Source organism: Tachyglossus aculeatus, chromosome 18 (assembly GCF_015852505.1).
Source record: "Tachyglossus aculeatus isolate mTacAcu1 chromosome 18, mTacAcu1.pri, whole genome shotgun sequence".
Lineage (NCBI taxonomy): Eukaryota > Metazoa > Chordata > Mammalia > Monotremata > Tachyglossidae > Tachyglossus > Tachyglossus aculeatus.
The window spans coordinates 20,395,390-20,467,478 of NC_052083.1; the positions used below are offsets into that span (position 1 = coordinate 20,395,390).

General features: G+C 48.5%; 1 protein-coding gene and 2 pseudogenes across 1 annotated transcript; 2 read left to right on the plus strand and 1 right to left on the minus strand.

Moving 5' to 3' along the window:
* LOC119940026 overlaps nucleotides 1-2,022 on the plus strand; it is a 2,158-nt pseudogene extending 136 nt beyond the window's left edge.
* A 15,618-nt stretch (nucleotides 2,023-17,640) lies between these two features.
* On the minus strand, nucleotides 17,641-18,691 carry LOC119940027 (annotated as a pseudogene).
* Nucleotides 18,692-28,288: 9,597 nt separating this feature from the next.
* On the plus strand, nucleotides 28,289-29,227 carry LOC119940228 (olfactory receptor 6C75-like). Its single transcript, XM_038760368.1, has one exon. The coding sequence runs from the start codon at nucleotides 28,289-28,291 to the stop codon at nucleotides 29,225-29,227; it is 939 nt and encodes a 312-aa protein (XP_038616296.1).
* The last annotated feature ends 42,862 nt before the right edge of the window (nucleotides 29,228-72,089 follow it).

Sequence of the window (72,089 nt, forward strand, 5' to 3'; positions counted from 1 at the left end):
CTCATTCGCTCCCACGGCTTCAACTATCATCTCTACGCTGATGACACCCAGATCTACATCTCTGCCCCTGCTCTCTCCCCCTCTTTCCAGGCTCGCATCTCCTCCTGCCTTCAGGACATCTCCATCTGGATGTCTGCCCGCCACCTAAAACTCAACATGTCCAAGAATGAACTCCTTGTCTTCCCTCCCAAACCCTGCCCTCTTCCTTACTTTCCCATCTCTGTTGACGGCACTACCATCCTTCCCGTCTCACAAGCCCGCAACCTTGGTGTCATCCTCGACTCCGCTCTCTCATTCACCCCTCACATCCAAGCCGTCACCAAAACCTGCCGGTCTCAGCTCCGCAACATTGCCAATATCCGCCCTTTCCTCTCCATCCAAACCGCTACCCTGCTCGTTCAAGCTCTCATCCTATCCCGTCTGGACTACTGTATCAGCCTTCTCTCTGATCTCCCATCTTCCTGTCTCTCCCCACTCCAATCCATATTTCATGCTGCTGCCCGGATTGACTTTGTCCAGAAAGGCTCTGGGCATGTTACTCCCCTCCTCAAAATTCTCCAGTGGCTACCAATCAATCTGCGCATAAAGCAGAAACTCCTCACCCTCGGCTTCAAGGCTCTCCATCACCTCGCCCCCTCCTACCTCACCTCCCTTCTCTCCTTCTACAGCCCACCCCGCACCCTCCACTCCCCTGCCTCTAATCTCCTCACCGTGCCTCGTTCTCGCCTGTCCCGCCATCGACCCCCGGCCCATGTCATTCCCCGGGCCTGGAATGCCCTCCCTCTGCCCATCCGCCAAGCTAGCTCTCTTCCTCCCTTCAAGGCCCTACTAAGAGCCCACCTCCTCCAGGAGGCCTTCTCAGACTGAGCCCCTTCTTCCTCTCCCCTTCGTCCCCCTCTCCATCCCCCTCATCTTACCTCCTTCCCTTCCCCACAGCACCTGTATATACGTATATATGTTTGTACACATTTATTACTTTATTTATTTATTTTACTTGTACGTATCTCTTCTATTTATTTTATTGTGTTAGTACGTTTGGTTTTGTTCTCTGTCTCCCCATTTTAGACTGTAAGCCCACTGTTGGGTAGGGACTGTCTCTATATGTTGCCAACTTGTACTTCCCAAGCGGTTAGTACAGTGCTCTGCACACAGTAAGGGCTCAATAAATGCGATTGATTGATTGATTGATTGATTGGTAACCTGACCATCCTCACCCTCACCCTACTGGACTCCCACCTCCACAAACCAATGTATTTCTTCCTCCAGAATTTCTCCTTCCTAGAAATTTCGTTTACATCAGTCACCATTCCCAAACTGCTGGTGGGCATTTCGACCGGAGACAGGACCATTTCCAATAATGCTTGTTTCATTCAGGTGTTCTCCTTCATCTTCCTGGGGGTGACAGAGTTCTTCCTGCTGGCTGCCATGTCCTACGATTGCTATGTCGCCATCTGCCGGCCACTACAATACTTGACCATCATGAGCCAGAGAGTCAGCACCATGCTGGTCCTCGGCTCCTGGCTGGTCGGCTTCCTGATCATCTTTCCGGGCCTCATCCTGGGTCTCCAGCTAGACGTCTGTGACTCGAACGTCACTGCGACCATGCTGGAAATCTCTTGCACCGATACGCAATTATTAGAGCAGATGAATCTTATATTAGCTTTAGGGACACTCCTGGTCATTCTGGCATTGGTCGCCATGTCCTAAACGGCCATCTCTCGCACCATCCTGAGACTGCCCTCTACCCAGCAAAGAGAAAAAGCCTTTTCCACCTGCTCCTCCCGCATGATCGTCATCTTCCTCTCTTATGGCAGCTGCATATTCATAGACATCAAGCCATCCCCCAAGGAAGGTTTAGACTTCAACAAGAGGGTGGCGGTGCTAAACACCTCCGTGGCCCCCATGCTGAACCCCTTTATCTACACCCTACGAAATCAGCAGGTGAAGCAGGTCATCAAGGACCTAGCCAAGAAGGTGACTTTCTTTAAGAAGAAACAAGAGGCTTTGGACACTTGTTTGTGATTCTGTAACACAAAAATGAAATTTTATGGCCACAGCTTTCCTTAGTGAGGACGGACTTACAACGTCCCCCTCAGGTTTTCATTCCTCAACCTCTTTTTCTGTTTCCACTCCCATGTCTTAGCCACCCACGACTTTGTCCATTAGACCTGCCCCATCCTTTTCAGCAACAACGTTAGAGCTAGTTGTGATCGTATGAGTAGGAGAATAATAATTGTGGTATTTGCTAAGTGCTTACTGTGTGTCATGTACTGTCCTAAGTCCTGGCGTAGATACAAGCAAATAAGGTTGGACAGTCTCTGATCCGCATGGAGTTCAGAATAGTAGTAGTAATCTCCTCCCTCCTCTCAAGTGCCACCCCATCCACCTGTACTTCGGACCCCATTCCCTCTCATCTCATCTCATCCCCCTTCTCTCCTCCCCTCCTCAACGTCCGTCTTCAACTGTTCACTCTCCAATGGCTTCTTCCCTTCTGCCTTCGAACATGCCTATGTCTCTTCCATTTGAAAAAACCCTCTCTTGACCTAACTGCCCCTCCAATTATCGCCCTATCTCCCGCCTACCCTTCCTTTCCAAACTCCTAGAGCGAGTCGTCTACACTCGCTGCCTCGAATTCCTCAGCTTCAACTCTCTCCTAGACCTCATCCAATCTGGCTTTCGTCCCCTCCACTCCACCGAAACAGCCCTCTCAAAAGTCACCATGTCCTCCTTCTTGCCAAATCCAATGGCTCCTACTCTATCCTAATCCTCTTAGACCTCTCAGCTGCCGTTGACACTGTGGACCATCCCCTTCTCAGCAACACTTTATCCGCCCTTGGCTTCACGGACTCCGTACTCTACAGGTTCTCCTCTTATCTCTCTGGCCGTACATTCTCAGTCTCCTTCGTGGGCTCCTCCTCCCCATCCCATCCCCTAACTGTAGGGGTTCCTAAAGGTTCAGTTCTTGGTCCCCTTCTGTTCTCCATTAATACTCACTCCCTTGGTTAACTCATTCTCTCCCACGGCTTCAACTATCATCTCTATGCAGATGAAACCCAAATCTACATCTCCTCCCCGGTTCTCTCTCCCTTTCTCCACGCTCGTATCTCCTCCTGCCTACAGAACATTTCCTCCTGGATGCCCGCCCGCCACCTAAAGCTCAACATGTCCAAGACTAAACTCCTTATCTTCCTTCCCAAATCCTGTCCTCTCCCTGACTTTCCTGTCACTGTGGACGGCAATACCATCCTTCCCGTCTCACAACTCCGCAATCTTGGTGTCATCATTGACTTCACTCTCTCATTATACCGAGAAGCAGCATGGATCAGTGGAAAGATCATGGGCTTTGGAGTCAGAGGTCATGGGTTCAAATCCTGCCTCATCCATTTGTCTGCTGTGTGTCTTTAGGCAAGTCACTTAACTTCTCTGTGCCTCAGTTACCTCATCTGTAAAATGGGGATGAAGACTGTGAGAACCCCATGGGACAACCTGATCACCTTGTAACTTCCCCAGCGCTTAGAACAGTGCTTTGCACATAGTAAGCGCTTAACAAATGCTATTATTATTATTATTATTATTATTATTATTATTATTATTATTATTATTATTCACACCACACATCCAATCTGTCACCAAAACCTTCGGGTCTCACCTTCATAACATCGCCACGATCCGCCCTTTCCTCTCCATCCAAACTGCTACCTTGTTGATACAATCTCTCATTTTATCCCGACTGGATTACTGCATCAGCCTCCTTTCTGATCTCCCATCCTCCTGTCTCTCCTCAGTTCAGTCTATATTTCACTCTGCTGCCTGGATTATGTTTCTACAGAAACGCTCTGGGCCTGTCGCTTCTCTCCTCAAAAATTTCCAATGGCTGCCTATCAACCTTCGCATGAAGCAAAAACATCTCACTATTGGCTTCAAAGCTCTCCATCACCTTATACCCTCCTACCTCACTTCCTTTCTCTTCTTCTACAGCCCATCCCAACACTCTGCTTCTCTGCCGCTAACCTCCTCACTGTGCCTTGTTTTCGCTTGTCCTGCTGCCTATCCCTGGCCCACGTCTTACCCCTTATCTGGAATGCCCTCTCTCCACCAATCCGCCAAACTAGTTCTCTTCCTCCCTTCAAAGCCCTACTAAGAGCTCAGCTCCTCCAGGAGGCCTACCCAGACTGAGCCCCCCTTTAGCTTTGCTCCTTCTCCCCTCCCCATCTCCCTCATTCCCTCGCCCTCCCTGAAGCACTTGTGTATATTTGTACATATTTATTACACTATTTATCTTAATAAAGTGTATATATCTATAATTCTATTAATCTATTTTGATGGTAATGACGCTTGTCTACTTCTTTTGTTTTGTTGCCTGTCTCCCCCTTCTAGACTGCGAGCCTGGTGTTGGGTAGGGATTGTCTCTATCTGTGGCCGAATTGCCCTTTCCAAGCGCTTATTACAGTGCTCTGCACACAGTAAGCGCTCAATCAATACGATTGAATGAATGAATAGTACTTTCCCATCATTGTAGATAGCACCACCATCCTTCCAGTCTCACAAGCCCGTTACCTTGGCCTTATCCTTGCCTCCTCGCTCTCATTCAACCTACAAATTCAATCTGTCACGAAACCCTGAGGTCTCACCTTCACAACATCGCTAAAATCCGCCCTTTCGTCTCCATCCATACTGCTACCACGTTAATACAATCACTCATCCTATCCTGTCTGGACTACAGTATCAGTCTCTCCATGATGACCTCCAGCCTCCTATCTCTCCCCACTACAGTCCATACTTCACTCTGCTGCCCGGGTCAGTTTTCTACCAAAACGTTCTGGACACGTCACTCCTCTCCTTAAAAATGTCCAGTGGTTGCCCATCCACCTACGTATCAAACAAAAATTATCCACTGGCTTTAAAACACTCCATCACCTCGCCCCCTCCTACCTCATCTCACTTCTCTCCTTTACAATCCAGCCCGCACACTTGTCTCCTCCAGTGCTAACCTTCTCACTGTGCTATAATCCTGCCTGCATCGCCGCTGACCCCTAGCCTACATCCTGCCTCTGGCTTGGAACGCCCTCCCTTCTCCAATCCTCCAAACAATTACTCTCCCCCCACCTCTTCAAAATCTTACTGAAGACACATCTTCTTCAAGAGGCCTTCCCAGACCAAGTTCCACTTTTCCTCATCTTCCATTCCCTTCCATGTCGCCATGACTTGTTCTCCTTGCTCTTCCCCCCCATCCTAGCCCCACAGCACTTATGTATATATTGATAATTTTATTTTTCTGTATTGATTTCTTTTTATTTGTATTGATGTCTGTTTCCCCCCTAACCCAGACTGCGAATTCATTTGGGGCAGGGATTGTCACTCTTTATTGTTGTACTGTACTTTTCCAAGCGCTTAGTACAGTGCTCTGCATACAGTAAGCACTCAATAAATACGATCGAACGAATGAATGAATGAATTACTGAATAAATAAATAAATAAATAGTAGTAGTAGTAGTAGTAGTAGTAGTAGTAGTAGTAGTAGTAGTAGTAGTAATAGTGATTCCCTGCCTATCCCATCTTCAGTCCATACTTCACTCTGCTTCCCGGATCATTTTTCTTGAAAAAAAAGGCTCAGTCCATATCTCCCTTCTCCTCGGAAACCTCCAATTGTTGGCCATCTATCTGTGAATCAAATAGAAAAAACTAACTACAGGCTTTAAGGTACTCAATCCACTCTCCCCCTTCTACCTTACCTTCCTCATTTTATACTGCAACCAAACTGACACACTTAGCTTCTTTAATACCAGCCTATTCATTGTACCTCAGTCCCTTCTTTATCACCACAGACTCCTTGTCCACATCCTCCCTCTGGCTTGGAATTCCCTCCCCATTCATATCTAATAGGCCACCAATACCTCCACTTCATTCATTCATTCATTCATTCAATCTTATTTAAGGAGATCTTCCTGTGAGCAGAGCCCTGTATTAAGCTCTTGAGAGAGTACAGTGTAAAAATGAACCGACACATTCCCTGCCCACAGAAAAGTTTACAGTCTAGAGCGGGAGGCAACTCCGATATAAATAAATAAATTACTGATCCGTACATGAATGCTGTGGGGCCGGGATGGGGATGAATAAAGGGAGCAAGTCAGGGCGAAGCAGAAAGGACTGGGAGAAGAGGAAAGGAGGGCTTAGTCAGGGAAGGCCTCTTGGAGATGCTGTGCCTTCAAAGGCCTACTAAATCATATCTTCTCAAACAAACCTTCCCTGACTAAGCCCACCCTTCCGTGTTACCTACGGCCATGGAACTGGACACCATAAGCACTTTGATATTCATCCCTCTTTCAGTGCCACAGCACTCATATGCATAACCATCTGTAATTTATGTTAGCTTCTGTCTCCCTCTTTAGACTGTAAGTTCCTTAAAAGGAAGGATCCTAAAGGCAAGGATCCTGACTACCTACTCTACCCTCCCAAGCATATTGTACAGTGCTTTGCACACAGAAAGTGTTCAATAAATACCATTGGCTGAGTGATTGATTGATTGATTGATTGATAATTGGAGCAGCAATGAAAGTAATAATAGCAAAGCAACAGTAGTAGTAGCAGAAGTAGAAAAAATCAATCAATCAATCGTATTTATTGAGTGCTTACTGTGTGCAGAGCACTGTACTAGGCTCTTGGGAAGTACAAGTTGGCAACATATAGAGACGGTCCCTACCAAACAGTGGGCTCACAGTCTAGAAGTGGGAGACAGAGAACAAAACAAAACATATTAACAAAATAAAATAGAGTAAATATATACAAGTAAAGTAAATAAATAAATAGAGTAATAAATACGTACAAACATATATACATAAATACAGGTGTTGTCGGGAAGGGAAGAAGGTAAGGCGGGGGGGGATGTAGAGGAGGAGGAGGGGGAGAGGAAGGAGGGGGCTCAGTCTGGGAAGGCCTCGTGGAAGAGGTGAGCTCTCAGGAGGGCCTTGAAGGGAGGAATCAATCAATCAATCAATCAATCGTATTTATTGAGCACTTACTGTGTGCAGAGCACTGTACTAAGCGCTTGGGAAGTACACGTTGGCAACATATAGAGACAGTCCCTACCCAACAGTGGACTCACGGTCTAAAAGGGGGAGACAGAGAACAAAACCAAACATACTAACAAAATAAAATAAATAGAATAGATATGTACAAGTAAAATAAATGAATAAATAACTAGAGTAATAAATATGTACAAACATATATGCATATATACTGGTGCTGTGGGGAACGGAAGGAGGTAAGATGCGGGGGATGGAGAGGGGGACGAGGGGGAGAGGAAGGAAGGGGCTCAGTCTGGAAAGGCCTCCTGGAGGAGGTGAGCTCTCAGTAGGGCCTTGAAGGGAGGAAGAGAGCTAGCTTGATGGATGGGCAGAGGGAGGGCATTCCAGACCCGTGGGATGACATGGGCCGGGGGTCGATGGTGGGACAGGTGAGAACGAGGTACGGTGAGGAGATTAGCAGCAGAGGAGCGGAGGGTGCGGGGTGGGCTGTAGAAGGAGAGAAGGGAGGTGAGATAGGAGGGGACGAGGTTATGGAGAGCCTCGAAACTCAGGGTGAGGAGTTTCTGCCTCATGTGCAGATTGATTGGTAGCCACTGGAGATTTTTGAGGAGGGGAGTAACATGCCCAGAGCGTTTCTGGACAAAGTCAATCCGGGCAGCAGCATGAAGTATGGATTGAAGTGGGGAGAGACAGAAGGATGGGAGATCAGAGAGAAGGTTGATTCAGTAGCCCAGACGGGATAGGATGAGAGCTTGAACGAGCTGGGTAGCGGTATGGATGGAGAGGAAAGGGCGGATCTTGGCAATGTTGCGAAGCTGAGACCGGCAGGTTTTGGTGACGGCTTGGATGTGAGGGGTGAATGAGAGAGCGGAGTCGAGGATGACACCAAGGTTGCGGGCTTGTGAGACGGGAAAGGATGGTAGTGCCGTCAACAGAGATGGGAAAGTCAGGGAGAGGGCAGGGTTTGGGAGGGAAGACAAGGAATTCAGTCTTGGAAATGTTGAGTTTTAGGTGGTGGGCAGACATCCAGATGGAAGAGAGCTAGCTTGCCGGATGTTGGGAGGGAAGGCATTCCAGGCCAGGGGGATGACATGGGCCGGGGGTCGACGGCGGGGCAGGCGAGAATGAGGCACAGTACCTAGACTCTGGTCGTTGCTTATCCCAAGCAAACTTTCCAAATGTACCTCGCTGGCGATCCTGCAGTATTCCATAGGCCACTCCCTTGTCTCTTCTGGAAACACTCTGCCCTCTTCCCTCAGCCAGATCACATCAGAACCCTCCTTCAGAGCCAAATGCTACTTCCTCCAGGAAACCTTCCTGCATTGATAGCTCTCTTTCCTTGTTGGGATGTCCCATTAGCGACTTTTACTACCTTGTGCTTTTCTTCTTTTTTAGTCGTGTACTTGTAAGTTTTGTGAGTGTGACTATGATTCGTATTTGAATGACTGGCCCTAAGTGATCAAAAGAGCCGTGACACAGCTGGGAAAAAATACCTAGGCAATCGACTGTCTTTTTCATCTATGTCAGCCAAGATAACTCCTTCTCCTCCAAACTATTTTTCAATCTCCACCTCCACCATGATGGATCCCAGATAAGGGTAAAATGGGTTAAGTAACCTCTAGGACCTTCCGAGTGTAATCTATCTCTTTTCTTATGGCATTGGATAAGCACTTACTATGGGTGAAGTAGTCAGTCAGTTGATCATATTTATTTAGCACTTATTTATTTAACATTTTAGCGCACAGCACTGTACTAAGTGCTTGGGAGAGTACAATACAACAATAAACAGACACATTCCCTGCCCAATACCAGCTTACAGTATGGAGAGGGAGAGAGTCATTAATAAATCTAAAAGGCACTGTTCTAAGCACTGGGGCAGATACAAGTTTATAAGTTCCCTGTCCCACATGGAGCTCACTGCATAAAGTGGAGGGAAGAGGTTAATCCTGATCAGTGCCAAGCGATGATCTCAGATGGTGTTAGCAGAATTCGTGATTCTGCCTTGATGGAACAGTGCTGCCTTCTTCGTTTCTGTAACAGGAAAGAGTGACTGCTCTGCGAAGAGAATGATGATATCAATGCTCTTCACAGGAAAAGTGAACTCAGCTTTGAGAAAAAAACAAATGTAATTACTGTATCTATTTTTAATATCTCCTTCCTGTCTTCAAACATGTGGGCTGCTGGGTGTAATAAGAGCTGATTCTATGTAATGAACGATCCGGGGCAGCGATGACTCTCTCTTTCTCCAGTCATCCAGAGATCATGGAAAAAGCAGTAGGGAGTGTGGAAGGGAAAGAAAAGAATGTATGTCTGTGTATATATGAATATATGTCTCACCCTATTGCTCTCTTACAACAACCCAGTCCACACACTTTGCTTCTTTAATGCCAACGTACTTACTGTATTTCAATCTCGCCTATCTCACCACTAACCTCTCGTCCATGTCCTGCCTCTGGCCTGAAACACCTTCCTTTTTCATAATCGACAGAAAATTACTCTTCCAACCTTCAAAGCCTTAGTGAAGGCATATCTCATACAAAGGGCTTTCCTTGACTAAACCCTTATTTCCTCTTTCTCCCCTCCCTTCTGCGCCACCCCGACTTGCTCTTTTTATTCACCACGCCCCGCCAAGCATTATAGTGCAGCAAGTATGTATATGTCTGGATTTTATTTATATTAATGTCCATCTCCCCCTCTAGACTGTAAACTCATTGTGAGCAAGGCATGTGCCTGTTATATTGTTGTGTTGCACTCTCCCAAGCCCTTAGTACAGTGTTCTGGTCACAGTACGTGCTCCATAAAAACGATGGTTCGATAGAGGTGGACATCTGTGTCTTCTGTCTCTCAAGCCATATATTTCAGCGCCTTGGACAATTCCCACGTCCCCTGCTTCTAGATCCAGCACTGGATAGTGTGGAATCAGAGGGACAGAAATACTCCAGTGATATTCAAGAAAGCAACAAGAAGATGTTCTCGTGATACTCTAGATAATACCGCGGAAAGGGAGTGCTAGGTGTAGCCCAAAATTCTGGCCCAGATCAGACAGTCACTTTGGAACAAATGGAAGAAATTGGAAAGGAGGGAAAATATGTACATTTTCCTGTATACTTTGCTGAGGATTATTTGGGCTCTCGGATGCTTCCCTCTCCCCGCCCCCTATCCCAGGATAAACCCAGTGTCTCTGCTCCTCCCTGGGGAGGAACTTATCCAGGAGTCTCCAGGCTGAGTCCCAGCACCCCTCGCCTCGGCTTTGTGCTCTGAGCATCTGTTTCTGCTTTCCATTCTGTTTCCCAAGGGCCCCAGGCTCTGTTTTTTGCCATCATGGTTAACGGCGTAGATTCATTAGTGCTCCTGAGCATGTCTTCCCTCAGATCAGCTGTGGCTCCTGGCCACTGTTTCCCCAGAGTCCATTGCCAACAGAGTGGATAAAACCAGCCTGACCCTCGACTTTCAGAGTCCCTCGTCTCCCTGCTCAGTGAGTAGAACTCCTTCATCGGGACAAACCAACGTCCACCCTGATGATCCTGACAGCGGGGATATGGCCCCGAATGCATCAGCCGGTAGAGCTTCCCAGGGTACTGGATGATTTCTGGGAAAAACGGATGGGGAGTTCTCCCCTGGAAGATCGTGGGAGAGATTCCCCCCAAAACCCCACCCACCACGCTGAGATTTTGGTTTGGTGAGGTAGAGAATGCAGGCAGATGTGAAAGCGATCTCCAGCAAGGAAAAACTGCACAGGAAGAAGTACATGGGGGTGCGGAGGCGGGTGTCCTGCAAGGTGAGGGTGACGATGGTCAGATCCCCGGTGATGCTTAAGGCGTAGGTGAGAAAGAGGACGAAGAAGAGCGGAGCCTGAGGCTGGGGGTCATTGGTGAGCCCCACGAAAATGAACTCTGCTACCCCCGTGCCGTGTGCATTCTGTATGTCTGAGGTGGAACTAGTCTGAACCACAAAATTCTCTTCTGTCTCTGCATGCCGAGTCAAAGTCCCGAGAAAGCCATCAGAAAGAGTGGGAAAATTGTGTGGTCCTCGATTGACACGAGAAGGATTTTCCCTTTTCTCCACCTGTCGTTCTGCAGGTAATAGATCTGAATGTTCTTTCGGTGCAGTCATCAGCCAAAGAGTAAATAAATTAATCAATATCATTAATTTAGAATTTACTCTTAAGCAGTAAGTTCAAGCCATAGAATTGACTAAAATCTTAATTGATTTGTGCAGAGCACGATTCGGAGTTCTTAGGAGAGTAAAGCAGAGTTAGTAGAGTCTGAACCTGGGTGACAGAAGGACCTGGGTCTTACTCAACTCAACCACTTCTTTGTTGTTTCGACATGTAATGTGTTGTGTGGAATGTGTTTGTTATTGTTATATTGTACTCTTCCAAGCGCTTAGTACAGTACTCTTCACACAGTAAGCCCTCAATACATACAACTGAATGAATGAACGACTGAATGAAAGAAGGGAGAGAGCAGGGGTTCACTGCTCCTCGCCTCTCCACCTGGATCACAGGCTGCTTCTGTGCCAGACCTCACTTCCTCTCTCTCTTCTGTTGTATCAACAGTCCAGTCAACGAGATCAAGCAACTATGGGAAACGGCACGGGGGTAACAGAGTTCATTTTCGTGGGGCTCACCGATGACCCCCAGCTGCAGGCTTCGCTCTTCTTAGTCCTCTTCCTCACCTACGCGTCACCAGGAATCTTACCATCGTCACCCTCACCTTGCTGGACGCCAGCCTCCGCACCCCCATGTACTTCTTCCTGTGCAGTTTCTCCTTGCTGGAGATCGCCTTCACGTCTGCCTGCATTCCCAGATTCCTGGTCACCATCGTCACCGGAGACAGAACCATTTCCTTTTCCAGCTGCTTCACTCAACTGTTCTTCATCATCTTTCTTGGGGTGATGGAGTTCTTCCTCCTGGCCGCAATGTCCTATGACGGCTACGTCGCCATCTGCCGGCCCCTGCACTACACGACCGTCATGACCGAGGGCTTCTGCGTCCTGCCTGTCTTATGCTGCGGGCTGGCTGGGTTCCTGGTCGTCTTTCCACCAGTCATCGTTCTCCTCCATCATGATTTCTGCTCCTCCAATATCATCAACAACTTCATCTGTGATTCTTCTCCCATGCTATAGCTCTCCTGCTCGAACACCCGGTTCTTAGAGCTAATGGCTTTCCTCTTGGCCTCGGGGACGCTCTTGGTCACCATGGACTTGGTGACCGCGTCCTACACATCCATCATCCGCGCCATCCTGAGACTGCCCTCCGCTTGGCAGAAGAGAAAGGCTTTTTCCACCTGTTCCTCCCACATAGTCGTGGTTTCCATCACATATGGCAGTCGCATCTTCATGTACATCAAACCGTCTGCCAAGGCCAGGGTAGAACTGACCAAGGCTGTGGCGGTGCTCTACACTTCAGTTGCCCCTCCATGCTGAACCCCGTCATTTACAACCTGAGGAACGAGCAGGCATTCAGGGCCCTGGTACAACGGGTTGGGTTTTCCTCTCGGAACCGCAGGCTCATCTGTGATAAAATACCCCAGGAAAATCTGCAGGATTCGCAAAAGGTCGACCACAGAGATCGGCGCCTCTACATTAGCCTACTGCTTCATCTGCTGCCCGACAAACAGGACCTGGCCGTTCTCCAGCCCTCTGTGCGCCCCCGCACCCGTCATTCTGGAAATCCCTCCCTTACCCAGGTCTCCCTGCTACCCTAGCCCTTCTTCTCGCGACCATTCAGAGGTCAATGTTGCCCTTTGCCTCCATGTGATAGAGACGTTCCGAGGTTTGTTCTGTAGGTCGGTGCCAAAGCTGATGTAGTACCACAGCTCCCTCATATTTCATACCTGCCAGATTACAATTCTCTGTCTTAAAAGCCCTTCTGAAATCCCTCTTCCTCCAAGTGTTCTTCCCCAATTAATTTTCTCTTTACTTAGGACTCACCCTCCTAACTACCACCTCAGCACTTATTCAATTCCAACAACCCATAGCACTTCCGTTCATATCAATTTAATCTCTCCCAATTAATCGCCCTTCCTCTTAAATTGAGCCAACTCTAGCACAGATAACTTTATTTGAAACCATCTTCAGCAAATGTGCATTCATCTTTATTCAGCTGTGCATTCGATTATTTAATCTGGTCATTCTAGTGGTAAATCATTATTATTGCTATTATTATTGTTAATATCGTTATTATTGTTGTATTTGTTGATTGCTTTACTGTGTGCCAAACACTGTAGTAAACACAAGGGTAAGTACAAGAACATCAGGTCAGATGCAGTCCCTGTTCCCCATTAAGCTTACAATCTAAATTGGAGGTAGAACAGGTATTGAATCCCCATTGAACAGCTAAGGAAAGTGAGGCAGAGAGAAGTTAAGTGGCACAAGGTTACACAGCAGACACGTTGCAGAGCAGGAATTAGAACCTGGGTCCTGGGACTTTCGGGCCTGTGCTGTTTCCACTAGGACACGCTATTTCTCATTTTTCTCATACCTTCCTTCCTCATTAGCCTGCATTATTCTGGAGGAGAGGGGAGGTGTTTGTTTATTCTATGTAGTATCTCAACAGTTTAGCACTTCTCAGTAGGCACTCAATAAGTACCACTGATTGGCTGATTGGCTGGATAAGGAATAGAGCAGTTCACCTTTCTCTGGAGGAGCTCATAACATCTACTACTACTACTACTACTACTACTACTACTACTACTACTACTGCTGCTGCTGCTGCTGCTGCTGCTGCTGCTGCTGCTGCTGCTGCTGCTGCTACTACTACTACGACTACTACAGTATGAGATCTTCTATTTAAGCCTTTACTTTCCCATAAATATGCCTTACTATTTTATCAGTAATTCATTCTGGGTCTGTTTCCTGGCTAGCTTGTAAACTCCTTGTCTCATACTTCTATTGTGTTTTTTTGTTTTTTGTTTTTGTTTTTGTTTTTGTTTTGTCAGCGTTTAGCACGGAGGTCTGCACAGAGTTAATACTGCTAATGGATTGGGATAGTGGGATTTTCTCTTGGGAAGTGTTTGGGAAAGAACTGCTGGCTGTGAATGCCCGAGGGCTGTTCCTGGGTGGGACCAGTGCTGATTAACAGCTGGAGTCCAGGCACAAATTCATTCATTCATTCAATCGTATTTATTGAGAGTTTACTGTGTGTAGAACACAGTACTAAGCGCTTGGAAAGTACAATTCAGAAACAAATGGCTGAAGCCAGAAAGCAGGGCCCAGACAGAGGGTCTTGTTTGATGGTGGGGCAGCACCGGGCTGGCAGATGAGCCTCTCCCCTCTCCCAGGCCAAGACCGGCCTAACTGTCCCTCGCCAACGACAAACACAGCCAAGGTCTCCAGACTGCATCCCTGCAGTCTCCGCTTCATCTCTGGGTGCTGAGTCGCCTGCCCTGCCCTCAGAGGTCCCCCCGGCCCCGTTCTCCACGGGCCCCGGTCTCCACGGGCTACCACCATGGGCAACGGTGTAAGCTCATTACTGCTCCTGACTCCTGGCACCTGACCACGGAGGTCGTCGCAAACAGAGCAGATAAAACCAGCCTGGTTCCTACCACGTTGGTCCTGAGAGTCATCCGCATCCCCGAACAGAGAACTGGGGTCGGTGGCTGTGGCTGTTGGAATCCGGGCCACAAGGAGACTGAAACGTCTCCTCTGGCTACCGTCCCCTGTTGCTCTTGTCTTATTTGTCATTGCCCTTACTTTCTGTCGCCAGGCCTCTGCCCAATTATGCTTCGATGGGGAGCCTTCCAGAGACCCTGTCTAATTCTCCCCTGGATAATTTTCCCCCAGTGCCTAGAGCAATGCTTTACCCCATTGCTACTCCTTGCTCTGTTGCTGAAGGAGAGACGGGACTTTGTCTCTGTGAACTCTGAGAGCCTTTCGCATTCCCCGAGGGTCTGTCTCATAGGAAGGGCACCTGGGTTGGGAGCTGTCTCTCTGGGGTCCGGATCAGATCTGCTCTCGGAAGTGCGGTGGGGACAAAGGGAGGGGAGCTGACCTTTGGATGGCCTGGGGCGGGGCCCCGAGAGGGGGTCTGCTTTTCGAGGAGCCAGAACTAGGGGGCCGGCTGTAGGGAGGAAGCCCGGATTTGAAGAGGATAGATAGTGCTTCCTGGTCAAGACCCTGTCCTCCTCTGGTGCAGCAACAGCACACCCGCTTCGACGGGGGCCGAGTGCTGTCTTCTCGGTTCATCTTCTGAAGGGCGACATCAGGTATCTGATCCTCGGGAAAATGAGTCTGTCCCTGTTTTCCTCCCTGCTCTTCCCCCTTTATCTTCCTCACCCCGAAAGGGCATGTGGAGCTCATGGGAGCTGACTCTTGTGCCCTCCTGTCTCTGAGACCCACACATGCATTTTATCTATTAGTCGGGATGACAATGGATATGAATGATTATTATTATTGTTTTTATCCTCATTATTATTTTTATTTCAGTGGCTGTTGTTATTCTTGTTGTTATGGCACTTAGTAGGCACTTACTGTTTGCTGAGCGCTTGGATGGATGCATGGTTATGCAATCGGACACAGTGCCTTACCCACACGGGCCTCACAAACTTTATCCCCATTTTACAGAGGGGAAAATGGGGGCCCATAGAAGTGAAAGGGCTGCTCCGAGGTTATGCAGCAGTCCAGGGGCAGAGTTGGAATGAAAGCCCAGGTCTTCCAGAACCTTGCCCCAAGCTGTGATCCTTAAATTAACGAGTTCTCTTCATATTTACTGGTCCAGGGCAAGAATCAGCCTGAGTAAACCGAGTGAGCAGAAGCCATGGGGATCTCCTACCCCCACAGGTGTAGGGAGTGTCTCCAACGACGATGTCATTCCACATGGAACAGGAGGAAGATCTTACCCCCACCCTGGAGATCCCGGGCCCCCTGTTAGAGAAGTTGTCCAGTCATATTAGTCATTAAATCCTGCCTGCAATGGGGATGTCTTTATTTTTTGGCAGGAGGAAGAGCAACATACTGAAAACAGTCCGAGCCTGGGAGACAGGAGTTCTGGCAACTAGTCGAAATTACCCTCTAGCCTATGTGTTGACCCTGGGCAATCACTTCACCACTCTGAACCTCAGCCTCCTCCTCTATAAAATGAAGATAAGGCAGACTGGGAGCCTCCTGAGGGACAAAACGTAGGTCCGATATGACCATTTGAATCTACCTCAGTACTTTAGGCAGTGCTTAGCACATAGGGCGTGCTTTGTTAATGGTGTAACTGATTCATCACTTGGACAGGATAATTCCTGAACCGTGTATAACTACTGCTCACTAGAAAATGACACCAGAGAAGTGGAGAAGGTATATGACCAGGAGCAGGAGGAAGAGGGGAAAGAGGGTATAATGAGTATAGAAGAAGGGAGGAAGAGGAAGAAGAGGCACAAGGGGAGGAAGAAGGCGAGGGGGAAGAGGAGAACGACAAGTAAGAGGAGAAGAAGGAGGGGGAAGAGAAGGAGGGAGAAAAGGGAAGAGGAGATAGAGGAGAAAGCTTGAGAGGAGGAAAAAGCAAAAGAAGAGGAGGAGGTAAATGAGAAAGGAGGAGAGGAAAAGGGAACGAGGACGAGGAGGAGGAAGGCTGAGGGAGGTAATGGAAGGTAATGGTCAAGATCTTTGGCCCAATTTCCTAGCTGCCCCTCTACTCCGCCCCAGGCTGTATGAATCATGGCCGCTGAAAGCGACGACCAGATCCCGGCAGAAGCAGACAGAAGGGCAGAATCACTCAGTAGAAAGAGTGAGAAATACACTGAGAGGTGGGAGCCAGAGAGGACTAGGCTGTCAGAAGAACGGGGAGCTTTCCGGGGTTAATGGGATCACTTGTACTGTGGGCAGGGAAAGAGCCAGGGGTGAAGAACTGAGCTAGAAGAGAGGGGTCAAACGGGTGCCCACAAAACACCGGGGGATCGGCTGTAGTGGAACTGGGGACATTTTCCTACCAACTCCCATATGACCTCAGTATGCATGGTTGGGTCTTGTGGCAACCGGAGTCTGAATCCCGGAACGTCATCTGTTGGTTGGTCCATGGGCTCTTCTCCCCGTCTTAGGTTGTTCCTGCACCTGCCCTCAGCTCCCCCATCTCTCCCATTGCTCCTGTAGATTTGGCTGACTCCACCAACCAACCATAGGGTATGGCACGGGCGTGACATATTTAATCCTCATGGGGCTTACAGACGACCCCGACCTGCAGGATCTGCTCTTCCTTGTCCTCTTTCTCACCTACACAGTGAGCTTCACCCGGGAACCTGACCATCGTCATTCATTCATTCATTCCTTCAATCAATCGTATTTATTGAGCGCTTACTGTGTGCAGAGCACTGTACTAAGCGCTTGGGAAGTACTAGTCGGCAACATAGAGAGGCAGTCCCTACCCAACAACGGGCTCACAGTCTAGAAGGGGGAGACACAACAAAATACCACCTATTCCCTTGGGACACCCTGTGTGAAGTTCAGCCTTCCCCATATTGTCAGTCAAAAGGCAACAAAATTAAAAATAAATATGAACGCGGCACTTGCAATCAAAAGAAAACAGAATAATCCTCGTGCATTTTAATATCAGCAGGATTCTTGGCAAGGAAAAGGTGGAGGATATTTACCCTCTGATGTTCAACTTCCAATGCTCTTGAGATTTCCAATGTTATCTCTTGGCATAGCTCGTGGTTCTGGCCTGGAGTTTCACATCTGCATTCAGAAGAGAAGCAGGACTGTTGCTTGACGAAGTAGCTTTTTCAATTTTCATAGTGTTCTGCCCCTTCTTTTCGATTTCTCCAAAGTTATCCCGAGAGCTCGTTTGTGATTTGGAGCTACTCTCTGCAGATTCAATCTCCATTTCACCGAGATCAACAGGACTAATGTCTTGTAAGTCACTCCCGTCTTCTTCTGGAGGACCCCAAAAATGCAGAGTAACCTTCCACAGCTTCATCTGCTGATCCCAAGACCTTCGGCTGTACTCCTTAAATTTGTTGGGTGTTTTGGGATGAACTCCTGGTTGCCGAAGGTGCCTTGGAACTTCTTTAATATATCGGTCATACGCAATGGTGTTCTTCCCATAGATGATCTGTTTTGTCTTCTTCTCAGAACACTTTCATTAGTTTCTCGTTCTGCAGGTACCGTTGATTCTTTTGAGTCAGAACTTCCAGAAGATGACTTCCGTTCTCTTCCAAATTCATTTATCAGTTTTCTTTTGTATCTTGCAATTTCTTTATTAACTTTTGTCCTCATTTCATCCACTTCAACCACACTTCCCCAATCAGAACATCTTGGGCGGAGTCTGGGACCTTCAGGGGTAGTAAAACTCTCATATCTGTTGTCTATATTCCTATTCTCATTTTCATCTGAACATTGGAATTTTGATGGGTCTTCTTTGAGCATAGAAGAATCAAGATGATTTGGATTTCTGTGCTTTCCATCTGCGCAGCGTTTTCTTCCAATTGACCAACGGACTGGAGATGGGTTGCTGTGGTGGCGCCCCAGGGGCCGCCCGCGGGGGGTGCTGCAGGGGGCTGAGGGCTCCGCCTTCGGGAAGCCGTGGCGACGACCGCCAGTGCGGAGCGCGGAACTCCACCTCACCCGCTCCTGCCGGCCGCTCGTCACTCTGAACCTGCTGGAATCCCGCCTCCGCACCCTAAGTACTACTTCTTCCTGCGTAGTTTATCCTTGCTGGAGATTGCCTTCACATTCGCCTGCATTCCCAGATTCCTAGTCAGAACTATTTCCTTTTCCAAATGCTTCACTCAGATGTTCTTCTTCATCTCCCTGGGGTTGAAAGAGTTCTTCCTCCTGGCGGACGTTTCCTACGACAGCTATGTTGCCATCTACATGCCCCTGCATTACACGACTGCCATGAAACGGGGCATATGCTAACTGCTGTTCCTCTGCCATTTTCTCTCCAGGTATTTGATCGTGTTCCCACCGGTTGTGATGGGGGCCAGGCTAGACTTCTGCGACTCCAATATCAACAACCACGTAATCTACGATTCTTCCCCAGTGATGGGGCTCTCATGCACAGATACTCGCTTCCTGGAGGTGATGGTTTTCGTCTTGTCCTTGGGGACGCTCCTTGTTGCCATGGTGCTAATGACTGTGTGCTATACAGCCATCGTCCGCACCATCCTGAGGCTGCCCTCCACCCAGCAGAGGAGAAAGGCATTTTCCAACTGCTCCTTCCACATGGTTGTGGTCTCCATTATATATGGCAGTTGCATCTTCATGTACATCAAACCCTCCACCAAGGACAGGGTGGAACTGACCAAGGGGGTGGCGGTGCTCTACACGTCTGTGGTCCCCCTTTCATCCCTGCGGAACCAGCAGGTCAAGCAGGCTTTCATGGCTCTGGTGTACCGGGTTGGGTTTTCCTCCAGGAAGTGAAAGCTCATCTGCGATAAAATACCACAGAAAAATCTGCAGGAGTAGCAAAAGGTTGACCATAGAGGCTCGGTGCCTGTACGTTAGCTTAATGCTTTATCTGCTGCCCGACAAACAGGACCTGACCTTTCTCTAGCCCAATGTGCGCCACCGCATCCGGCCTCCTGTTAATCCCTCCCTTGACCAGGTGCCCCCTGCAACCCCAGCCCTTCTGTCCTCATCCATTCAGAGGGGAATCTTTCCTTTTCCCTCCACATGATAGAGATGTTCTGAGGTTTGCCCTGCAGGTCAGTGCCGAAGCTGATTGAGTACCAGAGGTGCAATGTGTGTGCATTTAATTTTTCCAAGTCTTCTTCTATGTCCTAAGTGGGTTCTTTCACCCAGATATTTGATGTCACCTGTTGCTGGCGGAAGGGAACCCAAAGGCTCACCACCTCTCACTACTAGCCTATTGCTCTCCCCTTTCCCCCCCACTTTCCACTTTCCCCCTCACTTCTACCCACTTGCTCTCCCCATTTCACTCCCACTTCCTCTCATCTCAGCACGTATGCATATGTCAACATAAGATTTAATGATAGTGCTATATTCTTATTTGGACAGGCCTTTGAGCAGTCATAAGAGAACCATTCATTCATTCATTCAATCGTATTTATTGAGCACTCACTGTGTGCAGAGCACTGTACTAAGCACTTGGGAAGTGCAGGTTGACAACACATAGAGACGATCCCTACCCAACAACGGGCTCACAGTCTAGAAGGGGGAGACAGACAACAAAACAAAACATATGGACAGGTGTCAAGTCATCAGAATAAATAGAAGTAAACGTAGATGCACATCATTAACAAAATAAATAGAATAGTAAATATGTACAAGTAAAATGAATAGAGTAATAAATCTGTACAAACATGAAAAACAGGTGCAGTGGGGAGGGGAAGGAGGTAGGGAGGGGGGATGGGAAGGAGGAGAGGAAAAAGGGGGCTCAGTCTGGGAAGGCCTACTGAAGGAGGTGAGCTAGAACCAGTGTAACCTAGTCGACAGGGCAGGGGCTTGAGAGTCAGAAAGACCTGGATTCTAATCCCGACTCTGCCACTTGTATTCTGTGTGACTTTAGGCAAGTCACTTCACATCTCCGTGTCTTAGTTACTTCATCTGTATAATGGACATTAAGACTGTGAGCCCCTTGTGGGACAGGGACTGTGACAAGCTTAATTAATTTGGATGTACCCCAGCGCTTACTACCATGTCTGGCACATAGTAAGCACTTACCGAAAACCATAAACAAGCAACATTCCAATCTGTCCTATTTGTTCTGCTTCCTTCCTGATCCTTATTCGTACTCTGGCTCCCACTCATTGGAAATCATCTCTCTCTGCCTCCCTTAATCGATTGGAAATGCCTGTATAGCAGGAACTTTGTGCCTTTCTTTAGTTGTGCTCTCCCAAGTACTTAGTACAGTATCTAGAACTCAGTAGTTAGTCACTAGATTCCATTTGATTGATTGAAGGATTTCTTTGTACTCAATAGGTGATCAATAAATGCCATCTGATTGACTGAAGGACTGTTTTGCACACTCTGGGCTCTTAATAATTACCATGAAATCTCTGAGCAGTCGGTGTTCAAGAAACACCATTGAAAGACTGATTGGCCAACTGATTAAATAATTGCTATACATGACATCTTATTTGATCTGGGAGGGAGCATCTCGATGCAAGAGTGGAGGTTCTGTAGGCGAGCTGCGTTTCGGGGAGAGATGCAGGGATAACTGAGCCCAGAGAAATTCAGCCCAATACCTCACCACCTCTGGACCTAGCAGAAGGCAGAAGGAAGATCCCCATCTCTCCACCTTGTTTATTCTCCTGTTGGTTACCTGGACTAGGGATTAATTGTTTGGAATGGCTGCGACTGCATCCCGTTCCTCTGGAAATTTCCCCAATCTGAGCATTAAACGTTCACAGCCAGAGCCACCAAAGCATCTACCATGCATTAGTGTCTCCCGACTCAACCCTGAGGATACTTCCATTAGTCTCACAATTCTTCCCCATGTGCCTACTGGGAACCAAAGAGAATGAAACTTCCACTCTCGCTCCTGCAGTAGGTACAGAAGTCCATCTCCTGTCACAGGGGTCCGAACGGTCTCCCCTACTGTTAGCCTGTTCCATTTGAGACTGCCCTATCCCCGGAAAAGGAAAACGACCATTTCCATCTTCTCCTCCCATCATGGCCATGGTCTCCATCATTTACATCAGCTGCATCTTTACGTACATCAAACTTTCCACCCAGGACAGGGTGGACCTGACCAAGGCGGTAGGGGTGTTCATTACCTCAGTGGCCCCTAAACTGAACCCCTTCATCTAGGTCCTGTGAAACAATAGGCTTTCAGGGACCTGGCGCAATGGGTTGGGTGTTCGTCTGGGAAGTGAGATGAGGCAGGGTGAGATGGAGAAGTCAAATCACTCAGGGAATCACAGTATTTCAATCAACCAACAGTACTTATTGAGCACTTATTGTGTGCTTACTGAGCCAAGCGCTTCGGAGAGTAAAGTACAACGACTTGGTAGACACGTTCCCGCCTACAAGGAACTTACAGACTAGAGGGGGAGACAGACATTAATAGTAATGATGACATTTGTTAAGTGTTTAATATGTGCCAAGCACTATTCTAAACGCTGTGTTCTAAGAGCTGGGGTAGATACGAGGTAATCAGGTTGCCCCCATGGGGCTCACAGCCTAAATCCCCATTCTACAGATGAGGTAACTGAGGTACAGAGACGTTAATGGGCTTGCCCAAGGTCGCACTGCAACAGGTGGTGGAGGCTGGATTAGAATCTACATCCTCTGACTTCCAAACCCGTGGTTTTTCCACTAAGCCACGTTGCTTCTCTAATATAATAACATTAATATAAATATATACATTACTGATATGTACACTGGTGTTGTGATGCTGAGGGCATGTGATTACTACACGCTTAAAGGGTGCAGATCCAACAGGCTAGGCAACACCGAAGGTTCTGCAATAAAACATCAAGCATTGTAAGCTTTTCTTTGAATCACTTCAATCCTGCTGTTTTAATATCTTGATCCATCACTTGCTAAAGAAACTAGAATAGCAAGGCGCCAAACTCCACCCTCATTTGTAAACCGTAAAATGGGGATAAAATACCCATTTCCTAAAGCTCTACCTGAGCAACCTTATCCTCCTTATCTATACAGCTCCCTTCATTCCAACAATTCCCCCCGTCTGACCTGCCTACAGCTACTCCATCAGCTTTCCATTCTCTCTTCCTCGATCTGGTGGGACCTCCTTGTTGGCAAGGAACATGTCTGGACGAGTCAACCAATCAATAGTTTGATTAAGCATCACCTGGATGCAGAACACTGTACTGAGCTCTTGTGAGAGGACAGCAGAATTGGTAGACGCAATCCTTGCACTCAAGAAGTTTGTAACCTAGCAGGAAAGACAGACACTACAATTGATTACAGGTAGGAAGAGGTAATAGACAATAAAGATGTAAGTATGTTTAAACAGACGCTTAGCTGACTTGGAAATAACAAAGTGACAGTTGGTGGAATGAGAGATCAGGGAAGAAATTAATCGAATCTACCACATCTACTGAAGTTTCCAAGTGGTTAATACAGTACATTTCACCGTTAACTGAATGAAGGACATGTGTGGAGGATAACACCAAAGTTACGGGCTTGTGAGACTGTCTTCGAACAAATATATATATACGTAGTAAGGAGGGAATAAATTAGTCCTTATGTGCTAGAATTGGCTGAAGAAATTATATGCCTCTGGGGAGTGAGAAATTAATTGGAGAAAGCTTGTTGGAGGAGATGAGACTTTAGGAGGGTGGTCAATGTGGGAAGAGCTGTGATTTGTCTGACATGGGAAAGGAGGGAGTGTCAGGTCTCCCCACTGCTCAAATCCTTCTTGTGGTTGTCCATTCCTGTCCACATAAAGCAAAAATTCCTGACACATGAGTTTCAAGAATATCTCTCAGCATTCTCGCTCTTCTGCATATACATTCTCTTCTCTCACTACACCCTAGGTTTCATTCTTCACACCTTCCAAAGTAACCTAAAAGCCATGCCTCATTCTCAACTTTCCCCGGCTCCATACCCTTTCTCCTGCATTATACTCCCTCCCATTTCATACCTGCCATAGTACCGTTCACTTTAAAGCCCTTCTGAAATTCTTCTTCTTCCAGGAGTTCTTCGCCATTTATTTTTCTTTTACCTAGGTCTCCTCTTCCTAAATCCCACCTCACCACTTATTCAATCCTAACTATCTGTAACATTTCTAATTGTATCAATTTAGTCTCTCTCAGTTTCTGTCCCAGTATTTTAAGATGAGTCAACTCAAGCACATATGACTTTATTTAAACCCATCTTCAGCACTTGTGTATTCATCTTTATTCAAATGTACATTCAATTATTTAACCTGACCACTCTAGTGGTAAATTATTATTGCATTCGTTATTATCATTATTGTTGTTGCATTTGATAATCTCTATTGGGTGCCAGACACTGTACTAGGTACTGGAATAGGTACAAACGATCAGGTCAGACGTAGCCCCTGTTTCACACCAAGATCACAGTTTAAATTAGAGGTAGAACAGGTTTCAAATCCCCATTGAATAGCTAAGGAAAGTGAGGTAGAGAGAAGTTACGTGACTTGTGCAAGGTCACACAGCAGACAAGTAGCAAAACAGGGATTAGAATCTGGTTCCTGTGACGTCCAGGCCTGTGCTCTTTCCACTAGGTCACGTTGCTTCTTCTTCTCATACCTTCCTTCCTCGTTAGATTGAAATATTCTTGAAGACAGGAGATATGTCTATTTACTTTATTTTACTCTCTCAAGAATTTAGCACCTCTCAGTAACTGCTTAGTAAATACAACTGACCGGTTGATTGTGTAAGGAATAGTAGAGCTTACTGCCCAGGAAGCCCCCATGGCTTCCCTAATATTGCTACAGTATGTGATTGTCTGTTTAAGCCCTTACTTTCCCATAAATATATCTTCCTATTTTATCGGTAATTCATTTTGTGTCTTTCTCCCTATTAGATTGTAAACTCCTTGGGACGAGAGATCATCTCTTCTACCTGTATGCTTTTATTTTCTCAGCATTTAGCACGGAGGTCTGGACACAGTATATGCTGTTGGTGGATTGGGAATGTGTGATTTCCTCCGGGAAGGGCTTGGGAAAGAACTGGTGGCTGTGTATTCCCGAGGGCAGCCCTGGGAAGGACCAGTTTTGATGGAGTCAGAGAGCGAGGCCTAGCCAAAAGGGGCTGAGCACCGGGCTGATGGATGAGCCTCACTCCTCCCCAAGACTAGAGATGGAGTCGCTGCCCCTTCTTGCAGAATAACTCAGCAAAGATCTCCGGGCTAGGTCCCTGCTGCACTTCTCTGAGTGCTGAGCCCCCGACCCTGCCCTTCGAGGTCCCCCCTGCCACATTCTCCACGGGCCCCAGTCTCCACTGGCCGCCACCGAGGATAATGGTGTAGACTCATTAGTGCTCCTGAGCTCTGTTCCCCCGCGACCCGGCTGTGATTCCTGTCCCAGGTCCTGGGAGCTGCTCACGAGCAGAGCGGATAAAAACCTGGCTGGATCCTGCCACGCCAGCCTTCAGAGTCACCCGCCTCTCCGCTCGGAGAACCGGGCTTGTGGCTGTGGCTGTTGGAATCCGCGCCAGGAGGAGCCTGAAACTTCTCCTCTGGCCACCTTCCCCTGTTGTTCTTGTCTTTTGTTTCATTGTCTTTATGTTTCTGTCGCTAGACCTCCACTCAATTATGCTTAGATAGGGAAGTTTCCGGGGACCGTGTTTAATTTCCCCTGGGTAATTTTCCCAGTGTTTAGTGCAGTGTTAGGCGCTATTGCTACTCCTTGCTCCGGTGCTGGAAGAGGGAGGGGACCTCCTCTCTGCGAACTCTAAGGGTGTTTCCAACTAGCCAAGGGTCTAGAGCGTGGGAAAGTCACCTGGGGTGGGCCCTGTCACTCTGGGTCTCAATCGGATCTTTTCTTGGAGGTGCCGTGGGGACAAAGAGAAGGGAGCTGACCTTCTGCTGACCTGGCCGGGCCCCCGGAGAGAGGGTCCACTTGATGAGGAGCCACAGGGAGGGAGCGGAGGGGGGTCGGGCAAGGGAGAAGGCCTGGATGCGGCGGGGTTGGAAAATGCTCTGTGGTCTCGACCTTCCTCTCCTCTGGTGCTGCACGAGCAACGCTGGCTTCAAGGGGGACCGAGCGCGGCCTTCTGACTTCACCCGCTGAGGGTTGCCATCAGGGAGCTGATTGCAGGAAAGTGAGTCTGTCCCTATTTTCATCTCTTCTCTTCCTGCTTTCATTCCCTTCCTCTCCAAAGCGTATATGGAGATCCTGTGAGATGACTCGTGTGACTGTGTCTGCCCCGAAACCCTGACAGGTATTTTTCTTATTATTAGGGATGTTCGTGGACATGAATTATCAATATTATTTATTAGTATCATTGTGTTGCGCTAGTTGTTAGTTGTTGGTGTTGTCATGGCACTTACTGAGCGCTTGGGTAAATGAATGGCTATCATATCAGGTACATTACCTGTCCTACACTGGATTCAAACCTCATCACTATTTCAAAGAGGAGTAAACAGAGGCCCAGATAAGCGAAGGGATTTCTCCAAGGTCACACAGCAGGCAAAGGGCAGAACAAGAATGAGAAGCCAGTCCTATGTTCTGACTCCTAAGCTACCCAGCCTCCTTCATGTCTTTCAGTCCAGCACCGAACTGAAAGCAGGTGAACCTGAGCCACTGGCATCCCCCCAAACGGGGATGGGGTTGCGTCTTCTGGGGAGATGTTATTCCACATGGAACAGGAGAAAGACCTTACCCCCATCCTGGAGACCCCGGGTCCCCTGTTAGAGGGGTTGCCCAGTCAGGTCAGCCATCAATTCTTGCCTGTGATGTACGTGCTTAGCACATAGGACTCGCTTTATTAATGATGTAATTGATTCACCAATTACCTAGGATAATTCATGGATTGGATATAACCAACTCCCAATAGGAAAGAACACCAGAGAAATGAAGAAGAAGGCGTATGACCAGGAGCAGGAGGAGGAAGGAGAAGATGCAGTGGGGGGATAAGGAATACAGAAGAAGGGAGGAAGAGGAAGAAGGTGAGGGAGAAGAAAAGAAGGAGAATTAAAAGGAGAAGAAAGAAGAGGAAGAGCTGGAGAGGAGGAAGAAAGAGAAAGCATAGATAAAAAAGGAAAAGTAATGAGAGGAAGAAGAGTCAGTCAGTCGATCGTATTTACTGAGAATTCATTGTATATAAATCACCATATTAAGCACTTGGGAAAGTACAATTTACCAAAATAAGACACATTACCTGCCCACAACGATCTTACAGTCTAGAGGAGGAATCAGGCAATGTAAATGCATAATATTGCAGATATGTACATAGATTCTGTGGGATTGGGAGGAAGAATGAATAAAGGGATTAAGTCAGGGCGACACAGAAGGGAGTGGGTGAAGGGGAAAGCAAGGCTTTTCAATAAAACTTTAATAAAGATTTAAAAGTGGGGAGAATAATTGCCAGTCAGATATGAAGAGGGAGGGTATTCTAGGTCAGAGGCAGGACGTGGGCGAGAGATTGATGCACAGTGAGATGGACAGAATTAGAGGAGCAAAGGGTGCAGGCTGAGTTGTTGGAGAGTAATGAGGGAAGGTAGGAGTGGGCAAGATGATTGAATGCTTTAAAGCCGTTGGAGAGGTGATTCTGTTTGATGTGGAGGTGGATAGGCAATCACTGGTGGTTCTTGAGGAGTAGGGAAACACGGACTGGACGTTTCTGTAGACGAATGATCCAGGTGGCCGAGTGAAGTATCGGGACCGGAGTGGGAAGAGGCAGCAGGGAGTTCAGCAACGAGGCCGATACAGTAATCAAGGAGGGATAGGATAAGTGCTTGGACTAATGTGACAGCAGTATGGATGGAGAGGAAAGGGCAGGTTTAAGCGATATTGTGAAGGTCGAACCAAAAGGACTTTGTAATGAATTGATTGTGTGGATTGAGTGAAAGTGAGGAGTCAAGGCTAACGCCAATGTTACAGGCTTGTGAAATAGGAAGGATGATGGTGCTGTCTACAGTGATGGGAAAGTACTTGTAATTCCCAAGCGCTTAGTACAGTGCTCTGCACACAGGAAGCGCTCAATAAATACGATTCAATGAATGAATGAATGAATGAAAGTCGGAGGAAGAACGGGATTTGGGTGGGAAGATAAGGATTTCTGTTTTAGACATGTCAGGTTTGAGGTGATGGCAGAACCTCTAAGAAGAGATGTCATGAAGGCAGGAGGAAATATGAGACTACAGAGAGGGAGAGAGATACGGGCTGGAGATGTAGATTTTGGAGGAGAAGAAGGAGGAGGCAGGGAAAGAGGAGGCTGGAGGGACGTAATGACAGGTAGTGGACCACATCTCTGGCCCCGTTTCCTAGACACTTCTCTAGGATGCATGGATCAGGGCTACTGGATATGATTACGTCAACCAGGCAGTCGCAGACAGAAGAGAAGAAGCAGACAGTTGAAAGAGCGAGGAATAAACAAAGAGGTGGGAGCAGAGGTATCCAGGCTGCCAGAGGAATCGGGAGCTTTCAGGGGAGGGTGGGCTCACCCATTCCGTGGGCAACGAACCAGCACCTAGGAAAGTCTGATGGATCTCCGGGAGCAGAATCGGGGGTATTTTCCCATGCCCTCTCTGACCAAAGTATATATAGTTCAGTTGTGCAGCAGCCGGAACATGAATCACTGACTGTCCAGGGGAGGGGGAATCACTCCTTGCTTGGTCCACGGGCTCTTCTCTCCATCTTAGGCGGTTCCTGCACCTGTGCTCAGCTCCCCCATCTCTCCCATTGCTTCTGAAGATTTGGCTGACTCTACCAACCAACCATGGGCAATGGCACGGGGGTGACAGAGTTTATCCTCGTGGGGCTCACAGATGACCCATACCTGCAGGCTCTGCTCTTTCTCGTCCTCTTCCTCACCTTCGTGTTAAGCGTCACCGGGAACCTGACCATCGTCACCCTCACTCTCCTAGACTCCCGCCTCCGCACCCCCATGTACTTCTTCCTGCGCAGCTTCTCCTTGCTGGAGATCGCCTTCACGTCCACCTCCATTCCCAGATTCCTGGTCACCATCGTCACCGGAGACAGAACCATTTCCTTTTCCAACTGCTTCACTCAGCTCTTCTTCTTCATCTTCCTGGGGGTGACGGAGTTCTTCCTCTTGGCCGCCATGTCCTACGACCGCTATGTTGCCATCTGCCGGCCCCTGCACTACACGACCGTCATGAGCGGGGGCGTATGCTCCCTGCTGGTCCTCTGCTCTTTTCTCGCTAGTTATCTGATCGTGTTCCCACCGGTTGTGATGGGCGCCCTGCTAGAATACTGCACCTCCAACGTCCTCAATCACTTCATCTGTGATTCTTCCGCAATGCTGGAGCTTTCGTGCACAGACACTCGCTTCCTGGAACTGATGGCTTTCCTCCTGGCTTTGGGGACACTTCTTATCACCCTGGCGCTAATGACCGTGTCCTACACGGCCATTGTCCGCACCATCCTAAGACTGCCCTCCTCCCAGCAGAGGAGAAAGGCCTTTTCCACCTGCTCATCCCACATGGTCGTGGTCTCCATTACATATGGCAGCTGCATCTTCATGTACATCAAACCGTCTGCCAAGGACAGGGTGGAACTGACTAAGGGTGTAGCGTTTCTCAACACCTCCGTGGCTCCCATGCTGAACCCCTTCATCTACACCCTGCGGAACGAGCAGGTCAAGCACGCCTTCAGGGACTTGATTCAACGAGTTGGATTTTCCACCAGGAAGTGAGGCCTAATCTGCGATAAATACCTCAGGAAAATCTGCAGCAGTCTCATAGGGTCCACAGAGCCTCGGTACCTGTACATTAGCCTAATGCTTCATCTGCTGCCCGCCGAACAGGACCTGGCAGTTCTCCATCCCTCTGTGCACCCCCGCACCCACCCTCCTGGAAATCCGTCCCCTGGCCAGGTCCCCCTGCTACCTCAGCCCTCCTCTCTGGTCCCCTCAGATGAACGTTTAGCCTTTTCCTTTGCATAATAAGAACATTATGGGGTTGGCTCAACAGGTCAGTGTCGAAACCAATAACCAACCCCTGGTGCAATGTGATTTTTTTGCAAATATCCCTCCGTGTCTGAGCTAAATTACTGTTTCCACACCTTTTATCCTTTACTTACCCTAGTGCCTAGAGCAGTGCTTGCCATATAATAAACACTGAACAATTACCATAAGAATTATTATTATTAGTCAATCAATCAATCAATCAATCGTATTTATTGAGCCCTTACTGTGTGCAGAGCACTGTACTAAGCGCTTGGGAAGTACAAGTTGGCAACATATAGAGACAGTCCCTACCCAACAGTGGGCTCACAGTCTAGAAGGGGGAGACAGAGAACAAAACCAAACATACTAACAAAATAAAATAAATAGAATAGATAGGTACAAGTAAAATCAATGAATAAATAAATAGAGTAATAGATATGGGCAAACATATATACATATATACAGGTGCTGTGGGGAAGGGAAGGAGGTAAGATGCGGGGGATGGAGAGGGGGACGAGGGGGAGAGGAAGGAAGGGGCTCAGTCTGGGAAGGCCTCCTGGAGGAGGTGAGCTCTCGGTAGGGCCTTGAAGGGAGGAAGAGAGCTAGCTTGGCGGATGGGCAGAGGGAGGGCATTCCAGGCCCGGGGAACGATGGCGGGACAGGAAGCCTGAGTAGGTGCGAATGAGGTTGTCGTTAATGTAACTTGGTGATAACAAGGGCCTTTTTCCCGGGGTGGGTTGGGGGGAGAGTCAGTCAGGCCCCGACCGGGAAGGGGGGGGTTGGGGGGCACTATAAAGAAGGTCGCTTAAGTTGGGGGGGGGAGCAGGGGGCGTCTATGGCGGCGCTCGGAGGAGAGGAGCCTTCCAGGAGTAGCGGGGGCCGCGCGGTGTGATGGCGGGCAGGCGGGTGGGCGGTCCTCTCGGGAACGGAGTCCCGGGAGTCCATGGCGGTCCTCTCTGGCGCTCTGAGGAGAGGATCCTTCCGGGAGCAGCGGGGTCCATGCGGTGTGATGGCGGGCGGGCGGGCCGGCCTCTCGGGAACGGAGTCCCGGGCGTCCATGGCGGCGCTCTGAGGGGAGGATCCTTCCGGGAGCAGCAAGGCCGCGCGGTGTGATGGCGGGCGGGCGGGCCTCTCGGGAACGGAGTCCCGGGGTTCTGTGGTGGCGCTCCGAGGAGAGGATCCTTCCGGGAACAGCAAGGCCGCGCTGTGTGAGTGAAGAATTTTCCAAGGGTTCGTCTCAGCTCAGAAAGGGAAGGGTTTTCATTCCGCCTCCTCTTGAGCCAGGGTAAGAGTCAGTAGCTGACCCCGTCCCGCGGTCCTTCCCTCAGTGTGTTGGTCTGGTTGCAGAGCGGCCGTCTGTTCCTGTAGCAGTGGTCACCAGGGGGAGGGCAAACCAAAGTTTCACCATCTCTCAATACCATCCTCTCACTCACACCTCCCACTCCCCCCCACCTCCACCCTCCCCCACTCCCCCTCTTTCCCAACTTCTAATATTCATCATTAGCATTTACATATGTGATTATGTTAAATTAAAATTTCAGTGATTTATTATGATTTTAGCTGACGTTCCAATCTGTCTCATTTGTTCTGCTCCCTATCTAATCCTTGTTGTTACAGAGACTCCCACTCTTTGGAAATCACCCCTGTCTGTCTTGCCCTTTCGTTTGAAAATATCAGGATGGCAGAAACCGTAGGTCCTTCTCCACTTGTCTTCTCCCAAGCACTCCATACATTGTCCAGGTCTTAGAAGGTTGTCTATAGATTCCATTAGATTGATGGATGGAGTGATTAACACTCAGTGAGCACGGTTTAGTGGAAAGTACAGGGTATCGGAGCAGAGGACCTGGGATTTAATCCCAGCTCTGACACTTGTAGAATGTGTGACCTTGGATAAATCACTTAATTTCTCTATGCTTCAGTTACCTCATCTGCAAAATGGGGATTAAGACTGTGAATCCTGCGTGGGGCTGATTAGCTTGTATTTATTCTAACACTTAGTATAGCGCCAATCACATAGTAAGTGCTTAGCAAATACCATTAAAAACCTTTTCAAAAATGCTATCAGATTGACATTCCTTAGCTGTTCAATAAATGCCATTAATTGACTAATGGAGTGACTGATTGACTGGATTGATTGATTGATTATCTCATTTAGTATTGGGGAAGGGGAGTATCTCGATACAAGAGTAGAGGTCCTAAAAGGAAGCTGAGTTTTCGGGGAGACCACAAGAAGCATAGGACTCAGGGAAATATTACCGACTCCCGGCTGAGTGAAACTTGTCTTCCATCTTTGTCATTGTTCTGGAAAATGATACCAAGTATATAGGCGGTTTCCAGCTCACCCCTGGTGGTCCTAGGCGGAAGGGCCTAGATTTATTGATTGACTGCTTGGTCAGCACTTGACCCGGATTCCCACAAGAAGGGACATCTCAGGGTAGACCCGGGGCCAGGGGTCAGTCTGTGTCCCTGTGAGCAACATATGCTACCTCGCAAGCTGCAGCCAGGGGACAAGACACTGGTAACCTCCGTGGAGACTCTCCAGCGAGGCTCTGCTCATCCTGAGCTCCAGAAAAACTGAATAAATGTGTCAGCTATCTCTTCTAGCCCACAACCACTGAGCGGGTATTCTGGGAAGCAGTGAACCTAGGGGCATGTCTCTGAGGGAACCCCGACAGGAAGAGAGTGGTGTATCTGAATCTCTAGGTTCAGCACCCTGTCTCGGCCCGGACCTGACTGAACGGAGGCCTGCGGCACCCTGTGCAAAAGGAAGTAGAGGAGCAGAGATTCAGAGCGGCTGAGGCCCAGGAATTCTGTCCAGAAACCGTTGGGCAATGGCTTCCCCGGGAAGCGGGAGACTCAGAGCTAGAGCTGCCCTGGCAAGAGTCTTCCCCAGTTTGAACAAGGACCCCCCAGATATCATCATAACCACAGGTTCCTCCTGGGACCCCTCCTCCACAGGGAAGAGAGAAGGGGGATCCCACTTCCTTTCCACTTGATAGAAAGAGATGCCTTGGTTTCTTTCTATTTCCTTCTTAAAACAGAGGGAAGAGCAGAGAGGTTAAGGAACGGAGAGCTGAGGAGGGAAAATAGACCGAGAGTCTCGGTAGGGAGAGCTTTGCTCCAGTATAGATGGTAGGCAATGGCAAACCCATATGGGAAGCGAGGAAGGGAGGGAAAGAGAAAGGAACTGAAGGATGCTACCTCTCCCAGAGGGGTGTTATGTAGAGAACATCATTATTATTATTATTATTATTAACACAGATTCAACCTTTAGCTCCTAGTCAGGAACCTTATCCCACACCTTCCCAGGAAGTCTCAGCACATGGCAGACCGTCCAGGTACCGAATGCGGGCCGCTTACGTGGGTGGGGTTTCAACACATCCTTTCATTTTCATGATCCCGCCCTGAGTTTCGTTAGCACAGGAGGAGTGGCAGGACCCTGGGGATCAAAGCAGGAAATCCCCTGATAGATGGCAAGCTTTTTGAAGGCAGGAATCATGTCTATTATTTTATGCTACATTCTTACTATGTGCGAAACACTGTTCTAAGCACTGGGACAGATACAAAATAATCAGAATGGATAAAGTCCCTGTCCCACATGGGGAACCGTCTAAGTAGGAGGGAAGCGTCCATAGTAATCCCAATTTTTATGATATTTGTTAAGCACTTACTATATGTCAAATACTGTTCTAAATGCTGGGGTAGATACAAAATAATCAGGTTGGACCCAATCCTTATCCTGCATGGGGTTCACAGTCTAAGTAGGAGGGAGAACAGGAGAACTAAGGCTCATAGAGGTTATGGTCACGTAGCAGGCAAGTGGCAGACCCAGGATTAGAAGCCAGGTTCTCTGACCTCCAAATCCGTGTTCTTTTCTACTAGAGCACGATGCTTCCCAGCTATTGACTCAAAATATACGATTAATGGATTAAGTGAAAGTAGGTTCCAGCCGCAAAAGAGACTCAACCACCTTGAGCCTAACCACCATTTGCAGAAAAGAGATCTCCATTGCTCCACCTCACTTGCTCTTCTTTTGATCACTTGGACAAGGGATGAATGGTTTGGAATAACTACGGCTGTGCCCCACCCCAAATCTGCAGCCCCAATCCGGGTATTAAAGTTTCACAGCCAAAGCCAACAAAGCAATCTCAATCCATTTGTGTCTCCTGATTTACCCTTGGGGAGATTTTCACTGGATTTACAATTGGTCCCCGAGGGCCCATCGGGAACCGAAGAGTATAAAACCCCACTCCTGATCCTCAAGTTGGTAGAGAAGCCCATCTCCTGAACCAGAGGCCCAGATTGTGTCCGCTGCTGTGAACAGAGAAAACTGGATGCCTTTCTTTCTTCCTGCTTCCTAGAGGACGCAGAAACCTTGACCTTCTTAAGAGTGGACACGTGTCCAATGGTGATGGGAGGCCACGACAGGCGTTTGGGCTGACCCTCAGAATTAGGGCCAAGTCCTGGGAAGGGAGGATTCCTCAGGGTCGCTTTGGTCTTTCTCTTTCCAGTTGTGGATTTCAGAGCCTAAATCCGTGGATGACTGCGTCCACCTTCCCTCTAACCCTGAAATCCTGTAGACTGAGACCCTCTCCTGGAGCCTCCGTTCAGAACTTGTAATTATCAGAAAATCAATCAATCAATCAGTGGTATTTATTGAGTGCTAACTGTGCGCAGAGAACTTTACTAACGATTGGGAGAGTACAAAACAGTTGGTAGACACGTTCCCTGACCCCCAAAACCTTACAGTATACAGGAAGAGACAGGCATAAATATGAATCCATACGTAAATGACGGATATGTACGTAAGTGCTGTAGTACTGAAGTTGGGGTTAATAGCAAGTGCTTGAAAGGTAAAGATTCAAGTGTATAAGCGTCGCAGAAGGGAGAGGGAGCATGGGAAAAGAGGGCTTAATAGGGAAAGACACCTGGGAGAAACAAATTCGCGGGCTCATGCACACACACAGACACACACACACACACACACAGACACACACACACACACACACTCAAACACACTCACACACACCCCCACCAGAACTTTATCCCCAGTCTGCCTTTTGACATTCTTACTGACCCAAGCAGGATCCTTTTGATCCAGTGAGGCTCCAAGGTGGCTGGTTAGTCTCTGAGCACCCCACCAGCCTTCCTGTTTCCTAATCTTCTAATCTTCAGAATCAGTGTCGCCTATCGAAAAAAGATGGCCTGGGCTTCAGAGTACCTGGGTTCTAATCCCAACGCCGGCACTTACCTGCTGTGTAACCTTGGTCCAGTCAGTTAAATTCACTGTGTCAGTTCCCTCATCTGGATTCAATACTTGTTCTCCCTCCTATTTAGATTGTGAGTCCCATTTGGGACCTACTTATCTACTATCTACCCCCAATGCTGTATAAAGTGCTTGGCACATAGGGCTTGACTTTCTCTCTTCCCAATCCTTTTTGTACTGCTCTGACTGACTCCCAATATTCAGCACCATCAACCCCCCAACCTCCCCCGCCCCATCCCCGCAGCACCTATGTATATATCCGTAATTTATTTATTTACATTAATGTCTGTCTCACCCTCTAGATTGTAAACCTGTTGTGGACAGATAATGTGTCAGTTATATTATTGTGTTGAACTCTACCAAGCGATTAATACAGCGCCCTGCACACAATTCATTCATTCATTCAATCGTATTTATAATAAGAACCTATAGTCTAGAAGGGAAGACATTCATATAAATCGAGAAATTATGAATATGTACATCAGTACTGCGGGTCTGAGAAGGGGTGTAAAAGGATGCAAATGAAAGTGTAAGGGTGAGGCAGAAGGGAGAAGGAGAAGAGGAAATGAGGCTCAGTCAGAGAAGGTGTCTTGGAGGAGACGTTGGGGGTGTTTGTGGGGCCTGAGCAGGGGCGGAGGTGATAGTCTGTTGGCTATTAAGAGGGAGGCTATGAAGAGGAAGGGCGTTCCAAGCCAGAGTCAGGACGTGGACAAAAGATGGGCGGCGTTGATCTCCACCTCGTATCCCGATCCGCCATGTTAGAAGCCAAAATGCCAAGGCGTTAGGGAAACACAAGACGGTAGAGTCAATCCCAAGGTGCAGTGGGGAGGAGGTTGGAGTTACTTTGCTGCGGCAGTGGTTCCAGGAGACATTGCAGGCTGTGTTCTGGGGCACAGGCTGGGGGAGATGCCATGGCATCTAGGTGTCAGAGTGTGTGTGTGTGTGTGTGTGTGTGTGTGTGTGTGTGTGTGTGTGTGTGTGTGTGTGTGTTGCAATCTGATTTGGGGAGACATTCCGATCTGTCCTATTTGTCCTACTTACCCTTTTTGACCTTGTCTCCCACTCATTAGAAACTATCTCTATCTACATTCTCCATTTGAATGGAAGCTGTTGGATGGCAGGTACCATGCGACTTTTATCAGCTGTGCTCTTTCAAGCGCTTAGTATAGTGCCTAGGAATCAGTAGACGGTTATTAGATGCTGTTTGAGAGATTGATGGATTGCTTAACAAGCCCTCAAAAAATATTTCCGGTTTGAGAGATGGATTTCTTTTCACTCGGTACCTCGCACCCACAACTCAAACTGCAGGGGTGACAACGCGGTTCGGATCTTCCCACCCCCCACCCCCAGATCGGGGCTCAACCCAAGCCACAGTTTGGAGCGGGAAAGGAAGGCCACGGCGCAGGACCTCATTGTGGATGAAATCCGGGGCTGACCTGTCTGCCATGGAGCTAGAGCCTGAAGAAGGAGACAAATTGAAGGGAAGAAGGAGCATCTGCCTACCAGTATGTCAATCAATGGCATTCACTGAACGGCTACTGTGTGCAGAACTGAGTACTCCGAAGAGCCCAATAGATCAAGGAGAAGAGAGTCATCTTTATCATTATCTATCGCTCCTCTCCCTCCTCATGGTTAAGTAGACAGACTCGGGTGATCTCGTAGGTGAGGAAGACTTGGTGGAATGAAAAGACTGGCAGAGGGAGAAAGAGACAGAACGTGGGGTAAATGTTTTGATAGGAGCTCCTGGAAAGGGGAGCAACTTTATCCCACCTTCTAAGGGAGAAGAGCGCTAGTGATGATTTCCACTGAGACAAGAGGAGAGACAGGATTCTGGGGTTAAAAGCATGAAATCCCCCGATAAATGCTAAAGCATAGTGGAGGCAGGGATCATGTCTGTTTTTTATGGTATTTGCCTACTATTCCAAGCACTGTACTAACTGTTGGGGCAGATACAAGATAATCAGGATGGGCATCGTCCCTGCCCCACCTGGAGAACACAATCTAAGTAAGAGGGTGTAGGATTCAATTCACAATTTGTATTGTATTTGTTAAGCGCTTACTATGTGTCAGCACTGTTCTATGCCCTGTGGTAGATACAAATGAGTTAGTGCGGATACAATTCCTGTCCTGCCTGGGGCTCATTCATTTATTCATTCATTCAATCGTATTTATTGAGCGCTTACTGTGTGCACAGCACTGTATTAAGCTCTTGGAAAGTACAATTCGGTAATAAATAGAGACCATCCCTACCCAATAACGGACTCTTAGTCTAGCAGGGGGGAGACGGAGAACAAAACAAAACAAGTTTCTGTTTTGTACGCTCAGTCTAAGCAGCAGAGAGTACAGGAGAACTGAGGCACAGAGAAATTAACTAGACTGCCCATGGTCACGCAGCAGGCACATAGCAGAGCCAAGGTTAGTACCCAGGCCCGGGATCTCTTCCATTAGGCCATGCTGCTTCCCAGCTATTGTTTCTATTGTCATCTCCCAAGCTTTCAGTACAGTGCTCGGCCCCGACTGGAAGCTCAGAAAATACGATTGATGGATTAATTTGAAGTAGGTTCCATTCCCAAATAGCCCTATACATAAATCACCTCTGGGCCCAGCCACCATTTGAAGAAAGAGGATCCCCATTGCCCCATCTTGCTTACTCTTCTCTTGGTCTGCCCTCCTTTACTCTACTCCCTCTCCTTTCTGTGTCGCCTTGAATTATTCCCTTTATATATCTCCCCTCCCAGCCCCACAGCACTTACGTACATATCTACAACTTTATTTATTTATATTGATGTCTGTTTCCCCCTTTAGACTTGTAAATTCGTTGCGGGCAGGGAATATGTCTGTTATATTGTTATATTGGTCTCTCCCAAGCGCTTAATACAGTGCTCTGCACACAGCACTCAATAAAACGATTGACAGACTGATGCAGTGGGTCACATGGACTGGGAACTAATGGCTTGGAATGGCTGCAGCTTGCCCCACCCCCCTTGGATTCTAATCCCGACTCCCCCATTTGTCTGCTGTGTGACCTTGTGCAAGCCACTTAACATTCCCGTGCCTCTGTTACCTCATCTTTAAAAATGGGGATTAAGAAAGTGATCCCCATCTGGGAGAACCTGATTACCTTGTATCTACCCCAGCGCTTAGAACAGTGCTTGGCACAAGGTAACCGCTTAACAAATGCCCTAATTATTATTAAAGGAAAAGACGGCTTCACCCGGAAAGACCTCTGGGAGAGACAAATACCCCACTCTGAATGGAGCCCCAACCCGGGTATTAAATGTTCCCAACCAGAGCCCCCAAAGCATCTGCCATTGATTAGTGTCTCCCGACTAAACCCTAGGGAGAATTTCATTGTTCTCACAATTGGTCCTCTTGTGCCTATCAGGAACGAAAGAGAATAAAACCCTCACTCATGCTCCAGAATCAGGTAGAACAGCCCATCTGCAGCTCAAACGTTCCAGACGGATTCCCCTGCTATGAACAGAGAAAATTCCTGATACCTTCTTTCTCACCGACTTTGGCTACGTGTAGATATGATGGGGTCGCATGTTCAATGGTGATGGGAGGGCAAAAACGAGCATCGTTTAGGGAGATCCGTGAAAACCCGGAACAGGGGAACAGGTGGGAAATTCCACATAGGCATGACATTATCTCAGTTTCGCTTCCCTGACAAAATGCAAGTTGGGTATTTGGGATGATCCCCAGAATCAGGGCAGAGTGCTAGGGAAGCTAGGACCTCTCAGGATCACTTCGGTCCGTTCTGTTTGTATTGTGTATTTCAAAGTCACAATCCATGGACGACTGCAGCCATCTTCCCTCCAGTCCCGAGCTCCCAGGGTCTGTGATTCTATCGTGGAGCCCCCGTTCAGAACTGGTAATTATCAGACAATAAATGAATCAGTCGATGGTGTTTATTGAGAAATTATTGTGCTCAGAGAATTACATGAAGCGCTTGGAAGAGTACAACAGAGTTGGTAGACCCGTTCCCTGATCACAAAAACCTTCCAGGATCGAGGGAGTGAGAGACATAAATATAAATCCTTAAGCGTATTACGGATACACATGTAAGTGCTGTAGTATTGAAGGTGGGGTGAATAGCAAATACTTAAAAGGTAAACATCCAAGTGTATAAGCGGTGGATAAGGGAGAGGGAGTAGAGAAGCAGCATACCCTATTAGCAAGAACATGGGTTTGGGAATCAGAGATCGTGAGTTCTAATCCTGACTCGGCCACTTGTCTGCTGTGTGACCTTGTGCAAGCCACTTACCATCTCTGTGCCTGTCCCAAGGTGACCCTGGGGTACCGGCCATCTCAAGGTCAAAAGATATCTCGTGACCACCTGAGCCAGCAGGCGGAACTCAGAAGTGAAGGTAGGATACCACCCCCACAACCAGATCTGCTAGATTGACTGCCCAAGCCAGGATACAGAAGGTGTCCCTCCCCTCCTGTGCTAATAAAATTAGATATGGAGGAGGGGGGAGGGCGGAGATTGGATAGACTGAGGCCGGAAGCTGAAATGGCCTAGGGACACAGGCGATAAATACCTGTCGTCTCTGACCTTTGGGGCCAGAACACCGAGACACGCAGGAGCAGGAGGAGCTGCATCAGCAGCAGCAGCGGCAGCCCACGTGTCTTTCTCTGCCTAGAAGGCCAGATGTCCGCCCTGGAACCAGAATCAACACACTGAGGCAAGGGCCGCGGGACGGGTGAGTGTCTCGTGGGTGGGACCCAGGTGTCCCGCTGCTGATGGGAATCATGAGTGGATTCCTCCCATGTAGGGAGAGCAAATAGTGAGAGCTAGGCGCCCACCACGTGATCGGGTAATGGAATGAATTTCTCCCATGTGGGAAAGTAAGTGGATTCTTCGCGAGTGGGAAGCGCACATGGGTGAGAGCTAGCCGCCTCAACCAAGCGCGATTAATATATGATTGTGTTCCTCCCGTTAGGGAAGCTCGAATATTGCTAATTGATTACATTCCTCCCGAAAGGGAAGCTTAATCCATTGCGTCTAAACAACTACATAATTCAATTCGCCTCGCGGAATAAATTTTATATAAAACTCAGGCTTTCTGTCCCCGGCGTCTCTCTCTTTCTCTCCTCGCTGATTACTGAACGAACCTGTCCCCGGATGACGGGTGACAGTGCCTCAGTTAGCTCATCTGTAAAAGTGGGGATTAAGAAAGTGATCCCCACCTGGAACAACCTGATTACCTTGTATCTAACCCAGCGCTTAGTATAGTGCTTGGCAAAAGGTAATCGCTTACCAAATACCATAATTATTATTAAAGGTAAAGACGGCTACATCCGGAAAGACCTCTGGGAGAGACAAATATAAGCACACACACGCACTCTCTCTCTTTCTCTCTCTCTCACACACACACACACACATACACACACACACACACACACACACACACACCAGAACTCAATCCTCAATCCCTTCTTTGTCATCTTTATTGTTCCAAGCAGGGTCCCTTTGATCCAGAGAGGCTCCCTGATGGTTGGTTAGTATCTAAGGACCTCACGTGCACCATGTATCCAGATCCTGTAATCTTCGGAAGCAGTGTTGTCTACTGGAAAAGGCAAGTCCTGGATGTCAGAGGACCTGGGCTCTCATCCATGCTCTGCCACGTACCTGCTAGGTGTCCTTTGACCAGTCACTTAATTTCTCCATCCTTCAGATCCCTCATCTGCAAAATGGGGATTCAATTATTGGTCTCTCTCTTACTTAGATTGTGAACCTAGAGTGAGACCTGATTACCTTGTTCATTATTCACCCAGGGCAGACATCTCGGACCTGTATCCTGAGGGCTATCTCCCTTTTCTGTTAGCAGCTCCAGGGAATGACTGGGCCGTGAGCACTTTAACACTCACTGGGTCTTATGCTCATGATCCCAAACACTCTTCTTATCTCAGGGTTCCTGGCAATCTCAGTTATCCAGGCGTTGACAGTTGATAGGTTGGGGGCATGCATTCAGGTGAAACCTTGACATTCATGGGCTTGGGCATAGATCAATTTTCGCCCCTACCACATGTACACAAGGCATTCACGGGCCCATGCTCCAGGAAACAATCTGCACCCATTCTCAACAATCAGGTATGTATACTATTTGAATTCTCATTTTGACCATGCTATTGGTAAATATGTTTATGTTTGCCGCCCCATAAGAATGGAAGCTCCTTGTGGGCAGGGAATAGTTGTGGTGTTCTTCCCCAAGCTATTAGAGCAGGACCTGCCCAAATGGGAGTTCATTAAAGATAGCTTTACTCCAACCATCAAGTAGATGTTCGGGGATGAAGCCTAAGGGTCGCAGCTGGGATAACACGCTTCTGTTGTTTGCATCTGCCATCAGCCCATGAAGTCATCTCAAGGACTGGGTTGTGACCCTATCATGCTTGAGGTCTCTAGCAGCCGGAGTTGTTCTTGCCCAGCTCGTCTAGTAGGGGAGGAGTCACAGCCCTCTGTCCCCATCCAGTTAGCTGGATTGACAGTCCTCTGGTGTTATAAAACAGGAGTCACAGGTCGGCCATGAGGAATCACACGGATGTGATTGAGTTGATCCTCCTAGGGCTTATGGACGACTCGGACTTGCAAGTGGTGATTCTCCTCTACATGTCTGTCACCTACGTTCTGAGCATCACCAGCAAACTGACCATCGTCTCCTTCATCCTGCTGGACTCCCGCCTCTACACCTCTATGTACCTCTTCTTGCACTGCTTCTCCTTCCTGGAGATTAGCATCACCTCCGCCTGCATTCCCAGATTCCTGGCTTCCATTGTCACCGGGGACAGGACGATTTCCTACAACTGCTTTGCAACTCAGCTATTTTTCGTCATCCTCTTGGGAGTGACCGAGTTCTTCCTCCTGGCCGCTATGTCCTATGACCGCTATGTCGCCATCTGCCGGCTGTTGTACTACACGACCGTAATAAGCCGGAGTGCACCCTACTGGTGCACCCTACTCTGCTCCTGGCTAACCGGGTTCCTGTTCGTCTTTCCCCTTACTATCCTTGGCCTCCAATTGGACTTTTGTGGTCCGGTAGACACTGACCATTTCTTCTGTGACATCTCCCCTCTGCTCATGCTCTCCTGCTCGGACACCGTTTTCCTGGGGCTGAAAGTTTTCGTCTTGGCAGTTGGGACGCTCCTGTTCACCGTGGCGTTAATGGCCATGTCCTACACAGCCATTGCCCGCGCCATCCTGAGACTGCCCTCAGCTCAGCAGAGGAAAAATAGCTTTTCCACCTGATCTTCCCACATGGTCGTGGTCTCCATGACATATGGGAGCTACATCTGTATGTGTATCAAACCATCGGCCAGGGACAATGTGGACTTAAACAAGGGAGTGGCTGTGCTCTACACTTCCGTGGTCCTTTTGATGAACCCTTCATCTACACCCTACGGACCCAGCAGGTCAAGCAGGCCATCAGGGACCTGATGCACCACGTTGAATTTTCCACCAAGGGGTAAGGATTCTTCAGCGATGAAATCCCACAGGAAAATCTTCAGGTGATGCAAACGTAGACCACAGAGATTCGGTACCAGTGCATTAGTCGAGTGCTTCATCTGCTATCTAACAGATAGGATCTGACGGCTCTCCATCCCTCTGTGCACCCCCGTACCCGCCCTCCTGGAAATCCATCCCCTGGCCAGCTCTCCCTGCTACCTCAGCCCTTTTTCCTCATCCACTCGGGGGGAATCAAGCCTTTTCAATCCATTTGTGAGACATTTCGAGACATTTCGAGGTTTGTTTAGCCGGTCTGTGCCAAAGCAAATAGAAATCTCCAGTTTCAATGCATTTTTTGCAAATCTCCGTCCGTATCGGAGCTACGTGAGGCCTCTTAGCAAGAGACCCTTTAACCCTGAATGGCTCCTTTTGCTCTTCCACCTGCCCCCCCTATATCTGTAATTGTATTTATTTATATTGATGTCTGTTTACTTGTATTCATGTAGGTCTCCCCTCCTCTAGACTGTGAGCTCGTTGTGGGATGGGATTGTCTCTCCTTACTGATGCATTAAACTTCTCCCAAGCGCTTAGTACAGTACTCTGCACACAGTAAACACTCAATAATTAAGATTTAATGAATGAATAAATGAATGAATGAGGAGCGACCTCATTGGTCACTATAGGGAGGGGAAGCCCAAGGCTCACCACATTTTACTCCCATCCCCTCATTCATTCATTCATTCATTCATTCATTCATTCATTCACTCAATCGTATTTATTGAGCGCTTACTGTGTGCAGAGCACTGTATCAAGCGCTTGGGAAGTACAAGTGGGCATCATATAGAAACAGTCCCTATCCAACAATGGGCTCACAGTGTAGAAGGGGGAGACAGACAACAAAACAAAATATGTAGACAGGTGTCAAAACCGTCAGAATAAATAGAATTATAGCTTTATGCACATCATTAATAAAATTGATAGAGTAGTAAACATGCACAAGTAAAATATAGTAATAAATCCGTACAAATATTTACAAATGCCGTGGGGAGGGGAAGGTGTAGGGCAGAGTGGTGGAGGGCGTTGTGGAGGGGAGGAAGAGAGGAAAAAGGGGGCTCAGTCTGGGAAGGCTTCCTGGAGGAGGTGAGATCTCAATAGGGCTTTGAAGGGAGAAAGAGAACTAGTTTGGCAGATGTGTGGAGGCAGGGCATTCCAGGCCAGAGGAAGGATGTGGGCCAGTGGTCGATGGCGGGACAGGCGAGAATGAGGCACAATGGGGAGGTTAGCAGTAGAGGAGCGGAGGATGTGGGTAAGGCTGTAGAAGGAGAGAAGGGAGGTGAGGCAGGATGGGGCGAGCTGATGGAGAGCCTTGAAGCCGAGAGTAAGGAATTTTTTCTGGATTTATAGCTTGAAAGGCAACCACTGGAGATTTTTGAGGAGGGGAGTGACATGCCCAGAGCGTTTCTGTGCAAAGATAATCCGGGAAGCATTGTGAAGTATAGATTGAAAGCGGGGAGAGACAGGAGGATGGTAGATCAGAGAGGAGGCTGATGCCTCCCCTCTCTCACTCCCACGCTCTCTCTACTCTCTCCCATTCCCACCCTCCCACTTCCCAGACCACTCTCACCCTCTCACTTCCCCTCTCATATGTATCCTCTTTTAGACTGTGAGCCCACTGTTGGGTAGGGACTGTCTCTATATGTTGCCAACTTGTACTTCCCAAGAGCTTAGTACAGTGCTCTGCACACAGTAAGCACTCAATAAATACGATTGATTGATTGATTGATTGATATATGTATTGTCTCAGTTATACTGTATTACACTGATTTCATCTGATTTGGGCAGACATTCCAATCTGTCTTATTTGTTCCGCTCCCTAGCTAATCCGTGTTTTTACTCTGGATCCCACTCTTTGGAAATCATCTCCATCTTTCTCCTCCACTTGATTGGAAACTACTGGAAAGTAGTAGTATAGTGACTAAGACTCATTAAGCAGTCAATAGATTCCAACTGATTGATGGATGGATTGCTTAATATTGAGTACGCCCCCAATACTGGCTCTCAGCACTCTGTAAATGATCAACAAATGCCTTTTCATTGATTGATGGATTGCTTTGCACTCTAAATGGCTCTAAAAGGATACCGTGAGATCAACTGATGAATTGATTTGCAATCAGTAGGTGCTATGTAAATACCAGACATGGATTAAAAGAGTGATGGATTGAGTGACTAATTGATTGATTAATTTATAGATCTGGAATCCCAGTTCATATGAGGCGGGGTGAGGGTTAGGGGAAGGGCATACTGATCTAAAAACAGAAGACATAGACTGGGGCTGAGATTTTGAGGGAGGTCACAGGACGCATTGGGATCACGAAAAAGCACCGAATGACAGGTTGGGGGAAGCTGGTTAGCACCTGGTCTGCCATCCCTGTTGTTGTTCCTAGTAGTGTTGTTAACTGGAGAGACTGATCCCAGCCCTTTCTCTCCCTGATCACCCGAGGCCTGGGCAAGGGAGTTCACCAGCAGTTCTGGGAAGTCCTACAGGTAGGCACTAGATTTACTGATGCAGTGATTGATTAAATAACTGTTAGGTCATCCCAAGACCGTGGACTCCCGCCTGAAAGGACAGCTCAGAGTGGCCAGGGGGATTCGGCTAGACCCGGGGCCGAGAGTCAGTCTGTGTCTCCGTGGGGAACACATATTGTCACATTAAGCTGCAGCGGTGGGCAGGACATTAGAAACCTCCAAGGCGACTCTCCAACGGGGCTGTTGTCATACTGAGCTTCCGGGAGAATGCATAAATGGACCTGTAATAATCTCCAGTCACTGATCAGGCACTCTGGGAGGGAGTGGACACGGAGGCGTTCCCCTGGGAGAGTCCCAATGACAGGAGAGGGGTGTGCTGGGTCACTTGGTCGGCTGTCCCTGTCTCAGCCCTGACAAGATAGCACGGGGACATGAAACACTCCGAAGAGAAGGATGTGGGGAGCAGAGTGTCAGAGGGACCAAAGTACAGGAATTCTGTCTGGAAACTCTCCCACCCTTTGTCGGGCGGCGGCTTCCCGGAGCAAGAGCTGCCCTGGGATATAGTCTTCCCGATTTCGGGCCAGGGCACCTCAGCTATCATTAGAGTGACAGGTGTCTGCAGTGTTCTGTCCTGCACAGGGCAGAGGGATAAGGTACTTCACTTCGTTTCCCCGTGGTGGACAGAAATACACTGACCTCTTCCAGTTACCTTCTCAAGTAAGAGGGAAGGACAGAGAGGTTGGGAAAGGGAGAGCTTTGCTCCTGTATATGTGGTAGAAAAGGGAGGACCCACAGGGGAAAGAAGGGAGGGCGGGAAGGAGAGAGGAACTGATGGATGCTACTTCTTCCAGAGGGGTGTAACATAGAAAACACGGAGTCAACCGTTAGCTACTTCTCAGGGATCTTTAATCCCACACCTTCCCAGGAGGTCTCAGGCCATGGCCGCCCTTCCAGGTACTAAACGCGAGCTATTGACACGGATGAGGTTTTAACACATCACTGAATCCTGTCGGTCCCACCTTCACACCATCGCTAATATCCATCCTTTCCTCTTCCTTCAAACTGCTACCACGTTAATCCAGTCACTCACCCTATCCCGCCTGGATTACTGCATCAGCCTTCTTGCTGACCTCCCAGTTTCTAGCTCTCCCCACCCTAGTCCATACTTCACTCTGCTGCCTGGATCATTTTTCTACAAAAATGTCGAGGATATATCTCCCCACTCGTCAAAAATACTCCGGTGCTTGCACATCCACCTGCGCATCTAACAAAAACTCCTCACCATTGGCTTTAATGCCCTCAATTGCCTTGACCCCTCCTACTTCACCTTACCTGTCTCCAACTACAAACCAGACCACACACTTCATTCCTTTCATGCCCACCTTCACACTGTGCCTCCATTTCGTCTATCTCGCCCACGCTGATCCCCAGGGCCCTGCTTCTCCTGTCACAATGGAACTCATCGCTGACACTGTCCTCCCTTAAAAGGTGGGAGAAAGTTATTCCCCTTTCCAGGAGCACCGATCAGCTCTCTCTGCCGTCCTCCTATCCCTTCCTCCCACTGCTAGTCATTTCATTTCACCAGGTCCTCCTCACCCACTAAGCCTATTGAGTATGTCTCCTTTACCATGATGAGACAGAGGCCGAGAGATAAAAAATGGTAAATATAACAGATTGTATCTCCTAGTTCTATTCGTCTCTCCGAAGCACTCAGAGCACTGTACTGTTCACAGTGGCATTCAGTAAATACCGTCGATTGACTCATTGGTAGGCGGTGTCTCCTTCTTCCCCTCGTTTTGTCGTCTTCCTCAGGCTCTGGCTCCTTGTCAGAGAGGTGAACCCCGGGGTGCTTCTACAAGGAAATGCCGCGCGCGGAGCCTTTGCTGCCGGGGGACTTCTCCGGGCTGCCCTCGTCTTTATTTCCCACTCCAAAACGTGACATGGGTTGAGGTCCACCGTGTGGAGAGGGAAATCCAAGCCTCGTCGTCTCCCGTGTGGCCTGGCATGTGGGACCTGCAAGGCGGAGAGGGTGTTCCAAGCTGCCACCACGGTGGACCTCTCACTGCCCCTCCCCTCCTGCTCTCCCTTCTCCCCAGCTGCACACCCAGAGAGTCTGAGCTGCCGCTGCATTAGAGCCTCACCTCCGTCTGCAGGAGGCTCAGTGCCAGAACGCGGTTCACTGCAACCCCCATACACGGTCTCAGGTCCGGGTTCTACTGTCGGACCGGCTCCAGCCGCCCAGAACCACAGCCCCCTTTACACGCACATGCACCCTAACCCTGGGCTCTCTGACCTGCCCCCAGTCCTGCCCTGGAACGTATCCTGCAGCGTCTCTTGTAGCCTCTTCAGCTGCAGGATAACTCCAAACCCCGACCCATCGCACTTTGGGATTGATCCTCGCGTCCTGTGTTTCCCTAACGCCTTGGTATTTCGGACTCTAAAATGGCAGATACTGCCACGAGATGGAGATCAATCGTCACTGACCTCTTGCTCAGGTCCCTCCTCTGGCTTGGAATGCCCTCCATCTTCATATCCGAGAGTCGGTTACCCCCGCCCCTGCTCCGGCCCCCCAACCACCTTCGAAGCCTTATTGAAGGCACATCTTCTCTTTAGGATTGGATAAGGGCGCTGATAGGGGCTACAGGAAAGGCGAATAGCGTTCTCCCACCTCCGAATAAAGTTCACCCAGCTCTCCGAGGGACGTCAGTGTCAGTGTTGAGTTCCACTAGGGCAGGAAGAGAGGCAGGACTCTGAGGTCCAAAGGAGGAAATCCCCCTAAGGGCGGTAAGATCTTTGAAGGCAGGCATCATTTCTTTTTTAATTGTACTTGCCTACTCTGTGACAAACACTGTACTAAGTGTTGGGGTAAATGCAAGAGAATCAGGATGGACACAATCTAAGTAGGAGGGTGCAGTATTCAAACCTCTGGCTTGGAATGCCCTCCCTCCTCACATCTGCCAAACTAGCTCTCTTTCCCCCTTCAAAGCCCTACTGAGAGCTCACCCCCTCCAGAAGGACTTACCAGACTGGGCCACCATTTTACTCTGTTCCTCCCCCCCCCCCCTCCATTGCCCCTACTCCCTCCTTCTGTTCTAACCCTTTCCCCGTCCCACAGCTCATCATCATCATCAATCGTATTTATTGAGCGCTTACTATGTGCAGAGCACTGTACTAAGCGCTTGGGAAGTCCAAATTGGCAACATATAGAGACAGTCCCTACCCAACAGTGGGCTCACAGTCTAAAAGGGGGAGACAGAGAACAAGACCAAACATACTAACAGAATAAAATAAATAGAATAGATATGTACAAATAAAATATATAAATAAATAAATAGAGTAATAAATATGTACAAACATATATACATATATACAGGTGTGTGGGGAAGGGAAGGAGGTAAGATGGGGGGATGGAGGAAGGAAGGGGCTCAGTCTGGGAAGGCCTCCTGGAGGAGGTGAGCTCTCAGTAGGGCCTTGAAGGGAGGAAGAGAGCTAGCTTGGCGGATGGGCAGAGGGAGGGCATTCCAGGCGCGGGAGATGACGTGGGCCGGGGGTCGATGGGGGGACAGGCGAGAACGAGGCACGGTGAGGACATTAGCGGCAGAGGAGCGGAGGGTGCGGGGTGGGCTGTGGAAGGAGAGAAGGGAGTTGAGGTAGGAGGGGGCGAGGTGATGGAGAGCCTTGAAGCCAAGGGTGAGGAGTTTCTGCCTGATGCGCATATTGATTGGTAGCCACTGGAGATTTTTGAGGAGGGAGTAATATGCCCAGAGCGTTCCTGGACAAAGATAATCCGGGCAGCAGCATGAAATATGGAATCCGGGCAGCAGCATGAAGTATGGTATACTCATATGTATATTTGTACATATTCATTATTTCAATCATTTTTTAATGATGTGTATATGTCTATAATTCTGTTTTTCAATTTTGATGATGACCGTGATGATGATGGCATTTGTTAAGCGCTTACTATGTGCCAAGCACAGTTGTAAGCGCTGGGGGGATACAAGGTCATCAGGGTGTCTCACACTGGGCTCACAGTCTTAATCCCCATTTTACAGATGCGGTAACCGAGGCCCAGAGAAGTTACCTAAAGTCACACAGCTGATAAGTTACCTAAAGTCATACAGCTGACATGTGGCTGAGCCAGGATTTGAAACCATGTCCTCTAATTCCCAAGCCCGTGCTCTTTCAACTGAGCCACGCTGTTTCTCATGCTATTGATGCTATTCATGCTATCATGCCGCTTGATGCTATTGATGCTTGTCTACCTGCTTTGATTTTTTCTCTGTCTCCCCCTTAAAAGGCTTTGAGCCCGTTGTTGGGTAGGGATTTTCTCTATATGCTGCCGAATTGTACCTTTCTAGAGCTTAGTAGAGTACTTTGCAGACAGTAAGCACTCAATAAATACGACTGACTGAATGAATGAATCCACATTTTTCATGGCATTTATTCAGTGCTTTACTGCGTGTTAAACTGACCTGGGATTCGGGGTGGGTAAATATTACTTGTCTGGGGGTCGCATTCTACGTAGGAGGGAGTACAAGAGAACTGAGGAACAGAGAAGTTAACTGACCTGCCCATGGATATGGAGCAGGCAAATGGCAGAGCTAAGATTAGTACAAAGGCTCTCTGACTCCCAGGTCCGTGTTATTTCCTTTCCATTAGGCCACAATGCTCCCAAGCTACTGATTCCATTGTCCTCTCCCAAGCTCTCAGCACAGTGCTGGGCCCCCAGTTGGAACTCAGGAAATACGATTGATGTATTAATTGAAAGTATGTTCAATTACCGGGTTGAAGCCCGGTACTTCAACCACGCCTAGGATTAGATACCATTGGTAGAAGTAAGATCCCCGTTACTCCATCTCCCTTGCTCTCCTCTTGGTCACGTGGGCTGGGGATTGACAGTTTGGAATGGCTGAGGTTGGGCCCCATCCTCTGACCCTCTGGACACGTCCACAATCCGGGGGTAAACTTTCGCAGCCAGGGCCATCAAAGAATCATCCATTCATTAATGTCTCCTGACTCGCCCCTGAAGAGATTTTTCATTGTTCTCATAATTGGTCCCCTTGAGCCCAGCCGGCACCAAAGAGTATAAAACACCTACTCTTGGTTCTGCCTTAGGTAGAGAAGCCCATCTCCTGCCCAAAGTGTGAAACTTGACTTCTCTGTTATTAGCTGAGAAGTCATGGTTGCTTTCCTTCTCTTCCCCTTACCATAAGATGCTCAAATTTTGGCCTCGTTGTGCGTATATGGAGTTACTTGTCCAATGGTGATGACGGGTGAGAGGATGCGAGCAGGACCTGGAGAGGTGCCTGTAAGCCTGCAGCAGGGGAACCGGCGGGAAATTCCACCCAGGTTTGACGTTATCTCCTTGCCGCTGCCCCGGGCCTGGGCCAACCCCCGGAATTAGGGCAGAGTGCTAGGGAAGGGAGGACCTCTTAGGGTCAACTTGGGCTGTTCCTTTCCCGTTGTGAATTTGAATTTCAGAACCTCAATCTGTGGACGACTGCATCCACCTTCCCTGGACCGCAGAACTCCCGGAACCTGTGACCCTGTCCTGGAACCCTCACTTCGTAACTGGTAATTATCCGACAATAATCAATCAAGGGTGTTTTTTGAGGGCTAAATGTACTGAAAGCGTTTTACAAAACACTTCGGAGAGGACAACAGAGTTGGTAGACACATTATCTGACCAGGAAAATCAAACAGTTTAAAGGGGGAGGCAGGCATGAATATAAATCCATAATTAAATTGCTGGTATATTCGTAAGTGCTGTAGCACTGAACGTTGGGTGAATAATACGTGCATAAAAGATAAAGATCCATGTGTATAAGTGACGCAGAAGGGAGAGGGAATAGGGGAAAAGAGGGCTTCATCCAGGAAGACCTCTAGGAGAGACATATACAGTCTCTCTCTCTCTTTCACACACACACACACACACACACACACACACACACACACACACACACACACACACACACCCCAGAACTGTGTCCCCATTTCACTCTATCATCCTTGCTGTCCCGAGCAGGGTTCCAACAAAAAAATATTAACAATAATGATAATAACAATACTTGAGTTATTTGTTAAACCTATACTATGTTCCAGGTACTGCACAAAGCACCTGGGGGGATACAAGACAGTCAATCCGGTTGGGCACAGTGCCAATCCAAGATAGGGCTCATAGTCTGAATCCCCATTTTACAGATGAGGTCACTGAAAGTCTGAAAAGTTAAGTGGCTTGCCCAAGGTCACACAGCAAACAAGTGGCTAAACTGGGATTAGAATCCAGGTCTTCCTGGAGTCGTACGTGCTGTAGGGATGAAGGCTGGATAATATGTTAATAATGTTGCTATTTGTTAAGCACCTACTGTGTGTCAAGCACTGTTCTAAGCACTGAAGAGGTACAACGTAATCAGGTTGTCCCACGTGGGGCTCGCAGTCTTCATCCCCATTTTAATGTTACCCAGATGAGGTAACTGAGGCACAGAGAAGTTAAGTGACTTGCCCAAGGTCACCCAGTTGACAAGTGACAGAGCCGGGATTAGAACCCATGACCTCTGACTCCCAAGCCCGGGCTCTTTCCACTGAGCCACGCTGCTTCTCATGGATGAATAACAAGTGCTTAAAAGGTAAAGATCCAAGTGTATAAGTGATGCAGAGAGGAGAGGGAGTAGGGGAAAATAGGGCTTCATCCAGAAAGACATTTGGGAGAGACAAATGCACACACCCACCCCCCCCACCCCCCCCACACCCCAGAACTCTATCCCCATTTCACTCTAGCATTCTTACTGTCTCGAACAGGGTCCCGATATTAAAAATTCATAATAACAATAATAATTGTGGTATTTGTTACGTGTGTACTATATTCCAGACACTGTACTAAGCGCTGAGGGAGATACAAGGCAATCAATCCGGTTGGACCAGTCCTACCTAGGGCTCATAGTCTTAATCCCCATTTTTCAGATAAGGTAACTGAAGGTCTAAGAAGTTAAGTGACTTGCCCAAAGTCACAAAGCAGAGAGGTAGCCGTGCCAGGATTAGAGTCCAGGTCTTTCTGACCTGTCATGCTCGTGCTCTGTCTCCTTTGATCCAAGGAGGCTCCCTGATGGCTGCCAAGTCTCTGAACACCCTACCTCCACCCTTTATCCAAATCTTTGAATATTTAGAGGTAGTTTTGCCTGGTGGATAAAGCATGGCCTAAGAGTCAGAGGACACAGGTTCTACTCTCTGCTCCGATACCTACCTGCTGTGCGACCGTGGGCCAGTAGGTAACATTGTCTCTGCATCAGTTTCCTCATCTGCAAAATAGGGAGTAAGTTTTTGGTCACCCTCCCACTTAGATTGCGAGTCCCAAGTGGTATCTAGGTATCCTATATCCACCCCAACGCTTAATACAGTGCTTGGCACACAGTAAGGGATTGATAAAAACACATTTATTATTCACCCAGGGTTCTCAGTAAATATTATCTCTACTCCACCGTCAGACAGGTTCTCCGTGCTGAACCTAAGGATCGCAGATGGGACCATCAAGCGCACGTTTTCCCGCGGGGAGGTGTCCACCATAAATCCATGAAGTCATCTCTAGGACTGGGTCTTGACCCTGCCGTGCCCGAGGTCTCGGGTACTTGGCTCGGATTGGAGAACTCTAGGAAATCCGGAGCCGTCCCTGCCCACCTAATCTGGTCCAAGAGATGACACAGGCCTCGGTCCCCCTCAAGTGAGCTGGATTGACAGTCCTCTGGTGTTATTCAACAGGGATCAAGGTCGCCCATGAGGAATCACAGGCAAGTGACAGAGTTCATCCTCCTGGGCCTCACGGACAAGCCGGACTTGCCGATGGTGATTCTCCTCTACATTTCTACAGAGAAATAGTGTGGCTTATGGAAAGAGCATGGGTTTGGGCGTCAGAGGTCATGTATGGGTTCTAAACCCGGCTCCGCCGCTTGTCACCTGTGTGACCTTGGGCAAGTCACTTCACTTCTCTGTGCCTCAGGTACCTCATCTGTAAAGTGAGGATGAAGACTGTGAGCCCCACGTGGGACAATCCGATTACCTTGTATCTATCCCAGCGCTTAGAACAGTGCTTGGCACATAGTAAGCGCTTAACAAGTACCAACATTATTATTATTATGTCTGCCACCTACATACTGAGCGTCACTGGCAACCTGACCAAGGTCACCCTCACACCCCCATTTACATCTTCCTGTGCTGCTTCTCCTTCCTAGAGATCTGCTTCATGTTTACCTGCATTCCCAGATTCCTGGCCACCATCACCACGGTGGACAGGGCCATGTTCTACAACTGTTGTGTAACACAGCTATTCTTCTTCCTGCTGGGGGCGACTGAATTCTTCCTCCTGGCCGCCGTGTCCTACAAACTGCTATAATAATGATGATAATGATGGCATTTATTAAGCTCTTACTATGTGCAAAGCACTGCTCTAAGCGCTGGGGAGGTTACAAATTGATCAGGTTGTCCCACGGGGGCCTCACAGTCTTAATGCCCATTTTTCATATGAGGTAAATGAGGCCCAGAGAAGTTAAGTGACTTGCCCAAAGTCACGCAGCTGACAATTGGCACAGCCAGGATTTGAACCCATGACCTCTGACTCCAAAGCCCGGGCTCTTTTCAGTGAGCCACGCTGCTTCTCGCTATGTCGCCACCTGCCATCTGCCGGCCACTGCACTATGAGACCATCATGAGTCAGAGTACCTGCACCCTTATGGTCTTCTGCTCCTGGCTAACCAGGTTACTGTTCATCTTTCCTCCTATTATCCTTGGCCTCCAACTGGACTTCCGTGGCCCGGTAGGCATTGACCACTTCTGTGACAGCTCCCCTCTGCTCCTTCACTCCTGCTCGGACACCAGGTTCCTGGAGCTGATGGATTTCATCTTGGTCTTGGGGACACTCCTGGTCACCTTGGTGTTAGTGGCCATGCACTACACTGCCATCGCCCGAGCCATCCTGAGACTGCCCTCCACTCAACAGAGGAAAAAATCCTTTTCCACTTGCTCTTCCCACATGGCCGTAGTCTCCATTACATACGGGAGCCACTTCTTCATGTATATCAAACCATCTCCTAAAGACAGAGTGGACCTGACCAACGGGGCTTCCGTGCTCAATTCCTCCCTGGCCCCCATGATGAACCCCTTCATCTACACTCTGTGGAACCAGTAGGTCAAGCAGGGTTTCAAGGAACTGGTGCACTAGGTTGGATTTTCCTCCAAGAGGTGAAGGCTCCTCAGTGATGAAATCCCCCAGGAAACGCTGAAGGAGAGGCAGAGGCTCGACCACAGAGACTCAGTGACTGTATATTACCCTAACGCCTCATCTGCCGCCCAACAAGCAGCACCTGACGGTTATCCGTCCCTCTTTGTACCCTCGCATCAGCCTTACTAAAAGTTCCTCTCCAGGCCAGATCTCCCCTTCTAGATTGTGAGCCCACTGTTGGGTAGGGACCCTCTCTATATGTTGCCAACTTGTACTTCCCAAGCGCTTAATGCAGTGCTCTGCACACAGTAAGTGCTCAATAAATACGATTGATTGATTGATTGATCTCTCTGCTTCTAAAGCCGCATTGGAGAACTTAGCATTTTCCCTCTCCGTAGTAGATACTTTCCGAGATTTACTCATTCATTCATTCATTCAATCGTATTTATTGAGCACTCACTGTGTGCAGAGCACTGTACTAAGCGCTTGGGAAGTACAAGTTGGCAACATAACATAAATAAACATCTATTTACTCAATAGGTCTGTGCCGAAGCCAATAGAAATCCCCAGGTCTAATGGGTTTTTTGCACATCTTCTTCCATATCCGAGCTAAATGAGGCCCACAAGCTGGAGGAGTGACGTCATTAGTCATTATGTAGAGGGGAAGTCAAAGGCTCACCACCATTTACTCCCATTTTCTCAATCCCCTCTCTCACTCCCCAACTCATTCCCATCCTCTCGCTCTCCCCTCTCACATGTATCCTCAGCATTTATTCACATGTGGCAGTGGAAAGAACCCGGGTTTGGGTGTCAGAGGACGTGGGTTCTAATCCCGGCTCTGCCACCTATCTGTTGTGTGACCTTGGGCAAGTCACTTCTCTTCTCTGTGCCTCAGTTACCTCATCTGTAGAATAAGGATTGAGGCTGTGAGCCCCATGTGGGAGAGGGATTGGGTCCAACCTGATTTGCTTGTACCCACTCAAGTGTTTAGTACAGTGCCTGGCATATAGTAAGTGCTCAAGAATTGGAAAATCGTTACCTCAGATACCTTTCAGGACCGAGAGCTGCTCCCAAGGAGATGAGGACAGGGGAGGAGTGATTGGGGATCCCAGCCAACATGTGGAGACCAGGACTCCCGGAGAGAAGATGGGAGTGGACCTGTCCATTGGGGGAAAAAAATAAGTAACTCCTCATATCCTAACCAAAATAAGTTTGGAAACATTTACTGTTCGTATCAAATGACATGAACATTGAGAAGCCTCTATCACCTTTTTATATTCAAGATGAAAAAGTATTTGGACTTTTTCTCACAGAATAGCTCCCCAATCTATTTTCAGGATAAAGAACTCTGCTGGTTAGGATGTTGCTTTAGCTCCTTAAAATTCAGTCAGAGGACGGCTAGGAGAGATCAGGAGCCTTTACTTAGGGAGAAAAAAATAAGGAAAATAAAAGAGAGATTAAATACATAGTACTGTTAGGCTACTTAAATGTAGGTGCAAAAACTGAACCTAACTGTAAATTTCCAAGAGAAATTTATCCCACGTTTCCTTAAAAAGAAAGAATAAAATGTCTTAGGGATGAAGCTCCCTGATTTAGAACAGTTCACTCTCCTGACTATTGGGATTGGGTTGATATTCCATATGAGGTATAGCTTGAGTTTAAGAAGAGAGACAAGAAAATTCTTGCACATCCTCGAGCGGTGGGAGTCCGAAGGAGATCTGGAAAAGAATTGCTGTTGCACCTTGTGAAAAATGGTGCTATAGTCTGGCTCATGGGCTCAAAACCAGGTTGATATTTTTCAGAGACTTAACCTCCCTACTTGTGGGAGCGCCCCATCCGGCAAGCATCCAGCCAGGCGGAGCTGCAGTCTCCGATATCAGTAGAAGCCTAGTCTACTGGAGAGTGAGAAGGGCAGCGTGGCTCAGTGGAAAGAGCCCGGGCTTGGGAGTCAGAGGTCATGAGTTCTAATCCCGACCCCGCCACTTGTCAGCAATGTGACAAGTCACATAGCAAGTCACTTCTCTGAGCCTCAGTTACCTCATCTGTAAAATGGGGGTTAAGACTGTGAGTCCCATGTGGGACAACCTGTTTGCCTTGTAACCCCCCAGTGCAAATGTGTGCACTTGCTGTGTTCAGAGCACTGTACTAAGAGCTCTACCCCCTCCCTCTGCCCTACCCCTTTCCCCTCCCCACAGCACTTGTGTATATTCGTCAATATATATTTCTCTATTTTATTAATGATGTGTACATAGCTATAATTCGATTTCTCTGTTTTTGATTGATTGATTCATTCATCCATATTTATTGAGCACTTACTGTGGGCAGAGCACTGTAGTAAGCACCACACCCTCTCCCTCTGCTCTACCCCCTTCCCCTCTCCACAGCACTTGTGTATATTTGTACATATTTATTACTCTATTTTGTTAACTCCCTTGGTGAACTCATTTGCTCCCACGGCTAATACTATCATCTCTACGCTGATGACACCCAAATCTACATCTCTGCCCCTGCTCTTTCTCCCTTCCTCCAGGCTCGGGTCTCCTCCTGCCTCCAGGACATCTCCAACTGCATGTCTGACCGCCATCTAAAACTCAATATGTCCAAGATTGAACTCCTTATCTTCCCTTCCAAACCCTACCCTCTGCTTGATCTTCCCATCACTGTAGACAGCACTACCATCCTTCGTGTCTCACAAGCCCGCAACCTTGATGTCATCTTCGACTCTACTCTCTCGTTCACCCCTCTTACCTAATCCGTGACCAAAACCTGCCGGATTCACCTCCGCAACATCGCCAAAATCCGCCCTTTCCTCTCCATCCAAACCATTACCATGCTGGTTCAATCTCGCATCTTACCCTGACTGGATTACTGCATCAGCCTCCTCTCTGATCTCCCATCCTCCTGTCTCTCCCCGCTTCAATCTATAGTTCACGCTGCTGCCCGGATCATCTTTGTGCAGAAACGCTCTAGGCATGTTACCCCCCTCCTCAAAAATCTCCAGTGGCTACCAATCAACCTATGCATCAAGCAAACATACCTCACTCTCGGCTTCAAGGCTCTCCATCACCTCGCCCCCTGGTACCTCACCTCCCTTCTTTCCTTCTACAGCCCATCCCACACACTCCGCTCCTCTGCTGCTCATCTCCTCACTGTGCCTCGTCCCGCCGTAGGCACCCGGCCCACATCCTCCCCCTGGCCTGGAATGCCCTCCCTCTGCACATCCGCCAAGCTAGCTCTCTTCTTCCCTTCAAAGCCCTACTGAGAGCTCACCTCCTCCAGGAGACCCTCCCAGACTGAGCCCCCTCCTTCCTCTCCCCCTCATCCCCCTCCCCATCCCCCCCGCCCTACCTCCTTCCCCTCCCCACAGCTCCTGTATATATGTTTGTACAGATTTATTACTCTATTTATTTTACTTGCACATATTTATTATTCTATTTATTTTGTTAATTATGTGCATTTAACTTTAATTCTATTTGTTCTGACGACTTGACACCTGTCCACATGTTTTGTTTTGTTGTCTATCTCCCCCTTCTAGACTGTGAACCCATTGTTGGCTAGGGACCGTCTCTATATGTTGCCAACTTGTACTTCCCAAGCGCTTAGTACAGTGCTCTGCACACAGTAAGCGCTCAATAAATACGATTGAATGAATGAATGAACAGTGCTTCGCACATAGTAAGCACTTAACAAATGCCATCATTATTATTTTCTAGACTGTGAGCCCGTTGTTAGGTATGGACCGTCTCTACATGTTGCCGACTTGTACTTCCCAAGCGCTTAGTACAGTGCTCAGCACATCGTAAACGCTCAATAAATACGATTGAACGAACAAACGAATAACTTTATTAAATGCCATTATCAACACCTGGTCTGCCATCCTTGTCTTTCCTTAAAATGTTACCAAGTGGAGAGGGATAGGTGGAAAATGGGTGCAAATACAAGCGCAAGGGTGACACAGAAGGGAGTGGGAGAAGAGGAAATGAGGGCTTAGTCAGGGAAGTCTTCTTGGAGGACACGTGCCTTCAGTGAAGCTTTTAAAGTGGAGAGAGTGATCATCTGTCGGTTATGAAGATGAAGGGCGTTCCAGGCCAGAAGCAGGACTTGGCAAGAGGTCAGTGAATTAATAAATCCATCTATGCTAAAGTGCTGTGGGCAGGAGTACAATACGGAGTACAGACATGCACAGGAAGACGACTGGAGTGTTGGAAATTAATCAAGGAACGTTTTCAGAGAACAAGAACAATTTGTTAGGTGGCCAGGTATAGGGAAGCAGCATGGTGTAGTGGCTAGGGCACAGGCCTGACAGTCAGAAGGTCATGGATTCTAATGTGCCATTTGCCTGCTGTTTGCCCTTGGGCAAGTCATTTAACTTCTCTGTGCCTCAGTTACCTCGCCTGGAAAATGGAGGTTGATACTGTAAGCCCCATGCGCGACAGGAACTGTGTCCAACCCGATCTGCTTGTATGCACCCCAAGGCTTAGTACAGTGCCTGGCACACAGTAAGGGCTTACAAATGCCATCGTTATTATACTCGACAGTTGGTGTCAAGCCAGCCGGACTCCAGTCTCCAATCAAGAGGACCAAGCTGACAGGCATGGAAGATTTACCCTCCGGTGCTCTGCTCTGCCCCCCTGCAGATCCAGTCTGGGAATGCTTTGCTTGTTAGCATTCTCCCGGGCCTCTGCTCCCTGCACCTCCAGCCACCTGATCTGCATTGGCTTCCTTGGGGGGGGGGGGGGTTGTGCTGCCAGCTCGTTAGCTGCATCCCCTGGCTACAGCCCCTGCTGAGCCGGTCCCCAGGGTCAATCACAGCAGAAGTAGCATACTCCCTGGTCCATCCTTACCAGGGATGGACTTAGTGGCAAGTTGCTCCGAGCCAGTTGGGGGGTCGGCAAGGGCAAACCCCACGAGACAGGTCCACCCTATTTCAAACAATAAATCGAACAATAACTCCCGCCCAAACCACAATCCCTCCCTCTGCAGGACTTCTCCCTGAGACACTGACTCTCTCTGCTCATTGTCTCAGGCTTCAAGAAAGGAGAACGCCAGGAACTCACACTCCTGCATCTCATACAATTATTATTATTTTTATTAACATCAATAATAACAACAATGAATTCATTAAGCAATTACTATGCTCTCAACACTGGGGGAGAAACAAGAGAATCTGATCAGACACACTCCCTGACCATCCCCCTGGACAAATTCAGACAACATTCCTCATAGCCCCTCAGAGCTGACCTTCCACCCCTGGGGCAACCAACATCGGTCCTCCATCTTCCCCCAGTGCATATCGTAGAGATATTACAGGAATTATTATAATAATAATGGTACTTGTTAAGTGCTTACTATGTGCCAAGCACTGTTCTAAGTGCTGGCATAGATACAAGTTAATCAGGTTGGACTCAATCACTGTCCCACATAAGGCACTTAATCTTATCTAGGTTTTTTTTACAGATGAGGTTACTGAGGCACAGAGAAGTTAAGTCACTTGCCCAATGTCACCCAGCAGACGAGTGGCAGATTAATACCCATGCAGACACATACCCACTAGTCCAGTGGAGAAAGCACAGGACGGGACTTCAAAAGACCCGAGTTCTAGTCCCAGTTCTCCTTGCCTTGGGTCCACCACTTGAACTCTCTGGACTTCACTTTCCTCATATGTAAAATGGATCAGATCTCTGTTCTCTCTACCTCTTTCACTGTGAGCCCTGTGTTACAGCAGGAACAGTGTTGGACATGATTATTTACCTCAGCGCTTAGACCACTGTTTAGCTTTCACTCTGCACTTAATAAATTGATCATAATGATTACCTTTATGATACTTTTATGATATGTGATTTATATCACAATCTGCATTTTTGAGCTCTTACTGGATGCCTAGAGCTTGGTCCTCGATGCTGGGGATCCCAGGAGATAAACTGAGAATGTTTTAGGTGAATCAGCTCCAATTCCATTCTTCTCTTCCGCCTTCTCCCGCTGCCCCACCCCTTCCCCATGTCTCGTTCATCCTCATTTCCCATATCCCCCTGACCTAATGCTCACAGTTTGAAATGGAGAGAGGGAGGGTAGGGCTGTACCCCCCAAAACGCTCAGTACAGTGTTTTACAAGCAATAGGAGCTTAAAGAATACTGTTGATTGATTGAGGTGGATTAAAGATAACATAAGGTATTTTTCTGTTGTCTGCCTTCCCTTTTAGAGTGTAACCCTCTTATGGGCATGTCTCTTTGCTGTTACTTTACTTCCCCAACTGCTTAGTAGAAAGCATTACTGTAGGTGCCCAATGAATACTATTACTATTACTACTACTACTACTACCACTATTCCTACTAATGCTGACCTGAATATGCTTTCACATTTGGAAAAAAATAGGTGGAGCGTTTGAGGCAGAAGGGTTGAGTGGGATAGATGGAGAGGGGCAGGTAGGTTAGCTGGAGGGGTTAGCAGGAGGCAGGCAGGGCCAGAGAGAAGGGAGATATGGGAAAGTTCTAACCAAGCTTATCTCCCCTGCCTCAAGGCCAAAGGCTTGCACCCAAGACCAGTCGCTTTCCCGGATGGACTCCCCAGGGCAGGGGTCGGAAGCAGCAGGGATTGACATCGTTCCATTTTGGAGCCAGGATTTGTTCTGGCCCCGATTGGCGTATTTGGGCCTCCCAGCAATGCTGCATTATTGGTACTTCTTAAGTGCTTACTATTTGCACGGCACTGTACTAAGCACTGGGGTGAATACAAACAAATTGGGTTGGACAGAGTCCCTTTCCTAGATGGGGCTCACAGTCCTTAATCTCTATTTTACAGATGAGGTACTGAGGCAGAAAGAAAAGAAGTGACTTGCCCAAGGACACACAGCAGGCAGGTGAAGGAGCCGGGATTAGAACCCAGCATCTCCTGACTCCCAGGACTGTGCTCCATCCACAAGGCCATGCTGCTTCTGATGGCAAGGTGAGGATAGTGAGGATGAGAGTGAGGATGATGGGAATACAGAGGGAGATGATAGAAGGAATGAGGGTGAGGATTCATTCATTCATTCATTCAATCGTATTTATTGAGCACTAACTGTGTGCAGAGCACTGTACTAAGCGCTTGGGAAGTACAGGTTGGTAACATATAGAGACGCTCCCTACCCAACAGTGGGCTCACAGTCTAGAAAGGGGAGACAGAGAACAAAACAAAACGTATTAACAAAATAAAATAAATTGAATAAATATGTACAAATAAAATAAATGAATTAATAGAGTAATAAATACGTACAAACATATATACATATATAAAGATGCTGTGGGGAGGGGAAGGAGGTAAGGTGGGGGAGATAGAGAGGAGGAGGAGGGGAGAGACGAAGGAGGGGGCTCAGTCTGGGAAGGCCTCCTGGAGGAGGCGAGCTCTCAGTAGGGCCTTGAAGGGAGGAAGAGAGCTAGCTTGGCAGATATGCGGAGGGAGGGCATTCCAGGCCAGGGGGATGACGTGGGCCAGGGGTTTACGGCTGGACGGGCGAGAACGAGGCACAGTGAGGAGATTAGCGGCAGAGAATCAGAGGGTGCGGGCTGGGATGTAGAAGGAGAGAAGGGAGGTGAGGTAGGAGGGGGCGAGTTGATGGAGAGCCTTGAAGCCGATGGTGAGGAGATTTTGCCTAATGCGTAGGTTGATTGACAGCAACTGGAGATTTTTGAGGAGGGGAGTAACATGTCCAGATTGTTTCTGCACAAAGACAATCTGGGCAGTGGCGTGAAGAATGGACTGAAGTCGGGAGAGACAGGAGGATGGGAGATCGGAGAGGAGGCTGATGCAGTAATCCAGTCGGGATAGGATGAGAGACTGAACGAGCAGGGTAGCGGTTCGGGTGGAGAGGAAAGGGCGGATCTTCACGATGTTGTGGAGGTGAGACTGGCAGGTTTTGGTGACAGATTGGATGTGAGGGGTGAACGAGAGAGTGCAGTACATGATGACACCAAGGTTGCGGGCTTATGAGACGGGAAGGATGGTAGTGCCGTCAACAGTGATGGGAAAGTCAGGAAGAGGGCAGGGTTTGAAAGGGAAGATAAGGAGTTCGGTCTTGGACATGTTGACTTTTAGATGGCGAGCAGATATCCAGATGGAGATGTCCTGAAGGCAGGAGGAGATGCGAGCCTGGAGAGAGGAGGAGAGAGCAGGGGCAGATACGTAGATCTGGATGTCATCAGCGTAGAGATGATAGTTGAAGCCGTGGGAGCGAATGAGTTCACCAAGGGAGTGAGTGTAGATAGAGAACAGAAGGGGACCAAGAACTGACCCTTGAGGAAACCCTACAGTAAGGGGATGGGAGGGGGAGGAGGAGCCTGCAAAAGAGCCTGAGAATGAACGGCCGGAGAGACAAGAGGAGAACCAGGAGAGGACGGAGTCTGTGAAGCCAAAGTTGGATAGCGTGTTGAGGAGATGGGGGTGGACCACAGTGTCGAAGGCAGCTGAGAGGTCCAGGAGGATTAGGATAGAGTATGAGCCGTTGGATCTGTCAAGCAGGGGTTCATTGGTTACCTTTGAGAGGGCAGTTTCCGTGGTATGTAGGGGACGGAAGCCAGATTGCAGGGAGTCGCGGAGAGAGTTGTCATTGAGTAATTCGAGGCAGCGCGTGTAGACGAGTCGTTCAAGTAGTTTGGAAAGGAATGGTAGAAGGGAGATAGGGCGATAACTAGAAGGTGGGGTGGGGTCAAGAGAGGATTTTTTAGGATGGAAGAGACGTGGGCATGTCTGAAGGCAGAGGGGAAGGAATCAGTGGAGAGTGAGCAGTTAAAGATGGAAGTTAAGGAGGGGAGAAGGGGCGAAGCGAGAGATTTCATAAGATGAGAGGGGAAGGGGGCAGAAGCACGGGTGGCCGGAGTAGCACTTGAGAGGAGGGAGGAGATCTCCTCTGAGGATACTGCTGGGAAGGATGGGAGAGTAGCGGAGAGCGTTGATAGCCGGGGGGTTGGGGAAGGTGGGGGAGTGACTTTGGTCAGACCTGATGGATTTAATTTTGCTAAAGAAGTAGGAGGCCAGATCGTTGGGGGTGAGGGAAGGAGGAAGGGGAGGAACCGGGGGCCTGAGAAGGGAGTTAAATGTACGGAAGAGCTGGCGGGGTTAATGGGCATGGGTGTCAATAAGGGAGGAGAAATTGTTTTGTCTGGCAAAGGAGAGGGCAGAGGTAAGGCAGGAAAGGATAAATTTGAAGTGAACCAGTTTGGCATGGCGTTTAGACTTTCGCCAACAGCGTTCAGCAGCTCCAGCATAAGAGCTAAGGAGGCGGCCAGTGGCTCTGGGATGTGGGTTAGTGGTACGACAGCGGCGAAGGGAAAGGGGTGAGAGTGAGTCTAGCTGAGTAGAGAGGATAGAGTTGAGAGCAGTAATCTGATCATCAAGATTGGGTAGAGAGGAAAGGGAGGTGAGGTGGAGTGTGAGGTACTCAGAAAGATGGATGGGATCAAGAGAGTGGAGGTCTCTCTGAGGAAGTAATATAGATTTACAGGGGAAAGGAGTGTGAGTGAGGAGTCAGGTGAGAAGGTTATGATCAGAGAGAGAGATTTCAGAGTTGGAGAGGGTGGAGACAGTGCAGCAGTAGGAGATGATGAGGTAGAGGGTGTGACCAAGGTGGTGAGTGGGCGAGGTGGGGTGGATCAAGAGGTTGGCAACGTCAAGGAGAGATAGAAGGCGGGCGGTAGAGGAGTCACCCGGGATAACCATGTGTATGTTGAAGTCTCCGAGGATCAGAGTAGGCATGGAAAAGGAGAGAAGGAAGGTGAGGAAGGGGTCAAAATCGTTAAGGAAGTTGGGGGCGGGGCCGGGGGGTCGGTAGATGACGGCTACAAGAATCTGGAAGGGGTGGTAGAGGCGAATAATGTGGGCTTCAAAGGAAGGGAAGGAAAGTGAAGTGAGAGGAGGGATAGTGCAAAAGCGATATTGGTGGGCGAGAAGGAAACCAACACCCCCTCCTTTTCCGGTGAGTCTGGGGGAGTGGGAGACGAAGAGGTCTACACTGGAGACAGCAGCAGAAGAGACCGTGTCGTCCGGAGACAGCCATATTTCAGTTAGGGCGAGGAGTAGTAGAGATCTGGAAAGGAATACGTCCAGGATGAAAGGGAGCTTACTTATGACGGAGCGGGGGTTCCAGAGGCCACACTCGGTAGCAGCTGTGGAAGGAGGGGAGGGAGGGGGAAGAGTGCGAGGGGTGGGGAGGGTTTACATTGGTTTGTGTTGGCGGGGGCCTAGGCGGGGAGAGTGGGAATAGGGGTGGCGATGGGAAAGGAGAAGTGGGAGGGGGTGGGGACGGGGAGGAGGGGAGGGAGGGGGCTGCTAGGGATGAGCTGAGGATTGGTGCTGGTACAGAGGGATCCTGGGTAGGGGGTGAGGTGGAGCGGTGGTGGTGGGAGGGAAAAAGGGAGGGAAAAATCTGGGTGGGAAAGGAGAAGGGGAAGGTGAAGAATGGGAATGGCAGTGGGGAGCAAGGGAATTGATAGTTCATGGTGAGGTCAGTAGGGTAAATGACGGCACAGCGAGAGGTTAAGAATTGAAATGCCGAAGCGATGAAACAGTAGCAATGATATAAGTAGGCTATGGCATCACAGAGGGTTAACGATTAACATGCTTCTGACTCTCAGGCCACGCTTTTTCCATTAGGTGAAATTATCTCTGAAGATTAGGAGATTTGGATAAAGGGTGGAGGTGGGTTGCTCAGAGATTTAGCAGCCAACTGGGAGCCTTCTTGGATTAAAGTGGATAGAGCATGAGCTTGACACGTTAGAAGGACATGGATTCTAAATCTGGCTCGGCCATTTGTCTGCTTTGTGACCTTAGAAAAATGACTTAACTTCTCAGGACTTCAGTTACTTCATCTGTAAAATGGGGATTAAGGTTGTGATCCCTATATGGGACTGGGACTGTGTCCAAAGCAATTACCTTGAATCTACACAGTGCTTAATACAGTGTCTGGCACAGAGCAAGAGCTTAACAAGTACCACATTTATTACTATTATTATAATTTTTATAAATAAAGGGACTCAGTTTAGGGCAGTAAGGATGACATAAGGTAGACTGGGGATAGAGTTCTGGGGTGTGTGTGTGTGTGTGTAAGTGTGAGTGTGTGTGTGTGTGTGTGTGTGTGTGTGTGTGTGTGTGTGTGTGTGTGTGTGTGTGTGTGCTGTCTTTCCCAGAGGCCGTTCTGGATGAATCCCTCTTTTCCCCTACTCCCTCTCCCTTCTGCGTTGCTTATACACTTGGATATGTGCCTTTTAAACGCTTGCTATTCACCGCACCTTCTGCCACACAACTAGTACGGCCAGACCCACAATTTAATTTGGATTTGTATTTATGTTTCTCACTCCCTCTATATTGTACGACTCTTTTGGTCAGGTCACATGTCTTTCAACTATGTTGTTCTCTCCCAAGTGTTTCGTAAGTGCTCTGTGCACTGTAAGCCCTCAATGAATACCTGTGATTGATTGATTGATTGTCTATTAGTGATTGATTGATTGATTGATTGTCTAGCGTGGCGCAGTGGAAAGAGCCTGGGCTTTGGAGTTAGAGGTCATGGGTTCAAATCCCGCCTCCGCCAATTGTCAGCTGTGTGACTTTGGGCCAGTCACTTCTCTGTGCCTCAGTTACCTCATCTGTAAAATGGGGATTAAGACTGTGAGCCCCCCGTGGGACAACCTGATCACCTTGTATCCTCCTCAGGGCATAGAACAGTGCAATTCACATAGCCCTTAATAAATGCCATTATTATTATTATTATTATTATTATTATTATTATTATTAATTGCCAGTTATGAACGGAGTCTCCTAAACAGGGTCAGAGGCTTCTGGAGTCCAGGGCTGGAGGGAAGGTGGTCGCAGTCGTCAGGGATTGAGACCTTGAAATCCACAAGGGGAAGGGGAAGGACAAAGGTAACCCTGAGAGGTCCTCCCTTTCCCTAGGACGCTGCTCTGATTCCGGAAGTCTTCTCAAACGTCTGTTGCAGCTCAGGCCCGGGCAAAGGCACTGAGAAAATGCCACGCTTGCGTGGAATTTCCCACTTATTCTCCTGCTTTAGTCTTAACTCACCTTCCCAGAACCTGTTTACTTCCTTAGCTTCTTGTCACCATTGGGCATGCGACCCCATCCATACCCTGCAAGGCCAAATTCTCCACATCCCCTGGGAAAAGGGAGTGGAGGAAGGCAACAGGAGTTTAACCTCCTCATAGCAGGGAAGACAGCCTCGACCCTTTGGGCAGCAGATGGGCTTCTCTACCTACTACAGGACAAAAAGTGGGAGTTTTATTCTTTTTGGTTCCCAATGGGCACACGGGGACCAATTGTGAGAACAATGAATGTCTTCCCAGGGGTGAGTCGGGAGGCCCTACTGACTGGAAGATGCTTTAGTGGCTCTGGCTGTGAACGTTTAAAACTCCAATAGGGACATGTCCAAAGTGTTGGGGGATGGGGACACAGCCGCAAACATTCCAAACCCCCAATCCCCAGTCCAGGTGACCAAAAGGAGAACAAGGGAGATGGAGCAATGGGGAACTTCTTTTTACAAAGCGTGTCTTGGCCTAGAGGTGGTTGAAGTATTGGGCTATTTGGGCGATGGGACCTACTCTAAATTAATTAATTAATTAATTCAATCGTATTTATTGAGAGCTTACTGTGTGCACAGCACTGTACTAAGGGCTTGGGAAGTACAAGTCGGCAACATATAGAGACTGTCCCTACCCAGCAACGGGCTCACAGTCTAGAAGGGGGAGACAGACAACAAAAGAAAATATGTAGACTGGTGTCAAAACTGTAAGAATAAATAGAATTATAGCTATATGCACATCATTAACAGAATGAATACAGTAGTAAATATGTACAAGTAAAATAAATAAAGTAATAAATCTGTACATATATATACATACAAGTGCTGGGCTGTAGAAGGACAGAAGGGAGGTGAGGCAGGACGGAGAGAGGTGACGGAGAGCCTTGGAGCCGAGAGTGAGGGGTTTTTGCTTCATTCGTAGGTTGACAGGCAGCCACCGGAGATTTGAGGAGGGGTGTAGCATGCCCAGAGCGTTTCTGCACAGTGATAATCCGGGCAGCAGCGTGAAGTATAGACTGAAGTGGGGAGAGACATGAGGATGGAAGATCAGAGACGAGGCTGGTACGGTAATCCAGTCGGGATAGAATGAGAGATTGGACCAGCAAGGTAGCGGTTTGGATGGAGAGGAAAGGGCGGATCTTGGCAATGTTGCGGAGGTGAGACCGGAAGGGTTTTGTGACTAACTGGATGTGTGGGGTGAACGAGAGAGCGGAGTCGAGGATGATACCAAATTTGCGGGATTGTGAGACAGGAAAGATGGTAGTGCCATTTACAGGGACGGGAATGTCAGGGAGAGGACAGGGTTTGGGAGGGAGCTCAGTCTTGGACATATTGAGTTTTAAATGACTGGCAGATATCCAGATGAAGATGTCCTGAAGACAAGAGGAGATACGAGCCTGGGGGGAGCGAGAGAGAGCAGGGGCGGGGATGTAGATTTGGGTGTCAGCGTAGAGATGATAGTTGAAGCGGTGGGAGCGAATGAATTCACCAAGCGAGTGAGTGTAGATAGAGAAGAGTAGGAGACAAATACCTGACCCTTGAGGAACCCCTACAGTAAGGGTAATGGAGCGGGAGGAGGAGCCCATAAAGAAGACTTAGAATGAATGGCCGGAGAGGTAAGAGGAGAACCAGGAGAGGACAGAGTCTGTGAAGCCAAGGTTGGATAGCGTGTTTAGGAGAAGGGAGTGATCCACAGTGTCGAAGGCAGCTGAGAAGTCGAGGAGGATTACAATGGAGTAGGAGCCATTGGATTTCGCAAGAAGAAGGTCATTGGTGACCTTTAAGAGGGCAGTTTCAGTGGAGTGTAGTGCTCGTATTTCCTCCTGCCTTCAAGACATCTCCATCTGGATGTCTGCCCGCCATCTAAAACTCAACATGTCCAAGACTGAACTCCTTATCTTCCCTCCCAAACCCTGCCCTCTCCCTGACTTTCCCATCACTGTTGACGGCACTACCATCCTTCCCGTCTCACAAGCCCGCAACCTTAGTATCATCCTCGACTCCGCTCTCTCGTTCACCCCTCACATCCAATCTGTCACCAAAACCTGCCGGTCTCACCTTCGCAACATCGCCAAGATCCGCCCTTTCCTCTCCATCCAAACTACTACCTTGCTTGTTCAATCTCTCATCCTATCCCAACTGGATTACTGCATCAACCTCCTTTCTGATCTTCCATCCTCCTGTCTCTCCCCACTTCAGTCCATACTTCACGCTGCTGCCCTGATCATTTTTTTGCAGAAGTCCTCTGGGCATGTTACTCCCCTCCTCAAAAATCTCCAGTGGCTACCAATCAACTTACGCATCAGGCAAAAACTCCTCACCCTCGGCTTCAAGGATCTCCATCACCTCGCCCCCTCCTACCTCACCTCCCTTCTCTCTTTCTACAGCCCAGCCCACACCTTCCTCTCCTTTGCCGCTAACCTCCTCACTGTGCCTCGTTCTCGCCTGTCCCGACGTCGACCCCCGCCCATGTCCTCCCCCTGGCCTGGAATGCCCTCCCTCTGCTCATCCTCCGAGTTGGCTCTCTTCCTCCCTTCAAAGCCCTACTGAAAGCTCACCTCCTCCAGGAGCCCTTCCCAGACTGAGCCCCCTCCTTCCTCTCCCCCTCCTCTCCCTGCCCATCCCCCCGCCTTACCTCCTTACCCTCCCCACAACATCTGTATATATGTTTGTACATATTTATTACTCTATTTTACTTGTACATATTTATTATTCTATTTATTTTATTTTGTTAAGATGTTTTGTTTTGTTGTCTGTCTCCCCCTTCCAGACTGTGAGCCCATTGTTGGGTAAGGACCGTCTCTATATGTTGCCAACTTTTACTTCCCAAGCGCTTAGTACAGTGCTCTGCACACAGTAAGCGCTCAATAAATACGAATGAATGAATGAATGGATGACAGAAGTCAGATTGGAGGGGGTCTAGAAGAGAGTTGGAGCTGAGGAATTCGAGGCACGGAGTGTAGACAACTCATTCTAGGAGATTGAAAAGGAAGGATAGGAGGGAGATAGGGCAATAACTAGAAGGTACAGTGGGGTCAACAGAGGGTTTTTTAGGATGAGGGAGACGTGGGCATGTTTGAAGGCAGAGGGGAAGGAACCAATGGAGATTGAGCAGTTGAAGATGGACGTTAAGGAGGGGAGGAGGGAAGGGAAGAGAGTTTTCATAAGATGAGAGGGAATGGGGTCCGAAGCACAGGTGGATGGAGTAGCACTTCAGAGGAGGGAGGAGATCTCATCTGAAGTTACTGCTGGGAAGGATGGGAAAGCAGTGAAGAGGGTTGAGAGCAGGGAGGATGGAGAAGGAGGAGAAGTGACTTTGGGGAGTTAAGACCGAGGGAGTTAATTTTACTAATGACGAGGCCAGATCGTTGTGGGTGAGGGATGGGGGAGGGGGAGGAACAGGGTGCCTGAGGAGGGAGTTAAATGTACGGAACAGCTGATGGGGATAATGGGCATAGGTGTCAATAAAGGACAAAAAATAGTTTTGCCTGGCAGAGGAGAGGGCAGTGTTAAGGCAGGAAAAGATAAACTTAAAGTGAACAAGATTGGCTTGGTGTTTAGACTTTCGCCAGCAGCGTTCAGCAGCTCGAGCATAAGAGCGAAGTAGGCGGACCGTGGCAATGATCCAAGGCTGTGGGTTAGTAGGGCGACAGTGGTGAAGGGAAAGGGGAGTGAGCGAGTTGAGTTGAGTTGAGTAGAGAGGGTGGAGTTGAGAGCGGTAATCTGGTCATCAAGAGTGGGAAACGAGGATAGGGAGGCAAGGTGGGGTGTATTTCCTGAATGCCTACAGGTGTCCCAGCACTGTGCTGAGAGCTTGAGAGAGGGCAGTGGAATAGATAGCTGGGAAGGAGCGTTGCCCAGTGGAAAAGTTCGTGGGTTGACAGTCAGATAACCTGTGTAGTAATCTTGGCTCTGCCACTTGCCTGTTGCCTGATCATGGGCAAGTCACTTAACTTCTCTGTGCTTCAGTTCTCCTGCACTACCTCCTACTTGGACTGTAAGCCCCAGGCAGGGCGAGCACTGTGTCCAACTTGAATGTCTCGTATCCGCCCCAGAACTTAGAACAATGTTTGAGGCATTGAAGTGCTTAACAAATACATTAAGTATTTGTACTTAATACATTAAGTACAGTGCTCTGCACATAGTAAGCGCTCAATAAATACGATTTATTGATTAAAAATGGGGATTGAATCTTACACCCTCCTACTTAGATTGCGTTCTCCATGTGGGACAGGGATTATGTACATCCTGATTATTTTGTTTCTGCCCCAAAGCTTAATACAGTGCTTGGTACATGGTAGGGGAGTACCATAAAAATAGACATTATCTCTGCCCTCAAAGAGCTTACCATCTATTGTGGGATTTCCTGCTTTGGTCCCCAAGGTCCGGCCTCTCCTCCTGTCCCAATGGAACACCTCCCTCAGAAGGTGGGAGAAAGTTATTCGCCTTTCCAGGAGCCCCTAACAGTGCCTTCACCTTTTGTTCTATTCCTTCCACCCACAGTCAGTCTCTTCATTCCACCAAGTCCTCGTCACCCACGAGATCACCCGAGTCTGTCTACATTAGAGAAGCTGCGTGGCCTAGCAGAAAGAGCCAGGACTTGAGAGTCAGAGGTCGTGGGTTCTAATCCCGGCTTCTCCACTTATTAGCTGGGTGATTTGAGGGAAATCAAATCTCTGTGCCTCAGTTACCTCATCTGTTAAATGGGGATTAAGACTGTGAGCCCCGTGTGGGACAACCTGACTACCTTGTATCTACCCCAGCGTTTAGAGCAGTGCTTGCCACATAGTAAGCGCTTAACAAACAGCATTATTATCATTATAAGCACGAGGAGAAAGAGACAGGGAGATAAAGAATGATAAATATGAGCGATAGATCATACCTCCTAGATCTACTGGGCTGTCGGAAGTTGTCAGTATATTGGTAAGCGGTGTCTCCTCGCTTCGTTTTGTCAGTACTATGCTGAGAGCTTGAGCGAGGACAATAGAATCAACAGCTGGGAAACAACTTGGCATATTGAAAGACCATGGACCCGGGAATCAGAGAACCTGGGTAAAAATCTTGGCTCTGTCTCTTGCGTGTTGCATGACCATGGGCAAGTCACTTACTTTCTCTGTTCCTTAGTTCTCCTATACTCCCTCCTACTTAGTCGGAGGCCCCAAGCGGGGCAGAAACTTTGTTCAACTTTTTTGTCGAATATTTAACCCAGCACTAAGAACAGTTTGATACATAATAGAGAATCAGGGTGGCTCAGTGGAAAGAGCACGGGCTGGGGAGTCAGAAATCATGTGTTCGAATCCCAGCTCCGCCACTTGTCAGCTGTGTGGGTTTGGGCAAGCCACTTAATTTCTCTGTGATTCAGTTACGTCATCTGCAAAATGGAGATTAAGACTGTGAGCCCCGCGTGGGACAACCTGATCACCTTGTATCTTCCCCAGCGCTTAGAACAGTGCTTCACACAGAGTAAGGGCTTAACATATGCCATCATTATTATTAATATTATTATAAGTGCTTTACAAATACCATAGAAGAATTGGGATTGAATCCTGCACTCTTCTACTTAGATTCTGTTCTCTATGGGTCCATCCTGATTAACTTGTATCAGCTCCAACGCTTAGTACAGTGCTTGGCACACAGTAGGCAAGTACCATGTAAAAGAGACATGATCCCTGCCTTCAAAGAGCTTACCATCTAACGGGGGATTTCCTGCTTTGGTCCCCAAAGTCCAGCCTTTCCTGTAGTCCCAGTGGAGCTCATCATTAGCACTGTCTTCGCTCAGAAGGTGGAAGAAAGTTATTCGCCTTTCCAGGAGCCCCTATCACCGTCCTCACCCGTCGTTCTATCCCTTCCTACCACTGCCAGTCCATTCATTACACCAGGTCCCCGTCACCCAAGAGACCACCCGAGTCTGTCTACATAACCATGAAGAGAGAGGCAGCGAAATAGACAGTGATGAAGATGACTGATAGATGGTAACTCTTCGACCTATTGGGTTCTCCGAAGCTCTCAGTATACTGTTCTGCACGCATCGGGCTTTCAGTAAATACCTTTAATTGACTGATTGATAGAAGGCGTGTCCTCTTGCCTTCGTTTTCTCGCC

Bases quoted from the DNA above. Each gene is read 5' to 3' on its own strand.
- LOC119940228 (XM_038760368.1), top strand. From the start codon at position 28,289: ATGGGCAATGGCACGGGGGTGACAGAGTTTATCCTCGTGGGGCTCACA.